Source organism: Melopsittacus undulatus, chromosome 6, assembly GCF_012275295.1.
Source record: "Melopsittacus undulatus isolate bMelUnd1 chromosome 6, bMelUnd1.mat.Z, whole genome shotgun sequence".
Lineage (NCBI taxonomy): Eukaryota > Metazoa > Chordata > Aves > Psittaciformes > Psittaculidae > Melopsittacus > Melopsittacus undulatus.
In genome coordinates, this window is record NC_047532.1 from 53,908,298 (window position 1) to 53,980,386 (window position 72,089).

General features: G+C 42.5%; 1 protein-coding gene across 2 annotated transcripts; it reads left to right on the top strand.

Moving 5' to 3' along the window:
* The first annotated feature begins 5,502 nt into the window (after positions 1-5,502).
* Positions 5,503-32,590, top strand: SCG2 (secretogranin II). Of its 2 annotated transcripts, none has more exons than XM_031050002.2 (2): positions 5,503-5,563; positions 30,233-32,590. In XM_031050002.2, the coding sequence occupies exon 2, from the start codon at positions 30,247-30,249 to the stop codon at positions 32,122-32,124; it is 1,878 nt and encodes a 625-aa protein (XP_030905862.2). In that variant the 5' UTR covers positions 5,503-5,563; positions 30,233-30,246; the 3' UTR covers positions 32,125-32,590. The 2 variants fall into 2 exon arrangements, with proteins under 2 accessions (XP_030905862.2, XP_033919734.1); XM_034063843.1 differs by lacking the exon at positions 5,503-5,563 and adding an exon at positions 21,595-21,643.
* The last annotated feature ends 39,499 nt before the right edge of the window (positions 32,591-72,089 follow it).

Consider the following 72,089-nt stretch of genomic DNA (forward strand, 5'->3'; position numbering starts at 1 on the left):
GGCTATTTAGATGTTTAGGGGGGACAGCAAAGGACCCGTAGAGAAGATATGTGAAATCTTATGGGGGGAGCAGCAGTTTCATTGGAATGGGTTGAAATCTGTGATGATTGATCAATGCTGACTGACTATCCTGAGCTGGCAAACAAGAACCAGAAGGATGGGGAGAGAGTTGGGCTAACTAAGCAACTGAGCTGTAGCTCTTCTCATGAGCAGCAGAATTAAATGAAGGCCAAAGGAATGCTGGAAAGGCTTCTCTGCAGAACTGGCATTAATGGAGAAAGCAGGTGGTCCCTGCTGAGGAGGTCAGGGGTGGCTGGACTGGCTCTTTCTCAAGAGGACCAGAGATGAACCTAAGTAAGTTGTAGGTGCTGGGACTGGGATAGCTGATGTGTCAGTGTGGTGAGTTTAGGGTTTTTAAGGTTTCTGTGCTGTCCATAAGTAAATGAGAGATGGTGGGTGAACCTGGGTCATCGCACAGCACAGGAGACCAGCCATGGAGAGACTGGAAACAAACCAGGTCTGAAGCTTGAGAACAGTATGGGAAAACCAATAATGCTGTGCTCTTTTCACCAGGGTGACCTGGTATCTACCAGAGGACATGGGAAGGAAAAAATTGATCTTAGAATTTGAATTTAGAGCAGAAGCACTGAAGAAATTGTCAGTGAATGGGTTATATCCAGTTTTTCAGATCATTGTCGTGCTGTAGTGAGAAGTGTTGTCTTTGCAAACCCATGAAAGGTAGGATCAGAAGAACTCAATTTACAGATTGTGACAATGGGAGGTTCTGCATATACCCTGTCCCAACCAATCAGAGATCATGAACCAAGTGTCTGTCTTCCCTGCTGAATCACAGCCTGAGAAAAAAGATGCCAGGGATGCTTGGTTTGTAACTTTGGTCCTTTGGTACATCCTTACTGGAGCTCTTCTTTTTTGACTTCTGCCTTCTGAGCCTTGGAGATTCCTGTGTTCAATAATAATTCCTATTAATTTTAAGGCTTGGAGAAACTTGTATATTGAAAGCTGTGATTCTAGTAAATTGAGAACATTATAGGTATACCTAGTTTTACTAATTACTCCAGATATTGTAAGATTCAGTGTCATGAGCAACTGAGTCTGGGACATGGATAGGGCCCACTCTGAATATCAGTTTAGGGTGGTTGTTTATACTAGCAGTAGAAAAGGTATAAGGAAAGTAAATTGTGTTGTTTGCAGATGGAGCATATTTTGTATAGCATGGAATAGTAAAAGTCATCTTTCAGAGCAAAGCTGCTATTGAAAAGTTGAGAAATATGAAAAGTGGACGAAATCAAGCAGGAGCTTACAATGTATGAGTCAAATCAGAAGGAGGAAAGCATTTTAAAAAACCACTGCTTCTGAGGCCTCATGTCAAATGTTGACTCTACAAAAGATGTTTTTTTCAGTTGCTCATTAAAAAGCATCCTTGCATTATTGTTCCCTGAGAAATCAGACATGTTGTGTAGGCAAACATATTAAAAATAAAAGGGTTTCCAGAAAGATGTGAATGCAAGAAAGCAATAAAGCCTGAAGAGGTTATTAAAAGCCATCCAGAGAAACTGGCCACATGAGGTGTATTAAAAAAGACTGAGAAGCAATCAGCAACAAGAAAGCTTCTGGGACACCAAGCCTAAGTCTGGAGCCTCTGATGTCCCTCTCCTGGAGTCCTCACTCTGTGGATGAAGACAGCTGATGGCCTTTGCTCTGATGTTTCTGCAGCTGGAGCATTCTCAGTGGGAAGGGCTGGCAGATTTCAAAACAAGTTTTCCCTATTCTCCAGACACATTTTTTCTCCTAATTGTAAAGCCAGCATAGTTTGTTTTGTTGGTTTTGTTGTTTTTCTAAATAACTGATTCAGCCAGCCATTAAATCTCTTGCTCTGTGTACACAGCAGAAAAATGTGAGTTTGTCTGGAAAAATAATAATTGGAGAAAGATTAACACAAGGGGCCAAAACCATCTGCAACTGAATGATGGGCTCTGGAAGCGTTCACCAGCCCAGGTCAACAGTAACAAGAAACTGTCCAGTGGGTACAGATACAAATTGTGATCTCAGGTCAGTGTTGCAGGATAAGTATAAGCCCTGTGACACTGAAGGGTGGGTATCCCTCCCACAGGCTCTCTCATCATAGCACAAGCCTGTCTGCTCGCCTGCCTTGGTGCTCATTAGCGATCACAGGGTTGTGAGGTAGGAAAAGCACAGCTGGCTGCTGGTCAAATAATCAGATTTCTTCCCTCACTTCTGACCTCTTGATTTGTGCTCAGGAGAGCTCATGCAGACTTCTCAAACCTGCTGGGTCTCAAGGGCTGCAGTCCATGTCTTATATGGCATAAGCATCAGGGCATTTGTGTAATGCTGTAGCCTATTACATTAAACGTATCATTATTAATTATTGACAGAGCACTCATATATTGATTTGTGATATTCCTGCTCTTTGATTCTTCTCTAAGAAAAAAAAACAGTTTCCAAATTTAAATTTATAAAGTTTAAAGTTTTAAATAGATGCCTGTTCTCCCATGCCTGTTTCCGTCTAAGGTCAAGAATAAGTTTCTCTTTCAGCTTCCATCCTTGATCTGGCACCACATGATTTACAATGGGCTCTATGTCCAGTGTAAGCTAACACACCAGATGACTCCAATGCATCAGCTACAAGCTGTTCTCACATGTACAGTACCAAAGGCAAAAGCAGTTCTGACTTTGGTGCAGTTACTCACTACTGCCTGCTTCTCAGAACTGGGTAGTAGGCATCCTCGGAATGTGTCACGGCTTGAGTTGATGCTCATCAAGATAAAATACCTGTTGCACCTGCTCCCTTGGCAGCCTGATCTTCCTGTCATAAGCATCATCCTTCTGTGCATTGCAGCAGGGATTCTGAGTGTCCCTGTGAAGCTTGTTCTGCATTTTGAGAGCATGACACTTTGTCTTCTCAGAGAGACAAAGATGTGCCTTTCTCTTAGATCCCAGTCTACGGGAAAACAAGGTCAAACTGATTGTTTCAGAACAGATGGCTTCCTTCCATGTAGTGCCATTTCCCTGGCTAAATGGAGCCTGACTATACTCAAATATCAAACGCAGCTATATGTGGATTTATAAGTATAGTAGCAAATTACAAGGTTAGGAGAATTTAGAACTCTGAAAAATGAGCAATTTTTAAAAACAAAAAATCACTTTTAGTTACCAGTTTTCTTTATGTATAAGAATTATCCTTTAAACTAAGCTAAGCTGGCAGGTAACAGGTTATTCCAGTCCCTCCTGTGGAAGGTTTTCAGTGAAAGTTGACTGGAAGCAACAACACAAGAAGACCTTGATGTATTCTGAGCCATCTCCCCCAGTGGAGTGAGTTTTTGTTGGGTTCACACTTCTGTGGAAGTGTGAGCTAAGCCACATCTGAGCTGGATGCTAAAACACAGGATTAACTGTGAAGCATAGGTAATGAGGCTAGAAAGAATCCAGGTAGGTTAATTGGACATAGAAAGACTAAGTTACTGTTCTGAGTAAATACATGCTGTTGTCAGCTTTGCATACTTTTCCGGGTCCCAAATAAATAATTTAGATTATACTAATTAATAATTTAAAATAATATCGTGTGGGAGAGAGAGGCTCATTCCAGCTATGTTTTCTGTAGTTTCAAGAAATTGGGTGGTTGGTTCAAGCTATTTACCCCTGTGCTAAAGAGCAGTCGTGGCAGCATGTGGGAGCCCTGCCTTTCCAAGGCATGCGGAGCTCCCCATTCCAGCTTTACCTTATTGCCTCCTTTCAGAAAATACAGAAGAAATATAATCCAATCACTTTGGCATTCAGAGGCCCTGGCTCAGTGTAGGACAATCCAGCTCACTAACAGAGATGCTGCTTTGTGACTCATTTCCTTTCTTCGGCCACTGGGTCACTCACTGTCCATTCCTATTGCTAAAAACTCTTTGAAAGAGTCTGAATGGATTCCTGGGCACTTGATGTTTTATCTACCTTTAGATGTAGAAGGAGACACTTGAAGACATGAGAGCTTATTGCTCCCTCCAAAACACCAGAAACTCATTTGAAATAGAGTCATACCAAGTGTATTTGAAAGCCTGGCTGAAAATCTTACAGGTTTTCTTTGGCCAGTAGGTCATTGCTAGAAAAGGACTGAATCACAAATACAAGGATTTCACAGGGGTTCACAAATGAGCTAGGGCTGTCATTCTGTTTTGTCACTTGGGCTTGCTTCCAGAGCAGAACTTAGGTCTGGATCTTAAATACTGCCAGTCTTTTAAGTCAAGTACCATGTTTAAGTGTACAGTCAAGCAAGACCTAGGTATCTCCACTGTGCTTAGCTGTAATTTCCATGCCTTTGTGCTTGTGCATCTGTGCAGAAGGCTATCAGCCACCTGGAATGCCTCCACCCTGCCTGCTTGGCAGCCTGTCAGCTTCCCTGCCCAGGTTTCCTTCTGACTATATCTTTGCATTCTTCCTTTTTACCTGCTGGTTCTGCTTCCAGAAGTGCTGCCAGCTCCCTACAAGATTGTCTTGTCTGTCAGATTTCCTAGCGCTGATGTTGACCACATCCCACAAGTCTCCCTGGTCCAGCTGTGAGTCCGGAAACTGATGTAGTGTTAGGATTGAGCCTGCTCAGCCCCTTCTCAACATAAATCAATGTGTACGTGGCAAGAGATCCAAGGTCTTTTGCAAGAAAACCCAGTTCATTACAAAACAGAATCTTCTGAAACAAACACTTGTATTTAAGGAGTTTTTTGTCTTCACTCAAAGTTTTTTTGGTGTTTGATTTGGTTGTGGGTTTGTTGTTTTGTTTCGGGTTTTTTTTGGAGGGGGTGTGTTTTTGGTCTTTTGTTTTTGAGTGGGTTTTGGTTTTTTTTATCTTTATCAATATAATATTAAAGTCATCCTGCTTTAAGAAATCTAGGTTTTTCTCTTCTCAGATGGAAACTAATTTAACACAGTAAGTCCCAGGATTCTGATAAAAATTGTTCACTTATTAAATCTCTTTACAAATCCCAGGGAACAAATACCAGCATAAGCATTATCAGACTGAAAGGAAACTCATTTATTTTTCATTAAATTCAGGCTGGCCAACCCCCCAAATTCATAAATTTTTATCCTTTTTCTTGTGATTTGCTTACCTAAGGTGATAATTATGTAGTGACATAATACCTAACATTCCTTAGTGCTGACCTTGTACTTAGATCCAGTAGTTCCAAAGGAGACCTCCCAACCTTCTTGGAGTAACCTGCCAGAAGGCAAAGTCATATTCATAGACCTGCTTTATGTAGATGTCCTCTCTGCTCCCAAGTAAAAGCTATCCTAGCGTGAGAGCTGTTGACCCCCTCCGTATACTTGGCAGCTTTCACCAACCCAACTGTTAGTCCAGAATACTTGGTTTTAGTTTTCATTTTGTTAAGTTCTGGTGAACATTCAAAGTGACCAAAAGGAGGCTGGAGCCACTGTTAAGCTGTAGAGCTCCTTCCTGGTCCTTTGCTCCTGGGCTTGTGTCTAACCCACTGCACTGCTACAGTGGCAGCAATCAGGAGCTTGGGCTGAGACCTTCATTACCGAAGTAAGTTTATACATCCCCCCTGTAATGAACATGCAGACCAGACTGTTACTATAAGTAGACCCATTATGTGAGACAGCTAAAAATATTAGGGTAAACAAAACAAAAACTGGCTCCATAAAATCTGATTAGTAGTTTTTTCTCAAAATTGCTGGCAACACAATTGTGTTGTTTCATAAAAATTGGCTGAGACTAAATGACTGAAGCTGAGCAAGGATTGATGTGTATGCTTAATTTACATGTGCTCTGTCCAAAACAATCTTGATAATCATGTGCAAGTTTAAACGGTCCCAAAGTCTTTGCAGAGGCAAGTCTCTGAAAATTAACTGTGAAAGCTCGGAAATGTATTCCCCCAGAGCTCATGGATATTTTAATCCCTGTTTGGCTTTGCTCATTATAGGATGTTTCCTTCTCTCCTCATTAAGATGTTTATCAGATATGTGCTGTCAGATAACCACAAATAACTGAGGTTGATTTATGAGTTACCAGCCCTAATGATTGATACAGTCTTGGTGTGGTTTGGGCTGTATCTCTAGTGCAGCCTCTTGGAGTTGTCTGCACCCTCCTTGCAGCTCTCCTTCCTCTCTGGGAGGGAGAAGGGACCATCCCTGAAGTCTGAACCTGGCTCATGAATTTCTGCAGTCTTTTAAGTTTGCTTTCAGTAGTATTTCAAACACCTCATGAAGGGACTTATCAGTGGGCATTTAATATTGCTTAATATTAGGGCTTCTTTGTTCGTTTTTAGTTAGTCCTCCTTTCCACCACTTAATTCATATTAAAATACTTTGTATGTTTTGGAACAGAAAATTAAATGTACCAAAGCAATTTGGACACTAATAGCTGTCAGGAGCTAAATGTCAGTCTGTGAGCAGCCATGGGGTTTGCTGTTCTTGCAAAGTTTTCAGAAAGCTCATTTTCAGAGGCAGAAAAGTTGCATCATTGCCACAGCTCTGGCTGGTAAAACATGCCGTAAGAGCAGAATGCTGTTGCTTAGCAACTTGTGAAAGATCATTAACCCTTTCCCAGCACCGCCCTCCTGAGGCATCTTTGTGGGCAATAATTGAATATGAAGGAACTAATATCTTTAGCTACTAGATGTATTGATTTATTAATCATTAATGTTAAATGAGGGACCATCTTAATCTTATCATTAGTTACTGAAGGAGATCTCTTCATCAGAAGTCATTCTTCCGTAATATGACATGCAATTCTTGGAAAGGAAGGATCATGCAATTTCAGTAAAGATGGGGTAAGAAGTGGTTAAAAATAATTTGGGGTGATTGTGATTCATGCTGCTGCTGATATTTCTTCATATGAACTCAAGTATTTTTGAAACTTCTACTGGGTTTGAAGACTGTGCCTATATATTGACACTGCTCTTACACAGATGCCTTAGAGCAGAGTTTGGTAGCAATGGTAGATAAGGAAGTCCCGCACCTCTCATCTCTTGCCAGTCCAAGAGGGAAATTTTAAAGACCATTTCAATCTAAAAAAGCTTCTTTTAATTAAAAATTGAATTAATTTCTGAGGTTGATGGGCTGCAAAATTTAAATCTTCTTTGAAAAGTGCCTGAAATTCATCAAGAGTTAATAAGCAGGAATGTGGGGTGTGGTGGGTGTGTTTGGGTTTACCTGGTGTTGTCGTTTTGCAGATACTGTGGTACAGAAATCTTCTATATGATGTTACTGGTATGTTCCAGCACCTTGGTTGAGATGACTTCCAAATGTGATCATTTTGGATGCTGTTTGCCTCACTACAGTCAAAGCAAGAGGAGCAATTCTGATGGCTCATTCATTTCATCTCTTCTAAACATACCCTTGGGTGGGCTCAACCACCCTGTTTGCCAGCTGTTGAAAGCACCCTGGAAAGACCATTGCACTCCAGCCTACAGCGAGTGCTGGCGGAGATGAGCCCAGCCCCTGGTTTTAGTGGTGTCTTGTGCAGCCTGTTTCCAAAAGGGCGGCTTTCTAGTGTTCAGTGTGCTGCTTAACAACAGTGACAGAGCAGAGATTTGCAATTGCAGCCGTGGAAAAAACCTCACATGGGAACAGAGGTTAAGGCATAGATAGAGGATTTTAAATTGCAGTAGCCTGTCTTTGTGAAATTAGCTGGTAATAAAGGCAAGGATTCTCCTGGAGCAAGAAACACAGTGGGTTTCACCTCTCCCCCTCACAGTGTTCCAGCAGCAGCAATTAGTTTCTGTAACTATTGGTCCTCAATTGTGGTAGCTTGAGAGGAGGTTGGGGCTGTTGACTGCAGAGAACAGCTGCTGCCTACACGTGACTGTGTGCAGCAGCATCCCAAGCACCGCTGTATCTCTGCTGTCACTGAGAAAAGTGTCTGAGCTAGAAATACTTTGTATTTGGTAGTGCTGAGATGGTATTCTCCTGTTTGCAAGTGGGTTAATTCCGTGACCTTAACAGAGACTTGCAAGGTGTTAGAGTCAATCCAGATGACAACTTGTCATGAACACAACCTTTCCTACGACATACCCGAATGCAGTCCTTGTGTTTGTTAATTGTCCTTACTCAGTAATACTGTGTGTGCTCCTATCAGGCAAATACAGAAACTGCTGGAGATCTTGTTTCCCAGATGTTTTCTCCTGATGCATTTAAGACTTTTGGCTCCAGACAGCAGACCCTGTGATAAATAAGCTGACTGTTTGCCACGCGGTGTTTTGCACTACTGCTTTTCATATGAGTCTTCATGTCATTGAGAGATCTCAAGGGAGAGTAATACTGTAACAGAGGCACAAACCAAGGCAGATACTTCTGCATTGTTAAGCAGATTATTTACGGCTGTTTTGAACATTCTTTCTTAACCCACCAGCAGCAAAAAAAGAAATCTGTGACATCGATATCTGAGCTGTTTTCTTTCACTGCTGTCAGTAAGGAGATGGAGCTTGCAAACAGGGCTGTTTTGGCATTTAACTAGAATGGATGGATTCAACTTGTCTGGTATATGATTTCTGTTGGCACCTATCAGAGGCAATACCCATTTATCTTGTGCTGTGCTATTTGGCGTGTCACACAATGGGGACAGTGTGTATTATTTGTCCAGCTTTGTACCTCTCCTGGCACGCGTTAATCATGCGAGTTGTGGTGGTTGCTTATGAGTAAGTAAACCTGTGCCTGTGCTTCCAGTTTCATTTCTCGGCAGAGACCAAACTAGGAAACCCTAACATAAGTGCTCATGGGCAAAACTGTCCAGCAGTCCACTGTGTGCTCCAGAGGAGGAACAAGATGTTCAGTGCTGCTCCTGGGCCTTAAGAGGGGTAGGGTTGAAGCAGAAATGCTCCAAGCTCTCTGCTGAGAAATGGGGATAGAAGACAATGTGTAAGCTACATTCCTTTCTCCTTGCCCACTCTCTGGGGCTGGAAATCAGATCACTGGCATTGCTCCACACTGATGGAGGCACACACACTGGGAGGCAGCACGTGTTCACACCATGGGCTTTGCCTTGGCTAGAATATAAATTCCTGTGTTCTCTTATGTGTGTTTCTAGGGGGAATTTTCACAGAGTTAAGATGCTGGAATGTGACAATACACTTTAAAGAGAAACAAACTTAAGCCAGGATTTTTGTGGGCCATAGCAAAGCAGTATGTGTGGATTAATGTTATTGCCATCAGGGAAATGCCTGGGATTTTTTTGTACCTTTCTCTTTCAGATTTTATATGCAGCTGAAGGCCTTGTGATTCTGAGAAGCTGTGTGGTTTTGTCTCAGTAAGAGAATCTGCACATTGGAAAGGTTGCAATTTATATTGATAATGAAATATAACAGCACAAGGCGCATACTGATCGGTATGTGGGTTTCAGCGTGAAGGGGGGTCCAGGGGGTAAGATGCTTCTGTGGGCTAGGGCAGATTGGGATAAGTTCTGGGCTCCCATCCCATGGGAGCACACCAGGGACATGGGCTTAGACCCCCTATGAAGCCACAGCTATACGTAAAGTACTGTCCTGTCCCCTCCCTCCCTTCCCTGCTTCAATGGGGAAGGAGTACCATAAAGGAGAGAAAGTTCATGTACCCTGATGATGAGTGAGAGGACTGTTAGCACCTGAGAGCATGATGGGACCTGCCCTGACCTGTCTCTGTGCTCAGGTGATGTGGACCTAAGTCAGATGTGATCCAGCATCCACAGAGCTGTGTTAGCACCAGGCTGGATCTGCTGCTTGGCAGATACACAGCTATACCTGCCCACAGGGATCAAACTCTCTATTTCCCATGAATTCTTTTATTTAGGGGGAAAATCTGGAAATAGAGATATTCACTGGGTCCAGGGATGCTTCAGCTGTGTCAGCTGTGAATAAAAACATGGCACATGAAATCCCAGTCACTAGAATGGGGAAATAAAAGACAACTAATCTAGATATTATTGATTTTTTTCTTGTTCTAGGTTAATATTTAGCCACCCCTGGCTGTGCTTGAACACAGCTGCAAACACAAACTGTGGGACAGGTGATAAGGAGTGGGCTGGTCTCATTTTAACATCCCTTAATTAGTGCATAAAGTAGCCTGCCGACCACATGTGAAATGGAAGAGCCACACACTGAAGCATTCACCAGAATTAATTAATACATGATTCCAGGGGAAGCTGTTTCTTCCAGTGCTGTCAACAGAGAGCCCTGGGGAGTTTTTTCTTCCCAGCTGGATGACAGCAAGTGACAAATTTCTTAATATTCATTACAGTGTTGATGCCTTTAACTGTATGGCACATCAGGAGAAGAAGATCCACTGCTCTGAATAGCTGAACCTGGCCATTTTGTTCTCTCCATTTGAGTTTAATGGTATCGTTTAAGGCCTGTGAGAGAAGATGATCAGAAGTTCTTCAGTTAGACTGTAAACGACCATATTTTATGCTGCTTAAAATTCATCATGCTTCAGAGGTAGAATGAACTTTAACACCACAATGTTATAGAACACAGAAATTTTTGCAGCTAACTTCTGTACAAAACCATAGGAAACTCTTTTCAAGCCCTGTACAGGGTACCTGTCACATTTTTCATGGTTTATTTTGAGCAGTGTTCTATCCTATGAGTTTTCTACCAACCTCAAAACCTATTGAAACTTTTATTACATTTTTCATACTAAAAAGGCCTCCCAGTCTTGGATGCTTACTGCTGTGATGGGCAGGGAAACTTCTCTCTTCTCCAGAGAGAGAAACTGGGAACAGAGAGGCTAAGTGAGCTGCTGAAGTCCCTGCAGGAAATCAAGGACAGATCAGGGGAAATAGGCTCTTGGTTGCCCTGCTAACCCACATGCTCTCAGACTTGCTATTTGGACCTGTGTGGTAAACATCCCTTATGCTGAAATCATGGCTCTCTCTTACAAGGAGAGAGAGGCCCCATGCCAAGGGAAATGCAACAAACTCTGGAAAGAGAAACCCTATGACTCAGGGTGGATATTCTTCCAGATACAGTGCAATAGTGACAGAGGGCCCTCTTTTCCACCCCCTTAAAGATATCTCTGGGTGCTCATGCAACCTCTGCAGCCAGCATGGTAACATGGCAAACTGCTGCTGCACTACCACAGACAGCAAAAACAGGAGCAGAACCTGGAGCTCTGTCATCCTCTCACTTTGGAAACAGCAGAAATGGTCATTGTGTGTGGAAAACTTCATAATTTGTTTCATTTTTAGTGACTGGGTAAACATATTGCTGTAGTTAGAAAGGAGAACCTGCTTTCTGTCTAGGCTCTTCCTCTTGTAGACTGTCAAGTGTTAGCAGAGACCTAGCAAAAATAACTCTTCCCAGTGTTTCTTTCCACAAAGATGGAGACAGCTGGGGAAAGATGGTTGTAGGTATTCAAGCAGGTCAAAGGAGGTGATCCTGCCCTTCTACTCTGCTCTCATGAGACCTCACCTGCAGTATTGTGTCCAGTTCTGTTGTCCACAACATAAAAAGGACATGGTACTGTTAGAACAAGTCCAGAGGAGGCCATGAGGATGATCAGGGGACTGGAGCACCTCCCATATGAAGACAGGCTGAGAAAGTTGGGGCTGTTCAGCCTGGAGAAGAGAAGGCTGCGTGGAGACCTCATAGCAGCCTTCCAGTGTCTGAAGGGGGCCTACAGGGTTGCTGGGGAGGGACTATTCGTTAGGGACTGTAGTGATAGGATAAGGGGTAACGGGTTGAAACTTAAACAGCAGAGGTTTAGACTTGATATAAGGAAGAAATTCTTTCCTGTTAGGGTGGTGAGGTACTGGAATGGGTTGCCCAGGGAGGTAGTGAATGCTCCATCCCTGGCAGTGTTCAAGGCCAGGTTGGATGAAGCCTTGCATGGCATGAGGTGTCCCTGCCCATGGCAGAGGGGTTAGAAGTAGATGATCTTAAGGTCCTTTCCAACCCTAACTATTCTATGAGTCTATGATATATACCCTTGAAACCCAAGAAAGTCTACTTGAGGAAATCTTTTTCAAGAAGTCTTTTTCTTCAAGTCTTCTTGAAGAAGACTTTCTTGAGTTTCTTCACCCCTTGCGGTGTTCAAGGCCAAGATGAACATAGCCTTGAGCAACCTGGTCTAGCGGGAGGTGTCCCTCCTAATGTAGGGGGGTTGGAACTAGATGATCTTAAGGTCCTTTCCAACCCTAGCTATTCTATTCTATAAGGCTGTTGTACTGTACTCTCACAGACGCTATGTACAGGTAGAAAGGCTACAATCACTGCTTGATTTCTCCAAAGACTCCATCCAATCTGAATCCCTTGGCTGGGACATAGGTGGGTGCTGATGGGAAGCAACTCTATGGTTTTCATTCAAACATTAGACAGAAACTGCTAGTTGTCCTAGCAGAATTCAAAGTTTTTCCAGTCCAATAAACTTGGGTGGTATTGCAATGCAATGGCTGAATTGCATTGTTCATAGTTTTGTTTTACAACCATTACTCAAACTGAAATTTAGGTACCTTTTCATTAAAGCCAGCTCTAGTGAAAAGGCTTCCTCCTCTGACTCGAAGTTCCTGGTGATGGTAACAGAGATAATAATTGAATGTTTTTGTTCTGTCTAAAAACTAATTTCTGTAGTATCAAGAGGCAAAAAATGCTATGGAATTACATAGTTCTAGGAAAGTACATATACAACAAATGTTATATTGTGAGAAGGGGCTCTGTTCACAGATAAAAGATATTTATTGACAAAGATACAAAAGATGTTTATTGACAAAGAGATAAAAGACGTTTATTGACAAAGATCAGAGGAAGTCCAAGAAATATATGACTGAAAGTTATTTGATTAGTAGGCAGTCATTGAAACCAAAAGTGTCCCAGTTACAGACATTTAGTGCACCTCTTGTGATCTGGATCACCTCATTCTGTCTGATAAACATTACCTTTAGTTTGGGAGTGCTTTTTCCCTTCTGGCCCACAGGAACAATTTGATTTTCCTGGCCCATTTGCAGCAGCATGTAATAGCAAAGTGTGTATCTTAAGATGTCACACGGGTTTTATGTCCTGGGATTCTGGCAATAGGTCACAGCTTGAAGCATTGACAATATCCAGTAATGAGGCAGTGCTATGTCAGATACAAGTGGATGAGTGATTTCTTGCTAACATCTGATTTAATTTCTTTCCTTCAGTCCCTGAATGATCTACTGTGAGGTTTTGACTGCCAGAGATTTGCGTGTGTGAAATGACAATGATTGTTTTATGCAAATAAGCTTCATGCTCTGGTTTGTCTATCAGCTATTCGGAGAAATTATTTCTCATTATTTGCTATTTCTGCTGAATGACAGCCCTTGCAAGTCATGGGGCGTTGAGTCAGATTCCTAAATGAATAGCTTCCAGACTCACATGGAGCTTTCAAGATGATCTCTCAATACAGCTGTGTGCATGCTCCGAGCATAAACCCTCATGCAAACATATTTGCTGTGCTTTCCTCTTCTCTATGGCATTCTTGACAATGTTTGTTTACTGCCAGCAAGGAATGGGAGTGATGCCTAGTCTGTAGGGCTTGTATTTAGACAAAACTTTGTGAGTACTGTTTGACAGCATTTTCTTGATTGTAAGCATGGGCCACACTGGTACAGGAAGATGGGGTTAAATTGACAAGCAATATGGTAGTGGTTAATGAGTGAGCTGCTGGGGGTTTGCTGGTGCCACCACAGGCTGGTTGAGCTGACCTATGCTTGTGGTGTTTAGCACTGTCCCTGCTCCTGTAGGCAGCTATGGCCAGGCCACCATGCTTGTACAGCCCAAGCTTTGTCTCTGCCGGGGAAGCAGCCAATGTTCACTGTATTCCTTATGCAATTTTTCAGCAAGAGGTAGTACATGAGAGCGCTGCATCATTTGTGACAGTTGCAGCTCTAAATAGGAAGTGATTAATATTTCATTATTATTTTTCTGTAAGGCATGATTCTTGGGAGAATGCATCAGTCTGACTTGCTTGAGAGAATGAGCCTGCCTTGCTTTGCTTCAAATCAAAGCGCAGTCAGACACTGCATGCTAATATGCCTATATTAGATGAAAACACTCTGGCTGGTTGACTAATGCTCTGCTGCCAATATGTCAGTAGAAAAGTGAGCACTTCAGTTTTAGAAACTTCTGCTTCACTCTCCAGTATTGCAAGTTAACTGTCTTTCTGCCTTTGTCTTGTGCACCTTTCATCTAGGTTTTAAAATAGTGCAGGAGGTCACGAATGTCAGCCGGCTGCATCAACTGTGAAATCTTTGATTCAGATCTTTTCTTTTTTCTTATTTACTTATTTTTCCCTTTCCTGAGTCATAAATAAACCCCCTTAAAGTATTTCAGAATCGCACTGGAGAGAATAGTAACCTATCAATCAAGGAGATGTTCCTTGTACCTGTGATGTAATTTTTCTGTGAAGGTAAGTATTCAGAACGTCTCAAGATAAAATACACTGGCAAATATCTTACAGACCTTTGGTTCTCATAATATTGATAAGATGGTCCCTGAGTTACTGTTAATCAGCAGCTAGGCCACCAAGACTTTGACTTATGTCCTGTACTGCTCACAAAATAGTCTATGGGAAGGTCATGTGGAGGTTGGTAAGAAAAATGGGATGGAAGCTGCTCTTCTCCTTTCTTCTCTGCAAGTGGTCCTGTAGGAAGACTTACATTGTAGCAGGATGTTGTGAAATGTTGCAAATCGGGGTGAAAGAAACAGTGGGACACATTCCTATTTACACATACAGGGTTTATTCTCTAATCTGAACCGAATGAGGCCAGAAGAAAATGAGACTAAAAGATGATGTATGTTCCCACAGACAGATATAATGGCTTAATCCATGTGCAATACTGGAATATAAATAATTCACAATAGATTTTGCTGGTCCCTACCAAGGTTTCAGTCTGTTAGACACAGTATAGTACAAAAACATGATGGAGAGTTATATTACAGAAAAAACATATGTTAGGAAGTTTCCATCATCTGTGAAATGTTAATTTAAACCCTCTCTCCCCATGTAAGTGCTGCACTTGCTCTTAATTACAGTCACGTCTACCTGGTCTGTCTGTACAACAGAGTGGATAGACTTGCTATAACCGAGCAAAACAAGGACTCCTGATTCTTTCTAGGATGCTATTTTAGAGCTGGATCTGTTTTTATATCACAGCTGTTCCATATTTTTAAGGGTTGTTGGTAGTCTCTAAATAAAGCAGAAAGCAATGTGTAGGAGCAACAGCTACTTTCCAAGACAGCTCTACATTGACAAGACACTTGAAAATAAGTTTTGGAGAGGCATGATATACAACACGGGAAGTATTTTGAGACATTAAGAGACAGGGCCATCTCAGAACTTTTGTCTGCAGTGTCCAAGGATTCAGGGACCTGGAAAACAGCATAGCTGAATTGCATTTCTGTTTGAAAAAACCCTGATAAAACAGCCCCTTTGGGATGTGTATAATTTTACGCACATGTGGGTATATTCTATGGTATTTTGAGGATCCACGTTTTTTGAGCTAATGCAGCCGATATGTCAGGCAAGACTTGCTCAGCATTATTAAAATTCACGTGGCTTTATGAATACAGGACTTACATCAGCACTACAAAAAGTATAAATTCAACAGGTATTCTGTAGGTCAGAATAGTCTTCAGATAAAAGGTGATATAGCCAAGAGAAGATACTGTATTTACCAGTGAATTGTGGGATCCTTTGTAGATGTCGCTTGAAACAAGGGGAACACAAAATCACAAAATGGAATATATAAACCTTCAGAATTAGTTTTAAGCAATGTTAAGTTCAATGGCTTTGTAACAGTAGCAGTGGAAAATTACTGAGGTGCATAATACATAGAAAAAAAGAGTACAGCTAGAAAACATACTGGCACAAGATAAATCGTTATAGTTGATGTGGTCTTAAGAAAAACAGTCTAGAAAAACAGGACGCAGGGATAAGGAGTATCTGGGAATAGCAGGTGTCCAGAATAGGCTACAGGTAAACTAACTGATAAGTAGGAGGATAGGAGGGTTATTATGTCTCTGGTGCTAACGAACCAATTAAACTGGTACAAGCATGCTTCAAAGGCTGCCAGAAGGGATGAAGATTGTTGGAAGTAAATGACCCTCAGAGACCACCACCACAATTCTGTATACATATGGGGAGCTTTCTGGAAAGTGGTGTAATCCATACGTAGCCTCATGAATATGTATGTATGCCCAGGGACTATATTAGGATGGCTTGTGTAGCAATAGAGAGACACATGTTAGGAGGAGTTATCCTCTGTGTCTCCCGGCACTGCAATAAAGAATACCTGCTTGTCAGCTTGAAAACTTTGTTGGCAAGTTTGTTCCTGGAGTTTTCTCTAAATCACGCTTTGATGGTCAGTATATCAATCAAACTTTTAGCCTTGGTTTATGATCTGCTTGACTGAAAATCATTGTTTGATTGCTAGTTTCTTGGGACCTTTTCACTTAAAGTGTTGTTATTTAGTAAAAGGAGTGATTTGATTTGGTTGTAATGATTATAAAAGAAAGGTGTAGTTTTGTTTTGTCTGATGTGCCTGGCACAGAATAGCCTCTGCAGTTCTTTTTAGTTTCCAAGTTAACACTCTCTGGGTGATGCTGACTGCCAGTAGATGCCTGGCTATCTGAGCAGCTGTGGGAAACAACAACAAAAACATAGAACTGAGAATTGTAAACAGTAAATAAAAATCATGATTGAGGGCTCTCATTCAGCAAGCACTGACTGCTGCTCAAAGCACTTAGGTATGCTGTTAATTTCTACATATTACAAATTTATTTGATCTTATTGCAACTGAAGCATATACTTAGAATTCTACTGTTTTACTGCTTTTCAAAAGTAAATAAATGGCTGTAATTCATGTACGCAGTTGGCGGGTAAAAATCAAGGACCGTAACGGCAGCTATATGTATGGATTTACATCTGGGAGCAGTTTCTGCTTTATTTTTGCTTCGCTGCAGGTTAATTGTGCTGGGATTTGCTCTGTTATGCTTCTCACTTCACCTTATTCTTCCTAAGATTTCTCTTATATTGTAAGCCCCATTTCATGCATTTAGTATCACTGTTCAGCCGCCTATTTACTCTTTGGTCCATCCTCCTTGGCACAGACCCTGAAAGAGAGACTCAATATTCCTGCCTCAGCTCCCACACCATCTGGCCTTTCCAGTTCAGAGTCTCTGGCTGTGATCTCCAGAGGAGCATGCATCTTCTTGGCTGGGCTGGCTCACGTACTGCAGCTACATCACTCACAACTGAACTGTTTCTTTTGCTTAACAGTTTCTGCTGTGTCTCCTCACAACTTACAGTTCTTCCTTCCCATTTCTTCCTGTTCTGTACGGAATACCCCCTTCTATAAAAAAATACAGTGAGATAGGAATGGACATCCTTCACAAAGCATAGCAGTGAGAAAGGAAATCCTTCTGCAGGAGCTCAGGGAGGACTGCTACACAGGACTGAGTCTGTACCTACCAGCCACTACCACGTCCTTGCAGAAGGAAGGATGAGGAATGAGAAAAGGAGCTTTGTGCCCCAGCCAATGCAGGCTCGTACAAACAGCCACTGATTTGGGAGAGCTTCTGCAGCTGTCATCTGAGAGAGACACCAAGCAGCAGTGTGATGTTGTCTAGAGCAAGATGTACATCTGCTGCTACAGGCAACAGCACCTCAGAAGCTGAGAAGATACCACTTCAGCAAACATATATGGTCATGACTTCCTGATTAAAAGCAAGCAACATCAAAACAGAAGGGTTGTGCTTGGTTTTGATTGTTTGTTTTGTATACAATAATATCATGAAACGGTCATGTAAAATTGAGTACCTCATCAATATTACATCTGCAACGGATGGTGAAAACCTCTCTGCATAGACAAGTAATCTATTTAGTTCCACAGACAAGATCTCCAGTGCCAGATGTAGTATCTGGCCTTTTGAATCAGATTTCAGATACACTAGTGGAAAACCACAACCAGCCAAACAGCTCCCTGTTGACCCCACATCTATGCAGGAGCATATATGCAAGCCATGCTCTAGGTAAGGCTGGCAGTAATTAATTTCAGTGCTTTGTGACCTCATTTTAAACAGCTGCAATGAATTGCTTTTGTCATATATTTCAAACAATTTATTTTGGGGTGAACTGGAACACTTTTATGGGATCCAGCATCATATCAAATGCAGTAGATGTTGATGACAGGATACCTGTCATTCTTTTGGAAGATGGCCACGGATTCCTTGGGGGACGCAGCTTGCATTGTGAGCAGTTCCTGGGCTGTGCTATTTTCCTGTGTTACAGACCTGCTGCTGGTGGGATGGACCCGAGGTGACAATTTGCAGCACAGTGGCAGTGCAGCAGCAGGACTGCTTCAAAATACAGCTAAGAGCTACAAGTCTGGAGGAAAACATCATGCCAAGCAGGAGCCTCAGGGCTGGGAAGGGCACACAGCCCTTGTCAGGTGCTTACCAGTAAGGTGTATCAGACACAAAGTATTTACTGTAGGGGAAAATCACAGCATTTTCCCCTGATTGTAAGGATTTTTCTTGCCAGTCAAGGCTCTGATAGCTGAGAGAGACGCAAGACTGCTATCTAAAACAGTTTGGAGGTTCAAACAAGTGTTCTTCCCAGCTTACAGAGGTGTTACTAGGTGTCATTGTAGCTTGATTGGGAAATAATGCCACCAGTTATGTTTTAACTTCTGCTAAAGAAGGAAGCAGTCTGCCTAGCACTTTTTTCCTAGCCCAAGAGAACTTTACAGGATTGAGTGACAAGGAAATGAGAGGTGTTAAGAGAGCTCTTTTCAGTGGATGGATGTGTTGTGCCATGTCTCCAGCTGTACCCATCCTGTGGCTCCCACCTCATCCCGTATTGGATGGAGCATGGTGTCTTGTCCACGTGCATTTAGGCATGGTGGCAGCTCACTATTCCCAGATCGCACTCCTTGATTTCTCTGTCTCTTGCTGTTAGGAATATGCCTCCTGCACAGCTGGATGATGCCATTAAACCCTCACTGCCCGGGGGTGCCTATGCCAGTTGATAAACAGGCTGTACTGCAGGTCCTGCTGTATGAGCTGCGGGGCATGCCTAACTGCAGCCCAGCTACTTGAAGCAGTGAGGCCTGCCAGGCAGGAGATTGGTGCAAAGCTGGTGCAAAGATCACCACTGTATCTCTTCTGCTTTTTTCACCGAGGTTGTGGACTTGCCTTGATCCTATAATCACTAAACTAGTGAGTCTATACCTGGAGCTAGCCACTATCCTTGTCTGTGTATCCTGAAATTCAAAGTTAGTACCGTTCAACCCAAAAAATACAAGCTCTTTTCTTTGCTACTGATGAGGCAAACGTTAATAGCTATAACCACATGGGATGATATGAATTTGTGTTGAATTAAGTTTATAATTGCTATGTATTTTTTAAAAAGGGCATGACATGAAGTGGTTCTGCTTGTGCATATGAGCTACCAAATTGAACTGTTTGCCCTCTTCATGGGAGAAGTTGTCTCCAGGAAGAAATTCTATAACATTGGCTCTGTGCTCTGCCTTGCACTGAGTCTCTTTTTTCTACTTTTGTCACATTCCTGACCAAATGCTAAATTTGGTTTTGACCCAGATCTATATAAATTACTGTAGCAACAGGGTTGGAACATATGTGGGCATATACTTAATAAGCAAATAAGGACAAACCTATGACCACAAGAAGGCTGTAATGGCACTGGTGAAACTAATGGCACTATCAAAGACAATGCAAGAGAAAAATGTGATGATGCTTTAGTCCAGGAAACAGAACATGGCTTCTTGCCCTCCTAGCTTCATCAGATACATAGATAGATTCTTGAATGCTGAAGCAGCAGTCACCATTATGACTTGGGAATAGAAGGGCATTTGCTCATGTGATGTAAGGCAAGCACATAGTTCATGCTTTGAAAATGATTGGATTCTTGAAAAAAAAATAAAAAAACCCCAAAAACCAGAAAAACAAAACAAGAAAAGAAAAAAAGGAAGAGTCAGAACAGGAGTATTAATCTGTAGCCTATCCTGTGTTGCAAGACAAGGCAGCAGATAAAAACCAGCAGCTTTTCTGCCAGACACAGGGAGATCAAAAATCACTGAGCTTTTTCATGTTTATGAGTGATCAATGTGAAAAATAATGAGTCCTTAACATAAGTAAGGGATAGAAATGGGTTAGCCCCGAGATCATTAAGTTTTTTCATGTTTATGAGTGATCAATGTGAAAAATAATGAGTCCTTAACATAAGTAAGGGATAGAAATGGGTTAGCCCCGAGATCATTAAGTTTCTGCAAAGCAGATTTGCTGAAATTATTTAGCAGAGGTCTAAATAATGCAACTAACTAATCCTATGTACAGCCATGAAATCACTTCTATCTGTTTGTTTAAAATGAAAAATTACATCAATGTGTGCACAAATCACTTCTCTGCCACCTTTTTTCACCCCCATGTAAAACCTTTGTGTTCTCTCATCACTGAAGGTCAATCTTGGCTGACCCAAGTACCACTTGATAAGATCCTCACACCAGCCAAGGAGATTGTCACTGGCAGACAGCACTCAGAAAAGTAGAGCCAAAATGGGTTTGCTGTCTGATACTGCTGGTTGGTGCCACAGCTGCTCTAAAGGGCAGCTCTGGAGGTTATGGTTAAGTAATCTTCAATGCTTCAGATGTGCCTGTGCAGGTCCTCCAACTACCAAGCCATGGTTGCTTTGTTTCCTTCCCACATGAGCCAGCAGTGGGGAGCAGTGAAGCTCCTCAAAAACATATGACCTGGTTATAAGCAATCACCAGGGTTGTTTTTTTTTTTGACTCATCTGTGGCAAAGGGGATTTGGCTGGGGCAGGAGCACGGGCTGCATCTTCTGTGTCTGAATGATGCTAAAAGTTGCCAGGTTGTGCAAAGTCTTGTGGATGGCACATCCTTAAAGCTGCTTGTGAGCAGCAAAACTTCCCTGATCACTTCCCACTTCTGAGCTCCTCTGGGTGTCAAGGAAAAGGGACCCTGCCTCATGCTAATTAAAACTCTTTTTCTCAACTTCTCCTTGGCAAGGTGCAAACAAACCCCTCTTTTCATGCTCAACAACTAAAAATAAAACCTATTTTGGGTTTCCGAAGCAGCCACATGACTAAAATGAGCTGTTCAGTTTCATTCATGTTTGCTGTCTATTAATCTGTTCTCCTCACCCTCAGCAGGGTATGACTCAGGGCTTCACATTGTCTTCCTCCCTAAACTATCTGTGTTTTGACTTTAAATTCAGCTGTCTGACGCAAAGCAGTGCTGAAATCATGACAGTTTGATCCAGCCAGCTCCCAGGAGGCTCTTGATCTTTACTGCCTGATAAATGTAGCACTCAGAACAGCTATGCAGAGCAGATATTGATATTTTTACACCAAATGTTGGTAAGCAGATGCCACAGGCTTGTAAAGAGCCTTGAAACTCCACGAGAGAAAATATGTGAGTACATATGTGGGGGAGGCCTGGAGATAAAAATACTTTGGTGGTTACATGAGAAGACGTATGTTCCTTATTCTGTTGGTATTTTGCTATTCCTGAACACGGTACTCAAGCTGGAGGCTGCACTGGAACAAGTATAACAGCAAACTCCATCCCGGTTGATTCATCCTCTGATTTTACATCGTCCTTCCAGCAGAGGCTTCTTTCCTCCTCTCGTCCTAGGTGAGCTGTTATGTTCTGCCATGAGCAGTTTGTGCTATGTGGTAGGACAAAAGTATCCCAAGCCTGAGGCATCCTATAGTAAGTGTTGACCATTGGGCAGGGAGGAACAGTGAGGCAACAGGTCATGCTCCCCCAGCAGTCATGAGAGGACCTTTTAGGGGTGTCATAGTCCAGGGATAGGACTCACAAGCAGGCAGGGCACAGCTGAGCGTGGGTGACCCTAACCCTGGCGCAGGAAGGCTGAGCTGCTGTATGCACAGGGCACTGTTTTCCATTACAAACCACCACCAGGTTTAGTTTGCCATAAGCAGCGGTGCTGGGTGATGAGGAGCTGGGCCAGGACGGCTCCTGTGGGCAGGCTGGTGGGCATGCATGGTGGGAGAGCCTGTGAAGCACCCTCAGCAAGGCTGCCGTGGCCATCTCCTTGGGACAGGCACCTGCACAGGTTCCTGCAGGGGGACCATTCATTCTGGCATCAAGGAAGCCTCTCGCATATGGAGTGCTTGGATCTCAGACATCACAGGGTGGATAAGGGGAAACCTCCCACCTGGGGCATGGGAGGCTTCTGTGGAAAAAGCAACACCAACAAATAGTTGTTGGTGTGTCCACCATGTAAAGCCATGTCTCAGAGGCAGCGGTCAAGTCTTGCCCTGAGGTTTCTCTTCCTAGTTAATTTTTTTTACTTGCAGGCAGCCTGAAACCTGACCAGGTAAATGCTGGGTAAAAGTCAGGATCTGTTTTGAGGTTATTTTCTGTTGTTCGCAATATCTGCTCTTGAAATGTCCCTATGGAGTGAGGAGCAAATCTTCAGGGAGGCATGTGGGTCAGGCTACTTAATCCCATTGCAGCATGGAATAAAGCCCAGTGATCTACAGCCACCAGGCGCTTGCCTTGACATCCACGCTTTTAAAGGACTGTGGTTACAAACTGCAAAGCTCTTGCTTTTCCTTAAAATGTTGTATTTTTCCCTCCCCTTACAGCTTTGGTAATGAAATTTGAGCCATTTATTATGTGCTAAATTTAGGGAGGCCAAAAATATTTGCATACAGATATGTTTGATCTTTCAAGCATACAGAATGAGCACAAAATAACAAGTCTGATGTTGGACACAAGCAGAGTTCAAGTATTTTAAAATTAAAATAATTTGAAAGCATCTATATCTGTGATGGCAGATGAGCTTTTTCCGAGGAAAGAAAACCTCCCCCTTCTCACTATATAACGAATAAATGCAGATATTCCAGTCAGATATGGACTGAATTTCAATGTGACAATGGCACTCACTCTGCAGGAAATGCCATGTCTGTAATGATTTGTAAATAATTTTTAGTTGCCACTGGAAACAGAGGAAGGGGAGGGTGAAATAATCAATATTGACACAACCCCACTTTATTTTTAAGCAGTACTTGTCTTTGGTGACACCAATTAGAGGAGGAGAGAGCCAGAGCTGAAGTGAACTGCGCAAACTGAACACTATTTTGGTGTTTAGTAAAGAGCCACAAGTGTGCTGCCTGCTGCTGTGCATTACTGTCGGGATGGTCATACCATAGAAATCATCGTTTCACCCTCTTGTGAGCTGGGCATGTGTAGTGGGAGGAAGGTCTTACTGGGAGAATGTGGTCTATGAACAGTGGTGGTTCTTGCCACTGTCCCGACCAGTGCTGGTGGTGTTTGGTGAATGGGCACAAAGGCAACAACACCAAGCCCTATGTCAGACCTTGCTACCTCCTGAGGTCAAGTTGTCCCGACTTTTCCTTTTCCATTAACTTTAGGGATGACGATTTAGCTGGGTATGACACAACACAGTGGGCTGGAGTCCTCTTGCCCCTGTTTGCTGCAGCAAAATACACCCTCACACCCCATGACCTCTGTCTTAAATGAAACAAAACATCTTTGAAACTTCACTTACTCTTCAGTTAGCATGCAAGATACAGGTTTGATTGCTTAACTTTTAGCTCCTCATGATGCATAGCTATGTAAGGTAGAGCATGTGACAGGGCAAGCTGTTCACAAAACCCACTGTGCTTATTGCTGGTCTATTCCCAGGATCCACAAAAGGATGCAGCATGGTCAAAATGCGCTCAGAAAAACAAGATTACCAATCTCCTCTGGTTAAACAGTTGATATTGAGCTACTTCTAATGCAATTTCCTAACATTCAGAGATGCTGTGATGTGATCTTACTCTTACATAAAATGCCATGGAACTTCTAATGACAGAACAGATCAAATTTTCTGTTGCATGACTCATTCTGAGGAAAAGAATGCCATACACTCAATACGACAAAAGTACATTTACTAAGTACTTCCTTATAGGATTTTGTGGACACAATCAATCACAAGCACAAAGTCCATGCAACATTTCTTGACGTGGACTACAATTGACAGCTGAATTGTGTATACCCTTTGGTAAATCTTATCCACTGAACCCAAAATAGCCATGGCAGACCTAAGCCAAACATCTGCCTGACTTCACACACTGTAAATCTCAAGTGAGTGGTTAAGGAGCAGAGGAAGGAATCGTGCTGATATGCCAATTAATTGGGGTTGTCTGAGATACGCACTGGTCCTGACTATCAGGGGTAGAGGGATGGGGGGCAGCAGGGTGATTTCACGGGAAAGAATTTGCTAGATAAATGTTAGGACTCTGGTGGCAGAATGCACAAAACAAGAGTCTATTGGAAATACGTGCAGGGGCACAAGAAAATTCCAGAAAATCTGAATTGAGCATTTTTCTTCTTGGGTTTGTTTTGCTGTGTTTCTTTTTGTTTTGTTTTGTTCACGATGACTGTCTCCTCCATGGCTTAAGGTGCATTAGTTTGCAGCTGTATGTCTTGTGGGCATTCAGAACCTGGCTGAAGGGAAATATGGTGTTCAGCAATACCGCTGCCAGCTGCTCAGGGGAAACTTGGTCCTTGCTTTCTGCTTACTGCAGCAGATGCCTTTGTGTTTCACTTTTTCAGAGATGCTATCATGGGTCCTAATGTAACCTTTCTTTTGTCTCTTTTCTTCCTGGGCCCACTGATGAAAGGGAGCACTTTGGATGGTATCTGTGGCCTGAATAATGCTGCTGCTGAAGAGTTTCAGCACAAAAACTGATCCTATATTTCACTAACAAACAGCTCTATGTAAGGTGAAACACGAGGCTTCAGATCTCCATTTCAACAATGGAGATCATTCGAATTACAACAAATGCAGCAAGGGTAGTCCTTTTGTCTGTGTTCATGGCTGCAATTATTTCTACCTTGCTGTTCTTACAACAATTTAATTTTGCAACATTTATTGGTTTGGAAGTAACATTCATCCTAGGTTTTTTGCATTTTGTGCTGTAAAAGGTCAAAATTGTCAGAAAAGATTTATTTTGTGGGAAAAAGAACCCTTATTTAAAAACCTAAGTAAAACAACACTTCTGGAATAGAAAGGAAGCAGAAGGAGTGAGCTGAAACCCAGAGCAGCAGCTGAAGCAATGTGTTACATTTCATGCTTTCTGATTTATGGCAGGGTGGTATTTACTCATCCTCTTGATCAGTGCAAGCACTGGCCTTTCTGCACAGGGAATGCTGAGGAAGGAGTTAAAACTGCAAGAGCATTGCAGGCAGTGCCATGGGTGGGTAATCCCTCTCTGGCTGCTTCTGCACTGGAGCTACTGGGGAGGGGGGACCCTTTTGCCTTATCTTTCCTTGTTGACCTTCATTTTTTCCATCTATGTCAGGCATACAATGGAGGTGTGTCATTCCCTCCCTTAGCTCCCTCCTACCCCGAGAGCACCTAGCCCTCATCAGAATGCTGTAGTTTGTCTAGAGCTCCTGGGCCTCCCACACTTGATGAAGAGGCCATGGATGATGTGGATTGTTCTCACCCTGTCAGGAAGCCAGAACTGTGCTACAACGGCTCATTCAGTGGATTAAAAAGATCACAGACCCCCATGCTGACTGCAGCTGTTGGAAGGCCAGCTGTGTGAGGCATGCACACGGGTACACACATGTGCACATGTGCACTCTGCTGCTGCAGCACATGGGCTTCCTTGAGGTTTGGCTCACCATCACGTCCAGCTCCTGCGTGCTCCTGGCCTTGCTCCTGCCCCACAGCCCCACTGTGTTACCCTGCCTCTGGCTTGGCCATCACTTAAAACCTGAGATGTTGCTCAGCTTAAAAAACTTCCCTCCCAGTGCTCCTCAACATCCCTGGGCTACGGGAGCTGAAAAACAGAAGGCCCTGACTGTGGTCTGCCTGCCTGCTTGCTCTTGATTTTATCCCTTTTTTTTTTCTTTTCCACTCTTTACCACCCTTTTTATTTTTTAATCTTTCCCTTCCCCTCCCCTCTCCTCTTTCTTTTCTTTTCTTTTCTTTTCTTTTCTTTTCTTTTCTTTTCTTTTCTTTTCTTTTCTTTTCTTTTCTTTTCTTTTCTTTTCTTTTCTTTTCTTTTCTTTTCTTTTCTTTTCTTTTCTTTTCTTTTCTTTTCTTTTCTTTTCTTTTCTTTCTTTTCTTTTTCTTCTTTTCTTTTTTTTTCTATTTTATTTTTTCTTTGTTTTATTTTATTTTCTGTCTCCTTTTTTTCTCCCCCCCTATACTTTCTTTCCCTCTTTTCTCTTTTTTTCCTTCCTTCCTTTTTCCTTTTTTCCCCTTTTTTCCTTTTTTCTTCTTTTTTTCCTTTTCTTTTTACCTTTAATCTTTTCTCCTCCTTTCTTTCTCCTTTCTTTCTCCCCCTTTTCTTTTTTTTTCTTTTTATTTTCTTTTATTTATTTTTCCCCATTTTTTCCTTTTTCTGTTTTCCTCTTTTTTTCTTTTTTTCTCTTGTCTTTTTACTTCCCCTCCCCCCCGCCCCCCCTTTACCTGCCCTCCCCGTGTTCTCTCTACCCTTGACTGCAGTGGGGGGCTCCGGGGAGGCTCCCGCTGGCCACGACCTCCTCCCCATGGGCACTGCGCGGCCCTGCCGAGGCTCCACCGCCCGGAGGGGCGTGAGCGCACGGCTGACGTCACGGGCGGCGAGGGCAGTATAAGCGGGCGCTGTCCGGTGCTGAAAGCGACGGCAGCGGCGGCGGGAGCGGCGGGAGCGGCACTGGCAGGTAGGGGCTGCGGCTCGGGGCGGCCGGGAGCCGCGGAACTGGCTGCCAGCAGGGAGGGACCCGCGGCAGACAGAGCCTCAGCTAGAACGCGAGCTACAGCAGAGAGGTGGTGGGCTGCAGCTGGCCTTGGTGATGAAACGTATGTCTGCAAAATATAGACCTATAGCGAGAGATACATTCTGCATCTATACCTATCTCTATCTATCGCTATCTATATATCTATATCTATCTATATCTCTATCTCTATCTCCATCTATCTCTATATATAATCTATAGTGGCCAAAGGCAGGAAGTGTTGTGTTTCTGTTTGTGATTGTGTTCAGGAGTGTCAGCTTGCCAATGTGGCATTTCAGTTGTGTCAAAATACAGGCTAAGAGGTTCTATGAATGCAAGCACATCTAACCAACTTTCCAGATGTATGCATACACAGACAGGCAGTATATACATTCAGAACTGCTTGGGAGTTGGGTTTCTTCCCCTTCTCCTCACTATATTATTATTTTTGTTCATGTTTTGTGTCCCTTGCAGAAGGCAAAAGGTTGAATAGTATAAAACCAAGGGAAATTTATTGCGTGTGTGTTTGTTATTTATTGCAAAAGTGAGTGTAAGGAAGAATGTGTGATATATTTCTTCATGTTCCTTATGGAATACTGCTATCTGATTCCCCCTTAGACTCTCAGGGCAGGGACTTATCCATAGGAAAAATTATGAGTTTTCATCCCATTTTTTCACTGGAAACACTGCATTTACATCAGAGACAACTGCTGAGAGAGATTGCAAGAAAAAATTAGTGCTACCATGGAAACATCCCAGAGGTTAATTTTTTAGTCTGTTTTGAGAGAAATTCTGCCAGTCTGCATTGTCTTTGTACATGTCAGATTGTGAACTCGATTGCCTAATTTGTAAATAGGAACTTCTATATTTGTTGGCCAAAAGATGGTTTTCCTGATTGTTAGGTGCTAACAGAACAGCTATTAGGCTCCTCGTCTAGGCTAGCTTCACAGTCATCTATCTGCAGACAAAACAGCCATTTTAATATATTGTCCTTTGAGAGGCATGGAAGAAAATGTTTAGTATAAATCCTAAGGATAGTAAGAAATATTATCTGTTTTGTTTAAATGGGATTAAAGTCTGAAAGACTAGGGAGGAGTCCTCTGACCCTAGATAACGCGGCATATTTAATGACTAGGTTTTATGACAGGGACTCAAAGCTTTTAAAAGAAATAATTCCCAGATCCATTTGACAAGGCTTTCAAGTATCATCTATCAATAAAATAAAAATGAAAATTCATTTAGAGACAAATGCACCCAAAATATGCAGAGGGGAGCCAATGCCCTTTTATTCCTGCTGCAGAAATGTTTCATTGAGCAACATCAGTTTCTTGTGGAATACTAAACTGAACTTTGCCCTGTTATGCACATTTTGATCCTAATAGGATGCTGATGACTCTTACAAAGGCTGTAACAATACATGATTGTGTGCAGGGAAGGAGGTTGAGTTCCTGGTGTCTGTAAGTGGGAGGTGCCTGACAGATAATTATGGAACAACTCTCCCTTCCCCCACCCCTTGGAAAGGACAGTTTCTCGTGCACTAACCAAACTAACTGTTCACAACCAGTCTCTCTGATGGAAAAGAAAGTCTTAATTTCATTTACTTGCTGCAAGAAGTAGTGAAGTGTTTTCTTTCTTCAGAGAGATATAAAGTCATGTACAGGACTAGTGCCTTTTCTGTGACACATAATGAAGCGATGTCTTGGCTTTGTTTCAGGGGAAACTCAGATCTGGAGGGTGGGACCTTTTAATCAGTTGTTTGGAACGAAGCCTTTGTAAAATCAATGCTCAAATGTACCCAGGCTTGAAGTCAGAAATGTTCAGGGAAATTGTTTGCTATTACAGCTGTTAGCTTGCCCAGGAAAAAAAAAAAAAAGAAACCAAAAAAAACCAAACAAAAAACCCAAAAAGCAAACATACAAAAAAAAAAAAACCCAACCAAAAAGCAGCTGTCTGAACTGGTACTGCTTTAACTGTTTAGTTCAGTCATATTTAGTTAAGGTATTTAGTTAACTTTAGTTAAATCATATTATGTTAGGAACAAAAACTGAGTGGAAAAAGCTACAAGTGGGCTGAAATGAGAGTATTCACACTCACTTTATACTTGCAGCAGGGGGTAAATAGTGGTACATGTAGCTCTTTCATGATAAACTGAACCACCAGCATCGGAGCAAGATGCTTTTACCAAGCCAAAAACCAAAGGAACCAAAATAGGTCAATTAATCAAAATGGTTTCTATATCATTTCTTTCTCATCATTCTACCTTATTAATGTAACTGGATCAGAACAGTATCTAACCATCAGTCTCACAGCCCCGGTGTATCAGTGTTTGAGTGATGGCAGTGTTTCACTACACTGGGTGAAGGGTGCTCAGCTCCCCCCAGGACTGGACTTGTGTGGCTCTATCTTCATACACAGCAGTGCTGTAATCTTCTTAGTCAGAAGCATATTTTTCCCACTTCTATTTCAGACTTTACTGTTGGCTGACATAAGCTGGACAGACTGACTAAATTCGGGCTTCTACTGATCTATTCTAACTGAATTTAGCTCACTTTTGCCAGTGATGATGTTTCTGCTTGTCCTGAGACCTGATTCAATTTTTGCTGAAATCAATGAATAAATGAAATCACCACTAAGAACCTACCTACTTGAGCTCATTTCCAAGATGGGTTTTAAAGGATTCAGTAAAATTATACTGTACCTTTAGGATAAATTATAGTATGTCCTTCATTTAAGGGATCATTACCCATAGGAAAATAGCTCACTCATAACTAAAATTCAACTGTAATCCAAATAAATTTTTTTCATGATCTATAAAAAAAGAAGGTAATAACACAGACAGTCATGAGAGATATAAACTTGCAAGTCATTTTATATGCCATGTTCTCCACTTCATTGCATTAATTTTATTGCAGTATAGCATCATTCAGCTGTATTACCCTGGCATGAAATTCCATGCCCTATGGAATAATCTCATGGAGTATTTCTATATGCATTTTTAATATTTTAAATATTAAAAATGGCATTTGAATATATGGATGTAGTGATTTTACCATTTGAGGTCTTCATTTTGATAATCAAAACGACATCTAGATTCCTCTATTGGCATTTTGTGAGCTATATAGGACTTCTATTTTATTCTCTGGTGCTGCCACTGGGAAATCAATGTTCATAAAGTTCATTGAGTATAGCGATAAGAAATCTGTAGCATAGGAAACTGATAGTTTTCAGTAAACTGAGGAGTCACAGAAAGGGCTCATAAAACCTCATATTTCCACCAAAATATACGGCTTCCATGTACAAGTTATATTAGTTTTCAATAATTAATAAAAACTTGTGTAGTACTGGTGGTATTCTACATGATGAGTTTAAAATATCAATTGCTATTTTACTTCTCAGTTTTCTAAGACTGTCTCCATATGTTAACTGCTTCTTTTTTCTTTTTTTTCTTTTCTTCTTCTTTCTCTTTATTTCAAGGAAATATTTTAAACATGGCAGAAACTAAAACCTTCCAGCTTGGAGAAGCTCTCACCTTTTTCTTTGTCCTGATCTGCTTGGTTGATGCAGCTTCCTTCCAACAGCATCAGCTGCTTCAGAAAGATCCAGACTATGTAATGAAAAACTTACAAAGGTTTCCAAATCCTGATATGATCAAGGCTTTGGAATACATAGAAGATCTTCGCAAGCAAACTAACAAGGGAGAAAGCAGCCCTGATTACAACTCTTATCAGAGCATCCCATACCTCCTGCAACAGAAAGAAAGCAAAGATCAGGTTCACCTACCAGATAATTTAAGGGATTCTTTGACTGAAGATGAATCCCAATGGGTTAAGGTAATGTTGGAAGCCTTAAGGCAAGCTGAGAAGGAGTCAAAAGTTGGCCCAAAGGAGAATAAACTTTATGGTCTAAGTTCCGACAGCAACCTTCCAGCTGGAGGAACTGATGATTACGAGGCTTACAAGTGGCCTGAGAGATGGCAAAAATATCTCAAAATGCCACTTGGTCACTATGAAGACAGTTCAAGAGACAGTCCTTTCAAGCGTACTAATGAAATAGTGGAAGAGCAATATACACCCCAAAGCCTTGCTACGTTGGAGTCTGTGTTTCAGGAGTTGGGGAAGATGGCAGGACCTAGTAACCATAAGAAAGAAAGGTTGGATGAGGACCAGAAATTGTATGCAGATGATGAAGATGATGTATATAAAGTGAATAACATTGCCTATGAAGATGTGGTTGGAGGAGAAGATTGGAATCCCATAGAAGAAAAAGTGGAAAGTCAAACTCAGGAAGAGATAAAAGATAGCAAAGAGGAAATTGATAAACATGAAGAGGAGATTGACGATGAAATGAAAAGATCAGGGAAACTCAGCTTCCTTGAGGATGAAATAAGAAGCGACAATAAAGATCAAATGTCAGAGGATGTTTCAAAGCTAATGAATTATTACCTGAAGAGGCTGATGGGTGGTGCTGGGAATAGGAAATTAAGGACTGGAGGAGAACTTGAGGAAAAAAGAGCACCCACATTCTTGGATAAGCAACTTGATCCTCAGTCTATAGCTCAGCTGATAGAAATCTCAAGGAATTTACAAATTCCTCCTGAGGATTTAATAGACATGTTGAAATCTGGAGAAAAAAAGCAGCTTCAGAGTGAAAGGTTGGAAGCTGAGCAGGAAGCAGAATTCCCAGAAGACCTCGACGAGATTACTGAAACCAATCTAGGACAGAGAGATATATTTAAACATAATGTAAACTCTAAAAACGGGTACATGAAGCAGCCTATTAATCTTATTCCAGAAAATCTACCTGAAGACCTCAATGTTGAAGATATAGTCAGTCTTCTGGGAACTGACAATTTAGCTAATCAGAATCCCTCCTACTTCCTAAATCGTCTTAATCAAGAAAATGATTTGCCAAGACTGTCTTACATTCCCAGAAGATTGAAAGGACACCCGTTTCCTAAGGCTGCCTGGTTGAACGATTTGGAAAGGCAACAACTGGAGTACGAGAAACTGAATGAGAAGGATGAAGAGCTGGCCGATTACTTGGCAAAGGTGCTGGCAAAATATCCAGAAGTTATCAATATGAACCAGATGAAACGAGTCCCAGTTCCAGCTTCTGAGAGCAATCTGCAGAAAGACGACCAGCTGGACCAGGCCATCAGGGAGCACCTAAGTCAGCTCGGACCACAGGAGGCTGCCAAGTTGGCTTCACTCAGCAAAAGGCTTTCCATGGCTGGAGAAAATGATGACACCCAAAACAGGCAGTATCTTGATGAGGATATGCTAACAAAGGTGTTAGAGTATCTAAACCAGGAGAAATCAGAGCTTGAAAGTGATCACATTACTAAACGGGCAATGGAAAACATGTAATTGATCCCCAAACATTATTTCTCTTCAATGTGTTGACTTCTATCCCAATTCAGTTGTGATTTATTCCCGCTCTCCCAATAAACAACCTATGGTAGACTACTTACCATTGAACAGTCTGCATATCTTTCTCAGAGCTGTTATATTGTTTATTGATATACTTATATATGTTATAAACTATGGGGCAACCAACAAATTGCTTGAAGTGTTTTAAGAAACAATTTAATGAAATCAAGTAAACCTACAATATGTAAACAAATGACCTTTGCAATGTTAATAAAACATGGTAAACAAAGAATGACAATTATAATTTGAAATTTTTAAGATTAATTGGATTATTTTGTTACTGTCTGTAGTGTTTTTTGTGGAGTATCAAATAAAAAAATAAAGCATTATATATATAGTTTTATTTACAAGGCTTTTTCTATTCAGTGTTTTATTGTTGATGAATAAATTATTTCTGGACAATAGATTGTGTTTTCTTTGTGGCAGTTGATAAAGTCATACTAATTTGAAACAGAAACATATCTTTTTACTTCTACAGACAGCTCTTCTGAAGTTCAGTATTTTATTATTAGAACAAGTTGGTAGCACACGTCTGCTTTTCTGGGCTGTGAGAACACTGACTGGCATTATCTTTAAGGGCAGCATGTACCTGAAAAGCTTGCTAAAGTCAACCAGGGCAGTAACCGCATTACCTTTCCAGAAAATTGGACCCACATAATTGATAATATCTCTTGGCAGTGGGAGGAAGATGATCTGTCCAGCTGAGACAGACTTTATGACGAAACTCTAAATAAATACAAAATTGAACCTTTCTATGTGTGTAGCAGCAACTCTGGGAAACTCTGCAGGCAGGTTCCTCACTATCTATCTCTCATTATGTCTACCACAAAGAAAGAAACAGGCTCCAATGCAAGGCAAGCAGAGAACTCACCTTGTAGGTAACATCATGTTTTTTGTCTAATGAAACTATTATTTCCCATGAAATGGAATCTTATTCCCAATGAAATATTATTTCCATTAAATTAATGTTATACCTATAAATAAGTATACAAAGAACCATTATTATTCACTACATTACCTGGACACCTGAAATGTCTCTTGAGATGCTGTTAAAACCTGCAGTAGATGTTCTGGAAAAGCTCTGCTCTATTACAGAAGGAAATGTGCTTGTGTAACTCTGTGAGTCAGACATGGTTTTCACTAGGATAGCTCAGGCATAAGCATTTCCAGGATTATAGTTTAAAAGTGGTTTTCCCTGTGGTATTCTTCAGCAGCTCATCTCAGCAGCTCATCTCTGCTAAGTGGGGTGGGGATGATTTTTGGTGAGGCAATGTCTGATGAAACAAAGTACAAAGGCTGCATAAATAAGATTTCATCTTCAGTGTCACCATAACCCTGAGCAATTGGAGATGATAAGAGTTCAGTCAGAGCTTCAGTTTCCTGTTATTTGGATGAGTCAAAACATTTAACATGACACTGAAAAGATACTGTAGTGAAATTCATTTCTATACTCTAATGGAGGACAAATCTGTTGCCATTCGAGATGCGCTTGCCTGTGACACTGCAAATTTGGAATCACTGCATTTTATTCAAAACCAAACTGTGCTTTAAACAAATAACATATTTTAGCACCTTGATTCCTAATACAGTTATTCTCCTTGATCTTAATACTGCTCTTTCAATCCTCATAGTCCAGAAAATTTTCTTTTGGACAAAACAGCAACATTTTTTAGTTAATTACATACTAGCGCTATGGAAGAGTAATAAAAAAAAAGAATACTGAGACATAAATGAATGTTTTTGGTTCTCAGTGAACAGCTTTGCAATTCCATATTTGCTTTCCAAGGTCATAATTTACAGGAGACTTTCCTTCTGCCCTTATTCACATACACACACCCAGAGTTTCAATGGATGCAAACAGTGGTTACAAACATGTTGTGCAAAACACTTAATAGACAATAACATGATACCAGACTAAATAATTTAAAGTATCTTTAGAAGGACTAAAGCAGGACTGCAGACAACAGTCTCTCCCTGATTCTTGCACAGACTCTGAAACAGCACATTTCTCCTACCGCAAACAGCTCAAAGCATGAGCAGGATACCAAGATGTGCTTCCTTGCGTTTCCTTTTTGTAGCAGTATCCTTAAATCACGTGTGCATGTGTGCTCTCTGCCCCCAAGTCTGGGTGGATAGTCAAGCCACACACCAAAGCTCATGCCTCATGGCTAAAACAGATACAAATTTGTCTATTTTTTTTTCACAGTGAAAATTAAAATTGCATTTCCCCCCCCCTTTTACTGCCCTCCTTTCTTTCAGTGGTGACATACAGTGGTGCTTTAAAACAGAGCTTTTCCATGCCCCCCCCCCCCCAGCAGTTGAGGAGCTGCAGGCTCAGAGGAGCATCACCCTCTCCCCAGTGATGCAGGGCTGAGCAACACGTTGCTATGGCAGCTGGGAGGCAGCCATACCTCCTCAAAGCAGCACACCGCAGCACTGAGGAAATGGAGATGAAAATGCTTTGAAATGCCACCCTTCAATTCTGCTTTGTCCTAAAATTGTGCTCAGATGGCTCTCAGCACAACCCAGCCAGCTCTGACATGGGTCTTTGCACTGCTCTGTGATGCTCCTCTTTCCCATGAGCTGATAGTGGTGGCAACATCATTCCTCTAACGCCACCAAAAGTCCCCAGACATGAGGGCGTTCCTAAGGGACCTGGCTCTGAGTGTATTTGATGTCCTCTTCAAGTGGAAAATAAAACCATCAGGCAGTAGGATTTATGGTTTAAAGGGTCTTTTTTTTTCAAAAGTTAATGTAAAATGTTGCCTATGTCAAAGCAATGTTTTACAGCAGGTATGTGAATGTAGCTTGCAATTATTATTCCTTGTTCTCACCAACAAGCAGGGGCTGATGCAGAATGTAAAGCTCAAGGGCAGCCTTGGCTTCAGTGACCATGATGTGGTGGAATTGAAGATCCTTAGGGGAGTGAGGAGGGCATGCGGCAAGCTCTCTACCCTGGACTTCAGGAGAGCAGACTTTGGCCTCTTGAGGGATCTTCTTGATAAAGTTCCATGGAATAAAGCCCTGGAAGGAAGAAGGGCCCAAGAAAGGTGGTTAATATTCAAGGATCTCCTCCTCCAAGCTCAGGAGGGATTCATCCCAGCAAAGATGAAGTCAGTCAAATACACCAGGATGTCTGCATCAATGGACAAGGAGCTCCTGGAAAAACTCAAACACAAAAAGGAAGCTTGCAAAGAGTGGAAGCAAGAACAGGTAGCCTGGGAGGAATACAGGGAAATTATCCGAGCAGCCAGGGATCAGGTTAGAAAAGCTAAAGTTCTCCTAGATAATAGAATTAAATCTAACCAGAGACATCAAGTGCTAAAAGAAAAGCTTCTACAGGTACGTTGGGAAAATGTGGGCTCTCTTGAGAAGGAAATGGGAGACCTGGTTACCTGGGACATGGAGAAGGCTAAGGTGGTCAATGGCTTTTTTGCCTCAATCTTCACCAGCAAGAGCTCCAGCCACACTGACCACACAGAAGGCAAAGGCAGAATGAAGAGCCACTTGCTGTAGGAGAAGATCAGGTTTGGGATTATCTAAGGAACCTGGAGGACCTGACAAGATGTGTCTACAGGTCCTGAGAGAACTAGCAGACAAAGTAGCTAAGCCACTGTCCATTATATCTGAGAAGTCATGGCAGTCTGGTGACATTCCCACTGACTGGAAAAGGGGAAACATAGCCCCCATTTTTAAAAAGGGAGAAAAGGAAGGTCTAGGGAACTACAGGACAGTCTTACCTCTGTGCCCACCACATTGTATAACAGAACAACATGGAAGTTTCAGGCTGATTTTAAGCTAAAAAGTGACATCAATACCTTTTCCTCTTCTAGCTACAGAAAGGGTCTGACATGGGTCTTTGCACTGCTCTGTGATGCTCCTCTTTCCCATGAGCTGATAGTGGTGGCAACATCATTCCTCTAACGCCACCAAAAGTCCCCAGACATGAGGGCATTCCTAAGGGACTTGGCTCTGAGTGTATTTGAGGCAAATCACCCTGTGAAGTTCTTTATTTCTAATAAATGAATCTCAAACTCAATTTTACAATTAAATTAAACCAGCACATATTAAATAGCCAGCACCCTCTTGGTGGGTACAGCTGCCTTTTGCTATGTAATCAAACCTGCTGCAGTAGAGCAGATAGTTATACCTGAATATGCAAGACAGCATTATCAAAATGTACACTATAACATGAGATCTGCTCCATTAAACCACACCAGAGTGGCTCCCTGCAGAGAGGCTGTGTAGTGCTTAATTGTTCTTAATAGCCACAGCCGCTTCTGCTATCATTTGTCTGTGTTTTATGTCTTCCTTATGAGTATAGTGGGACAGTCATGTTGTTAATAATGCACACAGAATACATAATCCATAACAGACACACTATCAAGTTTATTATTATAATTGTATACAGAATAAAGTGACCACCATGCAATTTTTACTCAGGAAATGTAAGGAACAGATTTTAAATTCCTCTATTGTGCCACCATTTGACAGCACCCCAGATGCAGCTGGTTTGTACTCTCTGTTTACCAGCGGCTTTTTTTCAGCAAAGGAAAATGTTTCTGCTCCCATCTTCCTCTTAAAATCTTTAGTAAGCTTCATCGTGTCCTCATACTTAAGGTCTTCCCCAACAAGCAGATTGAACACAAATTTGGTCTGAATGTAACAGGCTGCTGAAAACCTTCCTCAAGGCCCAAGGGAGTTCTTCTTTCTACACACACCAGAATTCATTGTATTGGTATCCATAAGAGTTAATGTTTTGTGGCTGCTATTTTTTCATTAATTCACATGCTACAGTGAATGTTTTGTTTGTATCTTGATGGCTCCATTATTTTGTCAGCTGGGGCCCTTAAATGAGAACATTTGTTGATTTAAAAATTAATGTCACCACATTACCTCACCTGAAGAAATTAGATCGCTGCAATTATTTTTTTTCTAAAGGGGCATTTCCATATTGCAACAGAAGAGGTCTGCATTGCATATAATGTGACAGTTGCTAGCATTTCTCAAAGCACTTTACAAGATAACATGTTTTTCAGTGTAAGCCATCTGTGATTTTCTGAACATGGCAAAGGGCAAGCTGAGGCTGGAACTTGGGGGTCCTGAACCATGCTCTGCTTCACAGCTTTATCCTGGCATTCTTGTTGTTGCTAAGAAGATTCATGACTCAAACTTGCTTCTCAAAGGCAAAACTTACCCAGACCAATCTTCCACAGCTTCATGTCAAAAGTAGCATTATGGGAGTGGAGGACCTCAGTGGATAACTTCTGCATGCACTGATGACTGCTACATGGGGTCCACATTCCCTGGAGCATCCTTCACCTCCCTCCAAGATGCACTCTAGGTGGCTATTTACTACATGATGTATAAATTTATACAGACACAGCTAGATGCCACCTGTACTTTACATTTTTCAGCTTCCTAAGCACGTCCAGAGAGGTTTGTCCAAGCTGCAAGTAACTCCAGTTAGTAGCAGCAGGTAGGTGCACAGCCCCTAGTACATAAAGTGAAAAGCAGAAGCCCTGAATCAGAGCTGATTATCTGAAGAACCACACTATTCTTGACTTTTGAATCATTCAACAATATTTGAAATTGTTAATAATTCGTTTGCAGATGTTGTAGGACTCTAAATGTGGCTGATTAAATGCATTTGACATTTCTTTTGAGAGAGGAACCACTCAGGAAACCACTCAGTATCTGCAAATGTCTTGGAATTAGCATACTCAAAATTAAGGGTTCACTTACAATGTTTTCCCCTTGTAAAGAAAGAAAAAGCAACCTCTGATTCCAAATGTAATGTACAGTGGTGGATAACTTCAGTACAATGATTTTAAATTCACTGCAGCCATTCAGCAGCTCTGCTATGTAATGACTAGCAGTCCAATCCAGAGCTCTGCCTTCCCCTGCTAAGACAAAAGCCTGCAATGAGCACATGCAGATCCTATACACCTAGGGGAGGAGAGCTAGAAAATGGTTGTTTGGCAGCTCCCCTGCTCCTACAATTGCTGCTCAGTGGTATGCTTCCCAAAAATCCTTCTGGTGGCTGCCTAAAAATAGAGCCTGGCTTTATCTTGGCAGAAAAGCCAGCCTCTCACAGGGTGACTTGGTGGGAGTGCCACAACGCAGCCAAGTCCTTTGGATCAGAGGGACAGGATCCAGAACAGGCTTTACAGGGAATAATGAGCTTTATACCACCTTTGTGGTTCCCTGATTATATCACCAAACTTGAGTCTGTTGAGATTTTCAGGTGAAACAAGTGTCCATTCTTTACTATCCATTAACACTCTTTCCAAAACCACACCTCTTTTAATTGGATCTTTTCTTCAGCTCCAATTTGAAATCCCATTTAGATTCACATTGTAAATCTGTTGCTCCTAAATGCAAAAACCCCCTCCCACACCCACTTTCCTCTCTCCTCTTTAACCTAAGAGAAGGTGTCAGATTGGATGAGATGCAACATACAATTTCTTCAAGGAATACATTTTCTACCATAGGTATGTGTTTTGGCTATATGTTTTGCCACTAATAAATGTTATAGCAGAGCAACTAACCACTTAGACACAACCAGTACTTGTACTCCCATATTAAGGATGTAAGAACCAGGCAAGAACACTATATACAGACACAAAAAAGATAAAAATAAAGATAAATTATTAAAGGGGATAAACTCAGCATTTGTTGCTTTTAATTCATGTAGCATAACCAGGGGAAAGGTGTTGAATCCTGCAAATAAATTTTGGGATGCAAATGTAACCTTGTAGGAAAACTGTTTTCTGCAAAGTTAAATTTACTCAGATCCAATATATGACCAATTGATTTTCTTCTTAAAAAACATGAGTGTAACAAGGTGGAAACTTTGCGTTGGTGACTACCATGCTAAGGGAGACTGACAAAAACAGAAATCTTCCCCTGTATGAAAGTCTGCAGCTCCCATCCTATTCCACCAGTTAATTTAGACAACAGTGATGTTGTTACTGTACAAACTCACAAGTCCTTTACTCTTACCCACAACCCTGCACTTTGCTTTACTAAAGCAATAGTCAGGTTGAACTTTGTTTACATGTATTTTTAGCTTTCTAATTTCTATTTAAAGACTGTCAACCCCTCTGGCCATTTCCTCACCAGAATGCATGGTCTGAAACTGCCACAGTCATACAAACCACTAGGAGTGGCTGGGGCACAGTTACTGCTTTAATGAGGTTCTGTCTTTGCATTCCTGAACCTCCCCTTCACAACAAAGGAGTTGTTCCATTCAAGGGGTCTTCAACTGCTGGGAAGAGCTCATGGATATTTTATTCTGGAAAAAAAACCCAAACCCCTGTCGAAGATACCACAACTATGAACAATTAAAAATATTTATCAAATCCTCAAACTTAATGTCTTTCTTACCTGTTACAAAAACACTGCTTTTGGCTTAATTTTATGCTGTTTCTCCTCTGCTCCTTTTAGAGTCAGCATATTGTGCAATGCTGATCCTAAACAAGAGTTCAAAGATGTGGGCAGCTTCCCAGTTTGGCAATACCTTTTACATCAGTCTTGATTATATCTGACACAATACAGGTGAATGTAATAACTTCACATAATTCTATACTGTATAGCACTGTTTGTTTCCATGCCATTAAATTTCTTGATATCCCACATAATGAGGCCATATTTAAGCTGAAACTCATCCTCAGCCCAGGGAAGATGCAGGGGCAGGAACTGGAAATGCAGCCTCTACCATGGGCCAGTGTTCAATGCTGCCATAATTTAATATGTAGTTAAAAAGAACACTTCACATGGAGAGCTGCAGAGCAAGTCTGATTTTTTTTTCAGTATTGTTTTGACCATGAAGTCCCTTTAAGGTTAGTTCAATATACCCTCTGTGGAGCTGATCGCTGCTTCACGCATAGATGGCCACGTCAGACTCCAAATCTCTTGGCTCCAAACTAAGAAGCTATTTATAGATCCCCCTTAGCCCTCCCCACCTGCCTTCCAAACAGGCTGAAATATCAACTCCAAAAATACAAAACTCTGTTCAAGCACAAAGAAGACAACAGAGAGGACAGCAGAGGGGATGCTAAGTAGACCAGATGTTAAAAATATGCTAAGATAAATTGTGGCAGGCAGATCAAGTCCCCAAGGAACAAAATTTTGACAACAAACTTCCAAGAAAATTCTGAAATGCAATCAATATAATCAATACTATGCTCAAACACCTTTCCCCATCTATCTGATCTGCAGGTAGACTGCCAGAAAATCATATTAGCTTTATTTCATTAACCCTGCTAAAGGCAACATTTACATTTATAACTCAATACGGGATGCTCACTTGAAGTGCTCTCCAAAGCCAGGTGATGAATGAGGCTGGGGAGGCCTCCCATTCCTATTACTTGGCTACTACTGCCTGCCACAGAGAAGATAAATGGTATCTGGTGGCCTGGCCATGCCACAGACCAGGTTGTCTGGGGGAAACTGTACTGGTGACCACCTGCAGATCAGCAGGAGTACCAAGGAGCCCAGCTCCCCTGGGCAACCTTAGGCTTTGGGGAGCCTTCTATCTTTGAGCTGACACCTTGGTGATTACTTTCTGGGCTAACTCATTTATTAATCAGGTTGTGTGATTTTTTTTACTTCCAGTTACCATCCTCTTGGTGCAGCTCAGTGCATGACTCAGTAAGCCTGGCTTAATCATCTTCATTAGAAATTCTGAGCCTATTTCATTGCAGATAAAGCTCTTGGTGACCAGCTCCTACAACTAAAATTTCCAGAAAGGAAATAAAAAAGTGGGACTTCACCTTTGGATTGCAGGTGTTTAAATTAACTCCTGTGCTACAGCACCTGTCCAAAGAAGCAGGCAAAAGCAGCAGCAGACTGTTTATAAATATATAAATTATGTGACCTTTAAAAAATACATACTTTACATATCAAACTCCAAAGGTAGTGTAGAATTTAGTTATTCTACAGCAAGACTGCTGGGACATTTGCATTTTCCTAAGGAAATTACTTTGCCTTGTAGCTCACATTTTATATTGCACACTTTTCTGCCTGTGCATTTCATTATCCAGTGCTCAATCTTCTCAATAGTCTAATGCTGATGTTCTTAAGAAATTAAATTTTTAATGGTCTTCTTGATGAACTTGTGTTTTGTGGTATCTGAAAATAGATGTACTTTATTTCTAGACTGGATGCGTATTTTACCCATTGAGCTGTACATTTTGGTAGCTGTGGCTTCCTATCTGTTGAGATGGAAAAATAATTTAAACAGTCATTTGCCTGACAAGATGTGATTATTTGTGCTCCTACATATCCTAAACTGGATTTGTGGTTTGCCCTTTTACTTTACATCTTTCAAAATCCAAAGAACGAGGAGTGCATTGCTTTACCAGTTCTTGGTGGGTAAGCACAAGAATTGTATTGCACATATATATCTGTGTATATATATATATATGTATATATACACATACACACACATCTTATAGCAGAGGCAATTGGAATATATGAGACAGCAGGTGCTTCAGTTAAGCTGTTGCTCCAGATAGGGAAAGAAAAAAAGGGAAATGGAGCAAGCAAGCCCATGCTTGACATTCATAGATTAGGAATGAGGTGTGAGGAGAGCTATTCTGCCACCAGATCTGAGTTGGGCAGCAGGTGATGGGTTTGCAGCTTGACTTTCTCACAAGGAAGGCACTAGTCCTGGCTAATCAGGGCTTCCACTACTTAAACAGTTTTCTGGTAAAAGAAACCACAGCCAGGGATGCTATTCACCTAAAAATATTTTGGCTGTCTAAAACTTGGTGTCTACCTGAAAACAACACATATTTCAAAGCTGCTATGCCTTTGCTGATCTAAGAAAATGCTGAAAACATTGAGCTTTGCCTTTCCTTATAAATAGATGCCTTGCATGCTGGGTAAGTTACTGCAGCTGTGCTGCCTTCGTTGAGCACAAATGGTTTGGCCATCTTGCCAAATATTTACATAAAGACAAATTATCTCACAGATCTATGCATATTTCACTGTGTGACAAATGCACGTGCACCCAGCACCTAGGGGAAGCACCAGTCCCGGCTCAGGACAGCTCTCTTCCTCCCTATGCCCTTGTGAGCAGCAGGTAGTAGATGACTGACAGATGACTGGCACAGGGACACAGCTGTGACAGGGTCACCTCCCCAGAGCCGAGAAAGAGGAGAGCTGAAGGGGAAAAGGTCTGAAGTCTCTTCAGGTGCAGCACTGTTCCTTCTACAAACCCACTAATGTACTCCACTGTTTATACACCTTGCCTAAACAGGTAGACAACTCCCCTGTCTCCTGCGGGCCCTGTGCAATTCCCATTGAGCCCCTTGGGAGCTACCTCAGAACACACCCGGGACCTTACCTCTCAAATTGAAAAAAACCAAACCCTTCATTTCACACAACACAGATTTTTACACAGATCTTGTATAAAAATGAAATACAAGGTGAAGATAAGAACCAGCTCCAGATGAAGTGTATTCTCTTTTTAAAATTCCCTTTCAGTTCAGCTTCGGAGGGTTTTTTCTCTTTCCAGGAATCTGCAGCCTGCTTTACTTAATGTGGACCTCTATTTATTAGGAAAAACAGTATCTTGTTTCAAGAAAAGATCATGCACCTCTTTTAACCTAGGAAGCAGAAAGTAAAGTCTTCTTACTAGGTGCTTCTGTCACCAACAGCATCTGTAACAGGCTTTCTGCAATCCTTCCTGTAAGGGCATTACTGAAGAATTACATATCATATAAATGTGTTGAGACAGCACTAAAGCCCAATGCAACATATTTCACATCAGAAACAAAGTGTCCTTCCTTCCAGGAAGGTATTGTGATTACAGAAAAGCCTGACAGAGATCATCAGTGATTACAGCATATAGCAGCTTTAGTTCTGTTCCCCAGAACAAACCAGCTTGCTTTCTTTGCCCGTGATTTGAAATTTGATATAATTTTCTATTTTGAAATGCTGACAGTACAGTTCAGCTGACTTTTAAAGTTCATTTCCAGAGTAGACTTCAATTTAGCAAGTAATTTGCAGAGACTATCTCTCTGATTGCAGCATGTTTTTCTGTCCATTGCAGAAAGCACAAAGAGGAAGACAGACAATGGCATTAGCGACCCCACATAATCTGCTTTAACACAAAATGCGATTGTAAGTGAATATATATCAGAGTGTTGAGATGCCAATTAACTACTTTCATGCCAATTATTCTTTTATTTATAGGATGGCTCTTCCTTAGACATGAAATTGCAGTAGCTCTGATGCTAGCACCGAGTCATAGGGTAAATGAATCACAGAGCCAGATTACTGAGTCTGCAAAGAATGTTATGTTCTTCAGACTAACCTGATGCTACAGCACATGCAGGAGATCTATGTGTGTGTGTATCTCTCTGTCAGATGAAGCAATTCCTGAGACGCTTTTTAGTGAAGCATTCTCCCTGCTCACAGGGTTGGAGGGCTGCTCACATGGGCAGCTAGAGCTTTGGGTCCACCAAAGGGGTACACATTCCTGCCTTTCTCTGCTCTCCATTGTGAGTGCTGGAGAGCCCCTTTGGTAAGTTCAGCCCTTCCTGGGCACTTCAGCAGCTCCTCCAAGCCCAGAGGGGAATCCCATCTCACTGAGACAGGCAACACAACAGTTTAGTGAGGCAAATGCCAAGTGTACCAACATTACCAGAGGGGCCCTGATCTGGGAATGTACTCCAATCATTATCCATCTGTTCCTACTCTATCACACTCGTCCAGTTAATGGCAGCTACATTCTTGCCTGTCTTTCGAAAGCTAAGTCTATTAAACACAAAGCTGTGTTATCTTTAAAAAGAGATGGCTGGAGGTTTTCCAGAAAAATCTGGAGGGTTCTGTTCCATTATTTTCCTGGTGACACCCAAGCTGAAACCAAACCCACTGGGTCAGCTTCCTGCCACAACAAGAGCTTTTCTGGTCATGCTCCCTGTGTCCCCAGGAACACAAGGTCATTTTAACTTCAATTTGGCACCCCAAGTGCTGCTGCCCCATTTCTGCATGGGCTTCCAGTGTATCCCACCTTCATTAGCCACTCCACCACCCATTTGGCCCTGCTGGCAATTAGAAAATAGCATCTGGGAGTCTGTGGGCTACTGCAAAGTATCCACAACAGTCCAGGATAGAAACAGGTCCTTTGCTGGCCAACTTGAACAGACAGGACTGCCATCCATGCTAACCTTAGAAAATGGCTAAGAGACCACAGACAAAGCAAGAGATGCTGCTTGGTGTATGCAGCATACACACAGGCAGAAACAGGCTGATCAGACCTTGGCTGTGTCATATAGCACAATAAACACAAAAAATGAGATTATAACCACATCAGTTCAGTTTCTAGCAGCTGAAATACAAAAAAAAATACCCACACGTAGTCTGGCCAATCAGTTACCAAATGTTTCTGCAATGTCTAAAGCAACTTCACAAGTCCATGAGACAACTCACAAGTCCTTTTCTGGATGAGGTTCAGAGTATTTGCTTTTATTGGGAAAGTATTCTGAGTTTATTACATTCTGTTTTCATCCTTTGCAAAGCTGTAGCACAGTCCATTGTCACTTTCTTAGCTGGGCTCTGCTAATAAATACCTACAGAGAAATTTATGGTGAAAATCTGGTTGCGCTGAGCTCAGCAGGAGTCCACCACCACCGTTAGTGTCTTTCAGGCTTTGTCCTGATCCTTAGAGATCATGTCTGTGAAATAGGTTCTGTCCCTAACGAAAAGCTCTAAAGCTCCCTCCTGTTTCTAATCCTGTTTCTAAGCTTTTAAATCTTGTGTTAAAATCTGCCTTAATTGGGCATTAGGTTCCAAACCCCTTCCACAGGTCTAGAAAAGATTTCATATGTTCGTACAGTCTAAAGAGTGAAATTGCTCAAGATTCTGATAAAAACAAAGCTGTAACAGGATGCTTATAGCTGCCAAGTGGGAGTTTATGTGATGACACAGTCCCAGTACTGTGTCCTGGGAAGCTCTCTGCATGTAGGTGGGGACATACAGCTAAAGGAGAGTCACTAGAAAGCAACAGAATTAAAAGCACCAAGCTTATGTTGTCACCTCCAGACACTCCAGGCAGCCATTTCCATCTCCTGATATTGTCCAGCATGTGCAAAGGCAGGCTGGTGATATACCAGTCCTGGTGGGATACTGGCTCCTGTTAGCAGCAGCAGTTGCCTCTGTACCATTAGTCGTTCATGCAGGATGACTTGGGGAACTTAGGAGAGACAGCAGTGTAGACTGTTCTTCAATTTTCCATTCTGTTGTCATGGTTGGTTTGGGCATTTTGGGCATGGAGGGCATTTTTCCTGTTGGGGTGATTTCTTTCTGCAAGACTATCTGCCTTTCTCAGGCTGATGGTGCAAATGGAAATGAAATTCTATGCAAAGAGATTCATTAAAAGAAGGTTAGAAAGATTCATTGAAGTACAACATGTTTGTGCCTTCATTGCTGAATGCAAAGAATTGTGCTGGAAACAGAGCCAAAGGCCAGTCATCTCCAGATGGGACATACCTCCATCTATTCTGTCCTTATCAGCAGCTATCTGCTAGTAAATGGATGATGGCTTCTAGAAGTGTCTGTTGCTATACATTCACACATAAGGGAAAAAAGGGCTTCTGTGGCAAGCAAGACATTTCAAACATGTACGGTGCAGCACTGCTTTGTTTCAGGAAGGTGGGCTCGCAGTGACTGCTCTTATCAGCACAGCACACCAGAAAGGCAACTTCATTCTTAATGCACCAAAGCTGTGCAATGGCCAGGGATTGTTTCATGGTCTTAAGAGAAAAACAGCAATATTTTTAGCTTCCCTACCCTAAGACTTTCTGTCCTGGTTTGAGCAGTAGCAGCCATTTTTCTCCTTCTTGGTAGCTGGTGCAGTGCTGTGTTTTGACTTTCGGGCTGAGAACGGTTGCTGATAGCAAGTATGTTTTGAGTTACTGCTCGGGTGTTTGGTTTGTTCAAGGCCTTTTTCTGAGCTCATGCTCTGCCAGGGAGGAGGGGAGGCCTGGAGGAAGGAGAGACAGGACATCTGACCCAGGCTAGCCAAAGAGGTATTCCATACCATAGCACATCATGCCGAGGATGTAACCGGGGAGACCTGGAAGGGCTGGAGCTCTGGGGGGATGGAGGAGGTATCGGTCGGTGCTCGGTCAGGCAGGGTGGGGTGAGTTATGGGTCGGTGGCTGGTGAGGTGTTGTATTCTCTTCACTTGTTATTTGCTTTATCATTATTATTTGTAGTAGTAGTGGCAGTAGTGATTTATGTTATACTTTAGCCATTAAACCATTCTTATCTCAAGCCGTGGGGGTTACATTGTTTGGATTCTCCTTCCTAACTCTCCAGGAGTCAGGGGGGGAGAGGGGGAGTTAGTGAACAAGCTGTGTGGATTTGGTTTAAATCATGACACTTTCAAAGATGGTTTCCAGGGGTGCCTTCACTACTCACAGCCACCCTCTGAATTGCTCTGGTGATGGGTTTCCCGCCCCAGGACTCTGAGAGCTTTTGGGACTGCCTGTGGTACTTGGCCATGTATGATCGCTGTGACCAGTGGCTTCTTGTCCACACACCAGCCTGTTAGCAGGAACACTGAGTATGTTAGCAGGAACCAAGCTGGGTAGAAGGGGGGCTAGCAGTGCTTTGAAACAAGGGCAGGAAAAAGAGCTTATCACACCCATGCTGCCTCATGCATCCCTACCTCTCCAGCCTATCCAGTGATCTGCTCCTCCTGTGCCCTCAGTGACAGAAGGGAACAGAGGGTGTCTGGGGACTGGAAGAAGCCAAGCCTAACCAAGAGCTATGGAAAAGAATCCTCCCAACCAAACTGTGTTTACCTCAGCTTCACTGGAAACCACTACCACACAGTTGATGCTAGACAGGGTTTAGCTCTTTTTAGAAAAAACTGTGATTTTCTCCCCTTCCATTTTCTGCTCCCTGCCTTTGTTTCCAGCTCAGGGGAAATAAAAACAACTCCAGAACCAAAACCCACAACCAAACAAAACAACAGCAAAGAAAGAACAAAACCAAAGTGCAGCAGATCAGGAGAGCAGAGAGAAGGCAGATCACGAGCTACTGTTCTTCCCCTCTCAGAGCACATGGGCAATCAATGACATTAAAAGCAGCAAAAAAGGAGCTTATGTAAGGAAAGGCTGTTTCAAGGAACACATAATTAGACCAAGGAACACAGTGCTGCGAGTGGACATCTGGGACAAGGACAGTGAAATTTGAACAATAGTCTGTATAAAAGGAATAATAGAGTTTCAAGAGTTAATGACCTTGTGTGTGTGGAAATGATGCAACACGGCATGTTCTCCAGTTTAAACTAGTTAGGATTAGGTGGAGCCCTCTTGGAAATGCAGACTAGCCATAACAGCTTACAACAAGGCTCTCAAGGCCTTCCTGGGAGCTGCTTGGAGACTCCTATTTGCTGAAGACCCATTGGACCAGGTGGACCATGGGACCACCTTACTGCCCTTTTCCCTGTTACTTTCCCTGGTACTTATTCAAGACTAACACAAGAGCAGACACAAAACCCTCCTGCTCCACAGCTCACCTGCCTGCTCCACACACCAGTGTCTCTGGGTGCAACCAGTGCCTGGATGCACCCGCCTTTGAGAAGGGGAAAAAACCATCTATGTTCAACACTCAGGAGAGCATTTAGGAAATAAATTTAATTACAGTATATGCAAACTCCATTTGCAGCTTGAGCACACAGGACTATTTATGAGAGGAATTTGCTGCTGGAGATAATGAGCCAGGTTTCACCAAAATGTAAATCTGCCTTCTGCTTGTAGAGGCTCAGTGACTGTCAGAGCACAGATCATTGCTGCTGAGTGCTCTGCTAATAGTGTAAACAGTGATGACATTTAGAGTATTGTTTAACTGAGGGAGGAGATTTAAGTCACTTTTACGATAATATCTAATGTGAAGCAAAGCTCTGCAGATAATACATCACAGCTCTGGCAGCAGTCTGTAATATCTTTCAGCTACATCTTTAAATTATGAATAACGCCAATTAAAAAAATCGTAACTCTTAGTCGTGGCAGGCAGCTCTGGGTAAGACGCTCTCAGAATTATTAGAGCCTAGATCATGAACGCAGTATCTGTCCTCATCCTGTGGAACAGATCATAGGATCAGCACACCTATTATAATAGTTTATTGCACCTCTTAAAACCAACACACTGCAAAGTGCTTCCCACCAATAATCTTTCCATTTAGGAATTAAATCCCTTCTGATTCTATAGCTGAGTACCTGAGAGCATGAGGAATAAGTAGGATACACATTTTAAGGAAGTTAATTGTAAATCTACTCTTTTTGTAATTTCCTTCAAGTGATGATTTCCTTATTCTATAGCAAGGTGACTTAACTTTTAGTGTGTGAGATGACAGTGACATCTTCTCTGTCCCTATAGCCCAGAGGAAGTCTGTGCTCCCAAAACCCTGCTCATGTCTGTGTGTTTATTTCTGCAGTAGCACAAGAGAAAGAAAGCCCCTGAGCAGTACCGGGTTATGTGAAAATTTAGTTAGTTTTGAAATTAAAGTTAATTTAGCTTTCATATTTAAGTGCAAACAACTCACTCATTGCTAAAGGCAATATGAGAGCTGTGACATATGTATCTCTAAATTTCAGTGACAATGGGAACACAGTGCATCCTTCTGTACAAGCTTGTGCTGGTCCAGCACCCCTCCATGCGGAGGCTCCCAGGCACAGGCAGAGATAACAGCTTCCTGCTGTTCACCCGCAGAGCCTGTGCCAACAGCACAGAAGGGAGCAAGCTGAAGACTGGTTAGATGGAAAAGCTTCTAGAGAAACAAAGCAGTGTTACCAAAGAGCAGGTGAGGGCTGAGCTGGATCCACAGTAGGGTGGTGGGACACTGGAGGGATTCAGGTTCCTAAGCCCAAATGTGCAATCTGGCACCAGAGGGCATGGACACAGGCACAGTGGGGCAGGACCAAGGGCTCGACTATGGGGACATTTCTTCTCACAGTGAGAGTGTGGGATCTGTAGGCTCTGGTGGTGGGTGGGAAAAGCACTGTGGCTCTGCTTGTCCCTGCCTCCCTCCATCCCCTAGCAGGGTGGGCTGGAGGGCAGGTCAGTGATGGTGCCAGTATTTCCTTCATCACAGACCAAAAATAGCAGCTGGCCTTAATGCGGGCTTTCTCTCTAACCACTTTTCTTCTAATCAGCTGCATAAAGGCCAATGACCATCCATGCACAACAAAGCAAGATAGAAGATGAAACTCCTGAGGTTAAATAAGTGACCCGGCAGTTCTGTTCAGTATTTCTGATTCTGCCTCCATGAGGGAGAAGTGGGACAGCCTCTGGCCAGGTTAAGGTCATAAGTGAATTAGCAGCAGCACGCATAGGCTTGAGAAGAAAATCACCAGAGCAGCAGCACATGAGGAGAGTACCTTCTGGCAGCTTAGCTCAAGCTTTCTGTAAGAGCAGGCAGGCTGCAGGCAAGTAGAGCAGTCACAGAAAGTGGCAAATATAATTTCCTAATGCATTTTTTTCTGCTAGCAAATGTAAAACTTGTTAAAGCTGGGAGACTAACAGCACTGAGAAATAAAGGAAGAAAGGAAACTGGTAGCAGTAGCATGAGATTTCACATACCCTCTTGTCAAGAAGCTCACCTCGATCTTGGAACCCCCACTCCAGTGAGAAGCTGTGACAATCCTATTTATACAAGGTGCAAGGGCTGTCTGGCAGTGTGAAAGCCTCTTTCTAAAGCTGTACCTGGATCTGCCAATTTTCTGTATATAACAGCATGTCTGACAAACATTCTGCTGGACCTTGATCAAGCACACTAATGCTGTTCAGGCACACCATGTTTGCCAGGGCCTAAGGTCACATGCAACACTAGCTGTAGCACTGGAGCATCCCTCCTGCACTGAGCCTGGTCTTCTGCTGTCCCAGGCAGCCACTTCATATTACTGTATTCATCAACCAACCAACCAACCAACCAACCAACCAACTTGCAGTGAATTACAAATGCAGTAGGCAAGTCCATTGTCAGATGGACCACAACAGTCCTCCAAAGTGGACAGAATCCCAGGTGAACATCATGCCACCATGGGCCAAGTGCCCTTTCATTCTCTATTACCTTTTCCCAGGGACTGAACATGGTCCTATGTGCAGGATCTCTGTGCCTCCCAGACAGCATTGATCTGGAGCAAAGGTGAAATTCTTTGTTGAGAGAGGTACTGGGTGTTAAGCCCTGTGCAGGTGTGGGAGAGTCAGTCTCCTGTGGAGTGCTCCGAACACCAAAGGCAGCATTGATGGTACTACCGATACCTCAGTGCACAGGGGATGAGGCAGAAGCCCCTCTGGGTTTCTGCAGCACACAGAAAGTAGACTGGCACCACTGTGAGACCATTCCAGGCTGCCTAGGGAGTGTTCCACAGGTCTTAGTTGTTGGTAGATCTCAGTGTGTAGTTGGTGTCTCAGTTTTACCAGTCATTTCTGCTTAGGGGATTTAAGTCATGTTTTCCTCCCCACTCTGTTCCAGCTGATGGGGAGACACCTACAGGACAGCAAGAACTTTTGGGTGTCACTGAAGTTTGCAGCTCATCATCCTAGAACACATCCATAATGAGAATATCTCTCAATCAGCATTTAATTTAAGAGGTTGCAATTACGGCAAACTACCAACATTAAAAGGAGACAAACCAGCAAATACACCAGCTGCACCTCCCACCCTGCACAGCATCCAAGGTGGCCAGTTTTGCTTTCCAGCAGCTGATTTCCCCTGAAGAAGCCAGCTGCCAACATTGTCAAGCTCATCTGCTTTGAACATTAACTCTCTCTAATTCTCACTTTCTTGGTGGGCCTTTGCCATAGAAACCTTCCTTAGCAACAGGAAGGCAGAGCAGCAATTGCTCCAGCCAGAGACATTAACAAGGCAGCCCTGGTCTCTCTGAGTGGCACATCACCTCGTGCCTTGCCTCCCCAGCTTACCTTCTCCAGCAGAGTGTAACTAATAGATGAGCATTTCCAACAGAACCAGGATGTGAGGAAGAGAAACACTGCATTGGAAAACTGTTTTGGACCACTTTGAAATCGTTCTTTGATGAAGTGCTCATGGCCTGATTTATGACCCAGCTTGCCCAAGGGACTTTCTTGCACCTGTATAGCCCTGGCATGTAGAGGATGATTTCTGATTGTGGCCATGGGCACAGGGGGTGAGGATCTGACATATGAAGCATTTCAATGCACGCTTAGGGGCCACTCTGTCTAAATGAGAGAGAGTAGAATGGCTCAGGACACTGAAAACATCCCTATAAGCTTTCTGGGGTGAGAATATCCTGACCAACTCCATTCTGAGCTGTCATCTGTGATGCTCACTGACCAGTGGCGATGGTCTCTGCTGTATCTAAATCTAGGAGTAGTGCTGGTGCCAATGATGCTCAGATGCACTAGCTTTGTCCCTACCACCAGTTTCTGCTGTATCTCATAGAATCATAGAATAGTTAGGGTTGGAAAGGACCTCAAGATCATCTAGTTCCAACCCCCCTGCCATGGGCAGGGACACCTCACACTAAATCACATCACCCAAGGCTTCATCCAACCTGGCCTTGAGCACTGCCAAGGATGGAGCATTCACTACCTCCCTGGGAAACCCATTCCAGTACCTCACCACCCTCACAGTAAAGGATTTCTTCCTTATATCCAGTCTAAGCCTCTGCTTTTTAAGTTTTAACCCATTACCCCTTGTCCTGTCACTACAGTCCCTAACAAAGAGTCCCTCCCCAGCATCCCTGTAGGCCCCCTTCAGATATTGGAAGGCTGCTAAGAGATCTCCATGCAGCCTTCTCTTCTCCAGGCTGAACAGCCCCAACTTTCTCAGCCTGTCTTCATATGGGAGGTGCTCCAGTCCCCTCATCATCCTCTTGGCCCTCCTCCGGACTTGTTCTAACAGTACCATGTCCTTTCTATGTTGAGGACACCAGAACTGCACACAATACTCCAAGTGAGGTCTCACAAGAGCAGAGTAGAGGGGCAGGATCACCTCCTTCGACCTGCTGGTCACGCTCCTTTTGATGTAGCCCAGAATACGGTTGGCTTTCTGGGCTGTGAGTGCACACTGCAGCTGGCTCATGTTCATTTTCTCATTGACTAACACCCCCAAGTCCTTCTCCGCAGGACTACCATGAATTCCCTTTTTGCCCAACCTGTAGCTGTGCCTGGGATTGCTCTGACCCAGGTGTAGGACCTTGCACTTGGCATGGTTAAACTTCATGAGGTTGGCATCAGCCCACCTCACAAGTGTGTCAAGGTCCCTCTGAATGGCATTCCTTCCCTCTAGTGTATCAACAGAACCACACAGCTTGGTGTCATCGGCAAACTTGCTGAGGGCACACTCAATCCCATTGTCCATGTCAGCGACAAAGATATTAAACAAGACCGGTCCCAACACTGATCCCTGAGGGACACCACTCGTTACTGATCTCCAGCTGGACACTGAACCGTTGACCACAACTCTTTGAGTGCGACCATCCAGCCAGTTCTTTATCCACTGAGTGGTCCACCTATCAAATTGATGTCTCTCTAATTTAGAGACAAGGATGTCATGTGGGACAGTGTTGAACGCTTTGCACAAGTCCAGGTAGATGATGTCAACTGCTCCACCCCTGTCCATCACTTTTGTAGCCCCGTCATAGAAGGCCACCAAATTGGTCAGGCAGGATTTTCCCCTAGTAAAGCCATGCTGGCTGTCACCAAGCACCTTGTTGTTTTTCATGTGCCCTAGCATGCCTTCCAAGAGGATCTGCTCCCAGATTTCACCAGGCACAGAGGTGAGACTGACTGGTCTGTAATTCCCTGGGTCATCCATTTTCCCCTTCTTGAAAATGGGGGTTATATTTCCCTTTTTCCAGTCGTCAGGAACTTCACCTGACTGCCATGATTTTTCAAATATGATGGCCAGTGGCTTTGCAACTTCATTCGCCAGCTCCTTCAGGACCCGCAGATGGATTTCATCAGGTCCCATGGACGTGTGTACATTCAGGTTCTTAAGATGGTCTCGAACCAGATCCTCTCCTACAGTGGGCCCAAGGTCTAGGTTTTCACAGTCCCTGCGTTCGCCTTCCAAGACCCTGGTGCTGCGGTCAGAGCTTTTGCCAGTGAAGACCGTGGCAAAGAAGCCATTCAGAACCTCAGCCTTCTCCAAGTCCTGTGTAGCCAGTTCTCCTGAAAGTTTCCGGAGGGGGCCTACATTGTCCTTAGTCTGTTTTTTAGGTGCTACATACCTATAAAATCCCTTCCTATTATCTTTAACATCCCTTGCCAAGTTTAGCTCCAATTCAGCATTAGCTTTCCTAACTTGGTCCCTAACAACCCTGACAACATCCCTGTATTCATTCCAGGCCACCTGTCCTTGCTTCCACCTTTTATAAGCCTCTTTTTTCCTGTGAATTTTTCTCAGCAGCTCCTTATCCATCCAAGGAGGTCTCCTGGCCCTCCTGCTGCACTTCCTTCTGGTCAGGATGCAACACTCCTGAGCTTGTAGCAGGTGATCCTTGAATGTTAACCAAGAGTCTTGGGCCCCCTTGCCCTCGAGGGCTATATCGCATGGAACCTTGCTAAGCAGGTTCCTGAAGAGCCCAAAGTCTGCTCTCTTGAAGTCCAGGGCAGTGAGCTTACTGCACGCTCTTCTCACTGTCTTGAGGACCTCGAATTCGACCATCACGTGATCACTGCATCCAAGACTTCCCTGGAGAGTCACATTTCCAAGGATCCCTTCCCTGTTGGTAAGCACAAGGTCAAGCAGGGCACCTCTCCTTGTTGGCTCCTTTATTGCTTGCAGAAGGAAGTTGTCTTCCACACTATCGAGAAACCTCCTGGATTGCTTATGCCAGGCTGTACCGTTGCCCTAACAGATGTCAGGGTGGTTGAAGTCCCCCATGAGAACAAGGGCCTGTGAGTGTGGGGCTTTTCCTATTTGTCTGTAGAGTTCTTCATCCACAGGTTCCTCTTGATCAGGCGGTCTGTAACATATCCCCACAGTAATGTGTCCCATCACTGATTTCCCCTTAACCCTGACCCACAAACTTTCTGTTAACTGATCACCTGTCCCCAGACAGAGTTCCATACTCTCCAGCCTATCCCTAACATAAAGGGCAACTCCCCCTCCCCTCCTACCGGGCCTGTCTTTTCTAAAAAGCCTATAACCCTCCATTCCAACACTCCAGTCAAAGGAGCCATCCCACCATGTTTTGGTGATGCCTATTATATCATAGCCCTGTAGATGTGCCCACATCTCTAATTCCTCTTGTTTATTCCCCATGCTACAGGCATTTGTATAGAGGCATCTGATCCGAGCTCCAAGTGAAGCCGGCTCAGTGGCTGGAGCGGCTAGAATATTACTACATTGCTCAGAGTATTTATTATAGGTGCTGGCAACTGACTGGGTGTGTTGGGATGGAATGATGCTCCCCTCCCCCAACACAACTAGTTTAAAGCATCCTTGACAAGTCTGGCAAGCCTCCCAGCAAAGCCACTCTTCCCTTTCTTTATCAGAGCAGTTCCACCAGCCCCCAGCAGGCCTGGCCTACAAATGTGGGCCCCATGTCCAAGACAGCCAAACCCTTGACTATGACACCACCCTTTTAACCATTTATTAACCTGTCCAATCCTCCTTGCCTTTGGAAGGTCCTCCCCTGTGTCTTGGAGAATTGTCAAAAAGACTATCTGAGCTCCAGAACCCCTGACCACCTCTCCCAGAGCTCTGTAGTCCTTCTTTATACTCCTCAGGCTACTACTATCTATATCCCTAGCACCCACATGTATCACTAGAAGTGGGTAATAGTCCGTGGGACTTACTAGAGCAGGCAGCCTCTCCGCAACATCCCTGATCCGTGCCCCAGGTAGGCAACACCCCTCCCTTGCGACCGGGTCAGGCCGACAGATAAGCGTTTCTGTCCCTTTCAAGGCAGAGTCCCCTACTAGTACAACCTGCCGCTTTTTCCTGGCAGCACCAGTAGAGATCTTCTGTCCCAGTGCACCAGCCGACTGTTTCTGATGCAAGTGCATTTCCTCATCAGCCCCCTGCAGGACAGCAAAGCGGTTCTGGGTGGGTACAGCAGATTTAGGAGGAAGCCCCTTGCTTTTAATTGCTCTCTTCCTCCTTTGGTTGTTTTTTTTTTTTGTTACTAATTCCCAGCTTCCCTGATCAACAGCTTCCTTCTCTCCTCCATGAGTTAGAGGGGAATCTTGAGGCCCCTGTGCTGTTTGGTCCTGGAGCAAGCAGTCCTGCTTCCTCTCAGCTTCCCTGACATCTTGCAGCTTACTGACAGCATCCCGTAGCTCAGCCACCTGCTGGAGGAGGACCTCCATCAGGGAGCAGCGAGCGCAGCCCTGCCCATTCTGAACCTTTCCCTCACCAGACCAGTGCAGTCACTCTCTACACTCCAAGCTCTGCACCGCAACCTCCCCACTTACCGGCTCTGTCTGGGTGCCTACGCTGGCCACCACTGGGGTGGCCGGGGGCAGAGCTCCCAGACCGGACCCTGGACGTACAGCGAGTGCTCACCATCCCGCTCGCCTGCCTGTGCAAACTGCCTCAACCCGCTCTGTTTGCCCGCTCTGTTCCCCACGCTCCCTGGGTAGATTTGTAACCACTCACAGTTGGTGCCGCTCCTCCTGTCTCCGCCCCCGGTGAGTCACCTCCTCGCGGTAGCTGAGCTCTTTGCAAGTCCTGTCGAGGACTTGAGGCTCCCTCCTCAGTGGCTCTTGTCGCTCTGAGGTAAGGCTTCTGGACGCTGATCTCCCCCAGCTCCACTCCGGTGTTACAGGTGTCCTCTCTCAAGCTACTCCCCTCAGCAAGTCTCAACTGCTATTTCTTTTACTGGTTTGGAAATCGGTATTTGCTTCTCTGATGGGAGGGATGGTGTAAAGAGAAAATCAGTACTATTTGTGAAGTACTGTGTGAGTAAAGGGACAATCCCCCTTCCTGTACCAGCACTGGAAGTTCATACACAGAAATGCAGGCAAGAAAAACTGGCACTGCAAATTCATAACCAAGTGGTATCCAGGCTGTAAAACAACTGGTGAAGGATCAGAGCATTTTTATTGCTTCTGTACCAACACCCTCTGCCCAGGTCTGTGCCTTTCCATTCCCAATAGCTTTATTTTGTCAGATAAAGCAGGATGTGTGTTACTCCGCACTTTTTTTTTCCAGGGAAATACCTGACTGTTACTCTGCAGACAAGGGTGAGTTTGCTCTGCCTGTACCGTGAAGCAGGTCTGAAGTGGAAGCAACTCACCAAGCATGGTCAGCCTGGGTCCAGAGCCAAGCTAAAGCCAGCGACACCCAGCTTCCCTTGCAGAGCCTACTTGTGTCGTCCGTCCGTCCGTCCCCCCAGAGACCAAGTGTCATAACAAACAGCTTCCCCAGGCTCATTCTCTCTGAAGCAGCAGCACAAGGACATGCACATACAAGTATCAAGATGGGCACTAACAACCACTGCCAGCTTGAAGAATCCGTAACTTTATCTTTCCATTCTCTGACTCATCCTGTCAAACACACCACACAAGCTCCCTGCTGCTACCAGCATTACACCGTGACTCACTGGTAAACCTGCACTGCTCTCACTTCTAATCCTCCCTGCCAGGCTTTTTATTATCTGCTCTGCTGCCTGTGGGATAATCATCTCAAGGAAGAGCCCTGATGGGGGCATCTTCAAACACCTCTCCTCTGCATACTTGTGAGCACCAGGACATAATTAACTGTAGCAGCTAGCCCAAGTTCACAAACCTGGCTTGTAGGGAACAGAAAATGATCAGTTTGCCCTGCTTGTCCTATTCTGTGGGATCAAATACTTTTATCTTTATGGTCACAGAATCTGCAGACTTTTTATTACGTATTAAAATCACAGTTCAGCAGGATAACATATTTCTGTTCTTTTGCTAGTTTGGTTTCACATTTTAATGCTTTCTAACTTCTATGAAGTGACAAACATTTCTGTTTTAAGATAAGGAAGCATTTATTTATGCTTCTGACCAAAACTCTGGCCCTGAAAGGGTTTTGATTAAAGCACATTCATTCAACACCCAATTGAAAAACAACAGGCTTGACTAAATGATTTATTGTGTATGTCTGATCTCAAAGACATTTGGAAACTTGATTATATCAAAGGCTGCAATTTATGAAGTCCATTTTCTCCTAATCTAAAGACATGAATCTATATTTTAGATTAATACTTACTGAATTAAATAAAGGAATCCAACAATATATCCTATTTATTACACATGCAAGTACTCTCACATAAAGCTATGAATAATGACATGTAAAGAGTTCATGGAAAAATGAAACATGCTAAAGGTAAACTGTAATGCATCTTTCACCATCAAGAAATTTTCAAGACTTAGAATATGCTTGACATAAGGTCAAAAGCAAGTATTTATTCCTAAGAAACAGGCCACTACCTAAGCAGTAAGATATACAAGACTGGGCAGTGCCTAATTCCCAGGAATCTGAGCACATTACCTAGCACATGCTTAGGTAGCTACATTCTTGGTGCAAGGAAATCAAGAATATAGAACTGCCTTCAACTCTGGTTTATACCCAGGTAACCCAAGCAGACCTTTGTTTCTGCAGAGCCAAATGTGTCAAAGGCAGTACTTGCTCTTGCAGTGAGCCAGGCAAAGGAGGCACAGGGCAGAGACAGCCAAAAGCTTTGTTTTCTGCAGGCAGGAAAATACTAAAGATCTGTTTTATGTACAGAATAAGAAAAAAACAACCTGGAAATGTGACCCAACATAATGCCTGTCCTTAGTGCTGCATTCTGATCCCAACCTCCTGAAAGTATGCTCTCTTTTTTTCCAATAAATATTTTTTAGAAGGTGTCACTTTCCTTGAGTGTATTTGGAAATACTTTCTACCATTTTAATTCTGGTAAAACAAAAACACATTACTACTTTAGTTATTATATTTTTGGCTCAAGGAGGGAATAACTCCTGGTTTACATGTAAATTATCAGGACAAAATAATCTTTCCCACTATGAGTTCTAGCTTTTCCTTTTATCTTCGTATTGTTTCCTTCTTCATCACTACTGAATTCTCTGAGCTTACAGGCACTTAAGGCAATGGCATTTTCTCCTTTGGTATGCCAACCAGGAAGAGCTGTATCTTCATGGGGGAAAGAGAACAAGGTGAGTTTTCCTCCATTTCCATTTATCTCACAGGTGCCCTGTTGGAGCTCTCACAAGCAGATGGTTGAAAGTTTCCACGTATGTATGACACAAGAGATCCCTCCCTGCCTCTTCGAATGTCCCACTTTTCTTAATCACAAAGTAAGATGACCTTGGCTCTTTTAACACATTATTTCCTGCCACCAAATTAGGTTTTATGACTGGGTTCAAACACTCCAATTTCCAGCAGGAGGGTTGGGAAAATTCACAGCAAACTCCAGCTTCTATGCACATGGTTCATACTTTCTCCATGGGCTGAGTACCAAATAAACAATTTAAATAGGATTCCAATGGAAACCCGAGTAACAGAAAGAAAGATGAAGGAAAATGGGATTCATAGATGCAACTGTTTATCCCTATGTCTCAGTTCTGACTCTGAAAAGGAGAGGCAGAAATCACAGCTCTATTCATGGCAGCACTGATGGAGAGACACAGTGGCTGGAGCACATCTCGTGCTGGATGGTGCTTACAGTGTCCCTTGTATGCATTAGCCTCATACTAATGGAAATCTCACTCCTTGGAAATTTCGATAACTAAGCATTCACACTACTTATTCACATGAACTAAACAAAAAATGTACAGTGATGTCTGCCTGACTTCTTACTGTCCTTTGCATATCTATCTATCTTGCTCAGGTACTGTTTTATTTAGACAGCTACAGTTGCTGTTGCACCTGCATGAAGCAGAGCAGCAAAGCAACCAGAGCCCACGTGCGATAGTGATGGCAAGAGTAGAAAGGCCTGAAAGCAGTCTGTCCTCTCAGCAAGAGTTCTTTCCTCTGTAACAGCTCAAATCAGTCTGCCACTGTTCAGCACATGCAGCAAAGTCCATCATCTTCTGCAACGTGCTAAAGGGACACAGGTTTGCAGACGTACCCATGAGACTCTGCATTGTAACCAGTGGTTAATCAGGCAGTTAAACTGAGCAGTTTACTTTGGAAACTTCAAACAAAACCCAGAAATCCCCTACAATGAAGTTGATCTATTAAGTGCATAGGGGGAGAACTGATTTTTATCTGTTATATTGGTTTTTAGAAGCTGTATTAAAGACAGTAAAAACTTCAACAGCCATGCTACTCCAAAGTGCTCTGGAGTCCCTCTAAAGAGATGAGATGCCGTCCCCCCTCCTGCAGCTTTCCTGGGGCACTAAGGAAGAGCAGACCCCCTCACTACAGCTCTGAAATAGATAATCTTCCTTGTTAGCCAGGAGGCTTGCTGGAAGGCGAAAGTAAAACCTAAAGAGCACTTCAAAGTTGAATCTGACTTCAAAAAGCCCTGCTGGGAGACCTGCACCTGCAGCTTTTCATGCTTTTATGTAGTGTTTGACTGTTTATCATTAAACTATTTGCTCAGCCAGCTCTGCACAATAAGCCCTTTAATGGATCTTAGGCTGAAAGAGTTCAGCCTGCAGACATAAAAAGTAAAACTGTAATCTGTCTTTCTAAAAGAAAGCTTTGATATACCTTAAACCACTACAGTTTTAGAGGTTGTTACATATTCAACCCTTCTTCCTTCCTGTGGGCTTTTCAAGACTTAATAAATCTATGAGCTCCTATTGACCAAGCACAGCAGGTGCATGTACTGGAACACCTCATTGGAGTCTAGGATGAGAAAACCAGTTCTGAAAATCTACTGCTGGAGCACCACGTGCAGAGTCACACAGGAAATTCTTCTTCTCACACATCTGTGAGTGTAAGAAGCTCTAACTGTAGAAATGTTTGCAAAATTTCAACCAGTCTGAGCCCCAGTGAATCTGTGAAACTTCTGATTTATACATCACGGACTTGACCCGATCTCATTAGCTTCCAAAAACTAGACTGAAATATGTAAAAAGCTTTCTTGGCTATCTGCCCATACTTGTTATATAGCCTCCATTACCATAGTATTGGAGTGTTTCATAATTTTTATCATATTTATACTCACAATACCCTAGAGGTTTCTTCTTTTTATAGGCTGGAAACTGCAGCATTGAGAGACAACAGTCTGATCCATTAAAGAATACAGGACCTATAAGGACTAGGCTCCAAAACTGAGACACTCGAACTAACACCTCTAACTGTTCCTGAAAACCCACTGAGTCCTTACCCAAAAGTTTATTTCAAATATTTGGTGCCATCATAGAATCATAAAACGGCTTGGGTTGGAAGGGGCCTTCAAAGATCATGTAGTCCAACCCTCCTGCAATGAGCTGGGACATATTCAACTAGACCAGATTGCCCAGAGCCACATCCAGCCTGGCCTCAAATGTCTCCAGTGGCATTCACCACATCTCTGGGCAACCTGTGCCAGGAATTTACCACCCTCATTGTAAAAAGTCTTCCTCATGTCTAGCCTGAATCTCCCTTCTTAGTTTAAAACCATCACCCCTCTTCTTGTCATCATACCTTCTGCGTACCAGAGTGCTGTAAAAATCACCCATCAGAAAGTCAATGCTGAGGTTAGAAATCAGATGCTCTGAAATTATGAAAGCAGCTCAAGTCAGAGGATCCTCTTTGGGGCAATGGGGTACATCCATATTATTTACCTTGACAAATAGGCCTCTCTGGACCACATAGAAATATCCTTTCTCCCTCAGCATCAGCAACACCCAAGGCCAGCATGAGTCTACTGGAATATTTTAAACTTGTCTTACCTTCTCAGACACTTAGTGGGTAAAAGTAACAGAAAGTTATAGATGAAAGGGATATTATGTGGTTGTGTGACTGTCACATAATGGAACACTCTCTCTGAGTAATTGCATAAAAAGCAATTTTGTGGGTTTTATTGAATAACTCAAGATAATTTAAACCTCCATAAAAAGACGGTGAAAATAAAAAATAACTCTTTTACAGGAAGACACATCCTCACACCAGGAGTGCTAGAGGCACAACATTTATGAATGTGTTTTCGTTTTAAATTTTTCTGAAAACATTGAGACATTTTAAAAGGAGAAGCTTTTCTTCAGACAACCTAATTATTTATATCATAGCACACATGTTTTGAACGTTGTGCACATATGATATGTAGCTTCATTTGGTATGCAATTGCCATACATAGCATAACGGAAAGGAAAAGCCCTGTTCCAAAAAATATTCCAAGCCACATATGAAAAGGGGATAGAAAAAACTTCTTTGTGCATGAAGTCTCTCTCCTTGCTACTGTATTTACTGTTACATCACCTACCTCCAACTCGTACACTTGCCTATTTAAATCAGACAGGTTGTTGCCCCAGATGCTCCTGACAGAAGACTGTTGCAGAGTCACACCAGGATGTCATCAATGTCACCTAAAGGGTCAAATTCTTTCTTTGGAAGAGGCACAATAGAATCAAGAGGTTCAGCCACTTATCCCCACCTACCTAGCATCTTCTTGGCTGATCTGAAGAGTCCATCTTGTACCTCCTGCATCCCAGCCCTCTGCTTAGTCAAGTAATAACAGAAGTCATGAAAATGCCACTGAAGATGAAAGCACTGAAAACAGCCTGAGACAGAAGTGTCCAAATTGGTTTGGACTGCTTGGTTCTCTGATTTAGTTTAGTTCCTTTAGCTTTCCCTTTTAAAGGAAAGATCAACATAATTTCTTTCTTAAGGTGAAGATTTTATGAGCAGTGCTATTGATAACCTTGCAAGCAAACAATGACAAGCACAATTCAATTCAATTCAGTTCTTGCAAAAATCATATACATGGCAGCGAGCCAGTTTCTGATCTCATATATGCTGGGCCAAAGCCATAGCAACAGCACTGCTGGAGCACGAAAGCAGATCCTGCTGTGTAGAAGCTGGGCAGCCAGTGCAGCTTCCCTAGATGGTGGTTTGCAGCTCGATGCAGATAACCTTTCTCAGCAAATGAAAATGATCTAGATTACTACTTGAGTCCAGTAGCAATGTGTTTATGCATCACTGAAGGATCTTCTTGTCTCATTTAGGTATTTTGCTGTTAAGATTTTCAAGCAAATTCTAGAAAACCCTGGCATTGGTTTGATTTAGGCTTTGATACTGTACTAGAAGGTTTCTTAGGAGAGCAGGCCATGAAACACCAGGGTACTTACACACTTGCTTCAGACAGATGTCAGCAAGACTTCCAGGTGCTGGGATGCAGAATGATGTCAGGGTCAGGCTCACAGTCCCTGCACAGCAGCTTGGCTAAAGGCTCTGCGCTGAGCCATCAGGATGCTTTAAAGACTGAGCATGTTGTCTTGGGCAATGACTGGTGTGAGCTGGGAGATGTTCTGGGGACTGCAGCAGTGCTCAGTGCTGAGTCAGACCAAGGGTGAATGACTCACTCAGGAACTTCAATGAAAGACAATATTTCTTCTCTCCAGACTGCCCTTGTGAGTGCTTTTGAGAGCAGAGACCCTTTGCACCTTTCTAGACAGCAGTCGAACAGTTTTTAACAGCATGGAGTTTCAAAAGGCTGTTCTTTCTCAATGTTTCTCTTGTAGTAGATGCTTTGTTCTGTGCCTGGAACACAAGACACCATGTGCCATTGCAGCAGTGGCAAGTGCAGTAGGAGCCACAAAGAAGATTGGATGTAAAAGAGTGAGATGTTTGGAAAGGTAGGCTGGCTGCTGGAACAGCAAACAGGACAGACTGTCTCCCACTTCAGCACAGCAAGTGGCTGCAGGTGTGCTGCCCTCCATGACTCTCCAAACCAGAGTGACTTGGTGTTGGCTCTAGGTCTGGGTGGAAAGAGTAAGCAGGTCATTAAGGACAAGCAACCATTATGTGAACAAGTCTGATAGAATAAGTTGCTATTTTTCACACTTCACTCTTCCAAGAAACCAAGCTTGTGTATCATTGCAACAGAAGAAACCACAAACATGCTCAAGAGACCCAGGTACTCTCATTAAGTTGACATTCCCTACCCCCTCGCTGACCCTCTCACTAGTCACTAAATGATGGGCTTACCTTTCAGGTTCTTTGCTCCTAAGACCTTGCATACACTTCGCTGTGGTTTAAAATACGGAGCTCATATGCATCTCGGTTCATCCTCTCAATTCAAATCATCTTCCAGGCTTGAAAAGGTTTTAATTTCTTTTCAAATAGCTTCATTACACTGATAGGTAACATTTGTCCATGTGTGTTTCCATCTACACAAAGAAATCATACCATCTATAAATTCAGTAAGAATAGGAGAGCTACATAAGAAACAGAAAAACAAGGAACTGAAGAGGACATCTGAGTCACAAACAGGCCTGTAGAGTATGGCTTCAGTCCTAAGTTTACCAAAATACCTGAAACACCTTATACACCAACACTAAGGTATCTATCTGGCATCATTTGGTGACCCATTTCAATTGGCAGGTCTGCATAAAAGTCTTTTATTCTCGTATGTCATGTTTAAGTCAGACTGAGTAGTAGGCAGCTACAAGAAAGTTGACTCTAATTCAGGACCTAATGACATTTAGGTTAGAGGCACCAAATGTCATTATTTGAGACACTCCCAAGAACTGAAGCATGTCCTACCTTTCTGACGATACTTGGATGTTATTTTGCACCAGATTTTAGAGGTGGTGCAAAGAACAAGAAATTTGCTTGCATAAATTTAATCCAGAACAGAAGAAAGGGTGTCTCCATTCAAGCTGTGGCCCTAGTATGTACTTGTGCTTTATAGCACCAGAGACCTCTAATCTTTCCATGAAAGACCATAAGAGGGCATTCAGCAAATGTCTGCTTGGTCCCTGTGCTGACAGTGAGCATATACTTGAGCCTGGCCAGTCAGGGGAGGGAGGAGAGAACATCTCATGCTTCTTGCATCCTCTTTTCTTTAATCTTCTCTCCTTAATTTTGATAGACTTGCCAGTGTGCATTTGCTGTGGGTCACACCTACTCACTAACACATCTTTAGGATCCAAAGAGACATTAGAAAGTTTGCATGGGTTACAGCATTTTTCTTAGAGAAGGCACAAATAGTTGACATTATAATGGTATCATTAGAATTCATAAAAATCGTTCATTCTAAGAATAGTAAAAGCAACAGAAATAGGGAGTGGGAGCTTATAAATTTTTATCAGTTTTGTCATCTCTTTGGAGAAAAAATTGCCAACTGGCCTCAATGCGTCATCCAAGGGTATAGTAAATGCTGGAAAGTAGATTTTCTGAGCAGTTTTACTCCAGCCTCCTCCTTAGAAATCTGAACAATTTCCCGTTGCTCTCTCTTTGAACAGCAAAGCTGAAGTGTATCACCAGAGGTAAAAATTCTCTGGTTAATTAATGAATTAACTAATTACACTTGGCTGTGATATCTTAGCATTTAAGTACAAAGCAGCATCATTCAGTTATAAATAGATCCAACCAGAGTACATCATGTATACATTTGCATAAAGAATCTTAAGAAGGTGATGAGTAGTAATTAGTACTGGAAGATGTACGATTCATTAAAAGCAAAACTTATTGCAGACAAGGGGTAGAATTTTGGTAAAAAGCCAATAGTGGGCTGTATTGAGTGCTGTTAGTCACAAATAGCACATTTTGCAACCAAGAGTCAAAATTTAAATCCGAACTCACTTTGATTCGAAGTCCTTTAGATGTTGCTGCTTGGTTGCATGCCATGGGGCTGCAAACTGGCTATTGTCCAGACTAGTGAAGAGCAGCTTGCCAGACAGCCCTGCCATGCAGCCCTTGCTCCAGTGTGAGGCAAGGCTCTAGAGACCGTTACCTGCATAGCATCCCAGCATGGATGGTTGTCAGTGTGTGGTTTTTGCTTCATCAATATATTACACAGGACGTGCAGAGGTCAGTCAAGCTTGCAGGGTTTTTTAGGTAGCCTAAAACTTAGCTACTCCATGTTCAGTAATGCAATGTACACATTCCCTTAGGCCTGTAATCTTAATCACCCTTCTAATATTGTGCTGTTGATGTGGGATTTAGGTTTCTTTATCACTTTTGTTCTTATCTCTTCTGTTTGAGTGAGTAAATGCTTTTGGATCGATCCAAGTCACCATTCTTTTTCTTCACAGCCTAACACCCATCTTTATTCTGTGCATCTCTCCCAAGAGGGGATTAGATGGTAGATTTGCCTTGCTTTTACACAACAGGTAAACACAGAGAATATAGAAGAGCCATTCAGCTGAAATGGCTTACTTCTCCCTTTGTGCATTTTTCTCAGGACACTGTATTTCTAACCTACAGGTCAACCCTTGGTAAAGGCCTATGCTGAAAGTAAGGTATGGCATAAGTGAACATGAGCTTCTTGGGACCCATGCATCTTCTTGTTCTCCCAGCTGCAGAAGTACACACCCATCTAATAAGCAAAACGTGCATCCATGTTGCTTGCCATTTGCATCTGTAAGTTAAGAAACATAGATTGCCTTGAAAAAAAAAACAAACAATAAAATGAAAAGATACATTAATAAATCAGTTTCCTTGTGGTTGTATTGAATTCACAGCAAGGGAATCAAAATATTCAAAGCAGGCAAATCAAATTTATCAAGATAAATTGTTTCTCAATATGAAGAACTTGCTCAGTGAGAAGAAAAGCACCATGGATTTCCCTTCCTCTGGGAAGCAGGACAACCCTGCAAAAGGCTTTGACAGTGTTCACTAGGATGAGTTTCTTAGAAATTCTATTGAGTATTGAACACAGCCCCCTTCATGGAGGGTTGATGACACAATGCATGGTTACTACAGTATCCTACTTTAGATAGCAAAATTACACTCCTACACTGGAACAAACCAAGCCAGGAAATTAAGAGCTTCATTGCTGCCTATAGGGGTACATTATTGTTAGCCTTTCTCTGAAAATACATGATCACTTTTCATTATCTTCAATAATTCTGCAGTGTGAAGTAAGCTGAGGCAGCCAGTGATCCACACGAAGTGAAGGAGCACAATGTTCTGTGGGAATTCTTAAAGAGCCAAGGCCACGTAGTGAGCAATCCTGATACCCTGAGCCTTATTACTGTAAAGTAAGAAGATTCTTGGCAGGCATAAGCAAGGTCAATTGTCTTGTTAGGCCTCTTTAATTTTCCACTGAAAACGTGCAGAGAATGATCTCTGCCAAGGTTGTAGTTTCCCACTGTATTTTTAGAGTTAAGGTATTTAATCGCAATTATAACAAGTTATACACATTAGCTTTGTAAACGGTAGTAACCTCTGGACTAACCTATTAGAGCTCAGTATCCAAGGCTGTTACATAAGAAACCTAAGGGTGTAAGGGTATAAAAGGAGCACTGTATCTGAATAAACTTTGGCAATCGCTTGATCACATTGATCGTCTCCGCGTTGTCCATGACTCCTGCGTCGACAATGTTCCAATGTAGTTTCCCAGAATCTGAGGTGCTCAATAACAAATTAGAGCATGAACTCATTGTCAGCTTTCTAGAGAAATCCCAAACTTCTCAGCTGACAGTCTGAGAGGAAAAAAGAAACACACAGGAAAACAAGAAATTCAAATATCTCACATGGTTTCTGCTTGAAGATGGGTCACGATTTTGACTATTTGAAGATGGTCATGTTTAAATACACAGCTCATCAAGGAAAATTGTCTCATTCTGTTTGGAGCACTGCATTTTCCTCCTTCTGGTAATGTGTGCTGTTTCTATTGCAGAGCCCTGCATTGCAAGATGGTCCTTTGCTCCCTTGTCTCATTTTGAGAAACACAAAAAACTCACTCGTGCTCTTTAGGGAGGTATTTCTTCACAGAGTTTTTGAGGCAAACCAGAAAGTGCAGACTTGCTCAAATTTGGCAAACTAGAAATAACTGTTCCTGTAAATATGTAGGGGAAAAATGGACTGCACCTTTCTGGTATGTGAGAATATAAGGAAACGTAGAATCTAACTAGTATGTCCTTGGCCAGCTCCAGATGCAGTTAATCCCATTTTATAAGTGGGATTCTTGGTTAAGCCCACTAGAGACACAAGAGGGAGGCATGAAGGCGAGAGGCAAACTTTTTAGTGTTCTTTAGACAGGAAAGATGTCAAAGCCAACATCCTATCTTATTAAGTGGTCAAAGATTTAACCCAACAAATAGAAGCCTTGTACGACACAATCCTGTTTTGTCTACTAAATAGATGTTCTGTGTAGCTCTCTAAGTAACTGAGAAATCAAAGAAACAGATAACTTAGCTCTGATGTGCCAAATCCCTATCAATGTAAGAGCGTTAAATTCCACAACACCACAGATGTGGTCAACAGAATTAGAGCTCTTAATAAGAGGAACTAGAACATAAATTGTAACTGGCTTTAAGGCTTTCCATGGATTCAAAAGCATGGATCCCATGCATTCATCACAGTAGGAGTTGTAAAGCTTTTTCTTTCAGAAAGATAAGGATTTGGGTTTGGGTTTTCTTTGCATTGTTACTACATAACAGCTTTGATATTTGCCCACGTCTTAAGCTTCAAGACAAGTTATCGTTAGAAATATAACCTATTGTATCTCTGGAAAGACAGTGATTTAGAATTTAAAATAACTTTCTTTTTTTTTCTCTCTCTGTCCTTCCCTTTCCTTCCAATACAGTATTTGTCCATAAAAGTGCACTGCCCAAGGGGTCAGATTAATACTAGGCAAACACCTTAACTAAGCCAACATTAGTTCATTTCAATGCATGCATATCGCTCCAGTTCAATAATAACTATGTAGTTTTGACTGATTAAAGCACAGTCTGACCTTAAAGAGATATATTCCTTCCTATTACTAGAAACTTCGTGGTTCTGTAGGAAAGAGAGTAAACATCGCAGGGTTATTAAATTTCTACCTCTAGGTACAACTGTGAAGAATGGGTACTTAGCAACCAGAAGCAGAGGAGCACAAGATGTTCCATCCTAACAGAGCATTTTGCAAGGAAACACGAAAGCTCATATCAACCTGTAACATCTAGGGCAACGCAGCTGATCTCCACAAACAGCTCCAAACAGGAAATTACCAGATTTAAAAGCCTAATGTGTCTTACAAATATAATTCAGCCCCCCACATTCCTTGACATTTGTCTCCTTACCATCACCATCTTTTCCAATTGGATTTAAATGAGTAATCTCAGCTTTAAAAGGTTGGTTCGATATTTATGGTGGTTATTAAGGTCGAGGAGTCAAGAGATGAGAACGCTAATTTCCGCAAGCAGATTGCCTGACATTTGAACAAGATTGAAAATTCTATCAGTATGACACATTTTTCTTAGCAAAAAGTTCATGTAATTTCTCAGACATTAATAAGCAAGTCAATCCTGAATGACAAAGAAATGACAACAACCTGGATCCTCTACACCATGTCATACAGTCTCACTTGAGTGTTCATGCAAATGGAAGTTACAGATCATACAGCAGAACAAAATCTAGGATACCCTCTTGTACAGACCTCAGGTCTGATTGGGGAAACTCTATGGGAATCTGCTTAATGGAGGAAATAAATTCAAGGATGCAGCTAAGTGACTGGTCATAAGAAGCCACCACATAGACACAGGAAAAGGAGCAAATGGGTTGTGGGCCAAGAGAACTTGCTGCAACAAGCTGTATCCATGTTTTTACTAAGGCAACTTGAGGTATGGGAAAGGAAGGACTATTCTGGGCTCTGGACACTGGGATACTACATGTCTAGTGAGCATGACAATGTCTCAGAGGCAGCATGCTGTAAGACCAAGCCAAGTTTCTGCCTTTTGCCAGAACAGGGCACAGAAAGTGGTGTAGGTATCGGGGCATGCAAGGACTGGTTGAACTTCAGTTCTCTTTAAGTACAGCTTTTTTAAGCTTTGCTCAGCCCTCAGTATATTCACCCTCTCTTTCTTTGCTGCCAGCAGGTGTGAATCCTGCCTTTTCCAGCCCCACACCATTTCAGAACCTTCAACCACAAACTAAAGCACACCAAAAATCTTTTTAGTCTTGACAGGAGATAGAGAAATACACCCCTCAGTGCACATCATTCAAATGGTTATTTAATGAGTCTACTGACGTGTGCAGAGGCTGCAGTCAGAGGAAATAAAGGCTTTTAAGTCATCCACTTCATTGTTCAATAAACAGACATATAGCACCATGATGGTTCCTTCTTTACAGGATGTGTGAGTAACACGATGCTGGGAATCACATATAAGCCAGCCAGCTCTTCAGCTGCACTGTGAACAAGAAGCGAACAGGGCATGCCAGGGAAGGAAATAGATCAGACACATAGATGAGAATAATCTCAGGGTGAAGCTGATTAGTCCTTTTAGAGACTTAAGTTGAAAAGGAAAGCCTTTGAAACAGCTCCACAGTTTCATGCATACATAAAAAGTTGAGCACTACTGCACCCTTTTGCTTCAAGAACCTTTTTCTTTGCCAAGATCTCCCAAGAAATACATATGGTGTTGATAAAACATTCAGCTAACCTACACCATAAAAGAGAGGAAGGAAAAAAAACCCCACAAAAAACCCACCCTCTCCCCCCCATTTTGAACTGTTGATTAATCACCAGAAATTATTGCCTTCAGTATACCAGATGCACAGTTTCCCTCTGCTATTTGGAAGTTTTTGTGACTGCTTTTCTCAGTTTCTTTTTGGAAAATATGTTAAGCCTAGAGGTGCTCTGAGCAATGAAATGTGGGATACACACTGCACGGATGCTGTGTCCCGCTTCCAATGGCTTGAGGACAGTCTATTTTGTCCCCAGAGGCAGTTCAGAAAGACATGCTAGCTGGGGAAAATTCTCTCTATTGTCCATTATTTAGCATCTGGTTTTGTTTGGTAACAGCCTTCTTCTCATGTGCTCTCCAGATAGATGTTTTGCAATGTTTTACTGAAGACAGAAAAAGACTGAGGCCCCTTTGAGTTTTGCCCTTTCTCTGAAACTCCATATGAGTTTAAAAGAAATGGAAGTAGCATTGCATACACCCCCTCGCACACAGTCAAATTCTGAGGAAAGGAAGGTTACACACATAAGCTAAGTTAATGCTCAGTTACTGGTCACGTTTGAGGTTTCCATATTTTCCAGGACAGTTGTTTGGTTTGTTTGGTTTTTTTTCTTTCCTTTTTTTTGTTGGTTTTTTTTTAAGAGCAGAATTTACTTAAATTTTAATCAAAACTCAAGAAACAGAATAATCCCAAATGAAGCCTCCACTTCTCTGATAAACATAACAACACCTTCAAAAAAATTCAGGAAAACACCCCAAAACTTAAAAACATTCAAAAGAAGTTGATCTGAATTAAAAAAACCAATCAGCTGTTTTCTAATAACTGAATTTAAAATACATATATTTGTCCATTTCCTTGTTGCATTTGTGGAATTTATGAGCTCCCTCTCGTGGCCACGTTGACAATTATGGGCTGTTTTTTTTCCAGCCCGGGACTTGCTGTAGATTAATCGGTGGCACAAAAGGGCAGTTTGTCATTTTTCGATACAAGAATTGATTTTCATCTCCTCCGTAGCTAAATGAGTCACCCAAGTGCTAAATGAGTCTGCTGAATGTCCTGTCACAACCGGTGGTAGATGTTTCTTGGCTGCTTTAGGGCAGCCCTAAAGAAGCAAGTCAAAGGAGGTGCTCCAGTTGGTGGGCTCCTACATCTCCACATGGGTATGATAAGTGCTACTTTGCATACTAACGGCTTTTAGGACAGCCTAAAAGCTCACTAAGAAACAACACATCATTTCAAGGCCTCTTCAGTAGCCAAGGGTGGAAGTGACACAGGACAACCGCTGTGCTGCTGACCCCAGCAAGCGGACATGCTTAGGGCAGTTTGCAGGGGGAGCACCAGCCTGATTTCTACAGGCCAACTGATAAGCAAAGGAAATGTCCAGCTACAACACCATTCTGTACAGTGGGTTACAGGGAGGTAATGGGCCAAAAGAGAGAGTTTCAAAACAAATCAACCATATTTCTGAAACCAGAAGTTTCAGAGTTTGGAAGCTGAGTTGAAAACTACTTTTTTAAAAAATAAAAGGTGGTATTGTACAATTGTATAATGCAAGTTCTGGCAATGGCTGCTTTTTAAACTGATGACAGAACACTGTTTACAAACTTGTGGTATCAATTTGCAGAGGGTGTTTAAAGGCACGACTGAGATTTCCCATCTATTTTTAACACAAGTAAAACAGAAAGGCAAAAAAAAAAAAACAAAACCAAAAACCCAACAATGTAGTTTCTTTCATCTGAGATTTATTTTTCCCTAAAGCCAAACACATTGTCTCAGAAGAATGTCCTCTTAGCATTAAAAGCTGGCCTGCAGGTTTAGTAACTTGATCCTAAAGGGAGTTGGGTGGTGCACATGGCAATAAATGAGTTACAGCCACCTCAGTGTTGCAAAATTGCTAATTTTGGAACCTTATTACTGAAATGTATTGCAGGCACCATGGCACAAGAGTAAACACAGCGTCCTGTAGGCATCACATTAGTAGATCCCCTATTATTACCTTTTAACACAGGAACCTTACTAAAGGAAAGTTAATTTATTAAAAAGAATCAATTAAAATTCATCAATAGCATTTTTCTTGCAGATCAGTACTACCTAATGATACTACCTAATAGCAAGTCTATCTATATCTGGTGAAGTTCTGGCCATATGTTCCAGGAAAATAACTACATTTATTTTGTGCAGAAATATGCAAATCTGATTTCAGATAATTCGTATATGCTCAATTACCACAGTGCCATAGGCAAATAAGATGCTAAAATGCACACATGGCTAAAATTCTTGCTGTTCTTTTCACACTGGCAGTTACCCTATTGTAATGCAGAACTGCTTTTTCTAAGCTTGGTGATCTGATCATACGAATAGTAATTGTAATGATTAGACTTCAGGCTTCTTAATTAAAGAAATTATACCCCCAAACTCTACCCTCTCA

Coding starts and splice junctions, on each gene's coding strand:
- SCG2 (XM_031050002.2), top strand. CDS start 30,247: ATGGCAGAAACTAAAACCTTCCAGCTTGGAGAAGCTCTCACCTTTTTC.